The sequence below is a fragment of the Anas acuta genome, chromosome 3 (assembly GCF_963932015.1).
Source record: "Anas acuta chromosome 3, bAnaAcu1.1, whole genome shotgun sequence".
NCBI lineage: Eukaryota > Metazoa > Chordata > Aves > Anseriformes > Anatidae > Anas > Anas acuta.
Genome location: NC_088981.1, coordinates 57,279,049 through 57,350,658, shown reverse-complemented (window position 1 = coordinate 57,350,658; position 71,610 = coordinate 57,279,049). Strand labels below are relative to the sequence as shown.

The 71,610-nt window shown below is 41.9% G+C and overlaps 2 protein-coding genes across 4 annotated transcripts in view; one reads left to right on the top strand and one right to left on the bottom strand.

The window, feature by feature from the left end:
• The window catches only part of HECA (hdc homolog, cell cycle regulator), a 26,110-nt gene extending 6,721 nt beyond the window's left edge, over nt 1-19,389 (top strand). Inside the window, exons 2-5 of one of the 3 annotated variants that reach the window (XR_011095000.1) lie at nt 7,785-8,825; nt 11,980-12,134; nt 14,966-16,049; nt 19,139-19,389. Coding sequence is in view for 2 of the 3 variants with exons in the window: in XM_068677251.1 (XP_068533352.1) it covers nt 7,785-8,825; nt 11,980-12,134; nt 14,966-15,130 (1,361 nt within the window). In the remaining variant the exon portion in view is untranslated. Of the gene's footprint in view, nt 1-7,784; nt 8,826-11,979; nt 12,135-14,965 lie in introns of all 3 variants that reach the window. The other 2 variants (XM_068677251.1, XM_068677250.1) reach the window with 2 other exon arrangements.
• A 7,260-nt stretch (nt 19,390-26,649) lies between these two features.
• On the bottom strand, nt 26,650-68,143 carry TXLNB (taxilin beta). The gene is made up of 10 exons (XM_068677249.1): nt 67,933-68,143; nt 61,815-62,246; nt 59,766-59,857; nt 54,537-54,707; nt 47,862-48,056; nt 46,049-46,168; nt 40,770-40,844; nt 35,955-36,047; nt 35,652-35,747; nt 26,650-34,511 (listed from the first exon to the last, which is right to left on the bottom strand). The coding sequence occupies exons 2-10, from the start codon at nt 62,230-62,232 to the stop codon at nt 33,720-33,722; spliced, it is 2,052 nt and encodes a 683-aa protein (XP_068533350.1). The 5' UTR covers nt 62,233-62,246; nt 67,933-68,143; the 3' UTR covers nt 26,650-33,719.
• Nucleotides 68,144-71,610: the final 3,467 nt, after the last annotated feature.

The window sequence follows — 71,610 nt, the reverse complement described above, 5'->3', positions numbered from 1 at the left end:
TGGCATTCCCCAGCTCCGCTGCTGTGCTGCAGGATACCATTTTGGGAGCGGCGTGCAGCTGGGGCCTCTGCGTGCTGCGCGGGTGCCAGAGGTGGCACACAGGCCGGGCTGGGAGCCAGCACAGCGTCGCGAGAGGGACGTCGATTGGAAGTGACAGCTCCAGCCTCTGGAGCCGTCGTCATGCTGAGACGCTGGATGCAGCAGCTAGGGAGGCTGCGTCCCCTGCTTCCCACTGAGCTTCTACTGGCTGCTTCAGCCTTTCGCATGAGAGTAAAAATACTGTAATGTTCAAACTGGGAAAGTACAGACCAGAGGTACAAACACCCCTAGACTTAAAGCTGGAAGAGATACCATTTGATTCAGCCTTTTGTCCCTTTATTGCTGTGCTTTTGGGCAGGGCCTCGTGGCTAGCTGGCTGATTCTGGGCAAATCTCTGCTTGGTGTTAAGGCATCTACTGCCTCACTTGCCACATTTATCCCTTTATTCCCAGCTTAAGGTGGAATTTGCCACTGAAAACTTGCTAGGCCAGGTGCATTATAGTCTGCTTTAGTTATTAGGATATCATCAGACGTGAGGGTGAGTTTACTGTAACATTTCAAGGTATTGAAGGCTTTTGGAAGGCTACAGTAAAAGAATTTATTGGTGGAAGTGCCTTGCTGTGAGGATGATTGTATGATCCAGGTGTGGACAAAGTGACAGCCAAGGTTCAGAAGACATTAGAGCCCACCACTCTTGGGATAATCACCAATTTCTGCATTCACTGTGATAAAGGACACCGTAAACATCCACTTTACATGGAGCAGTGCGAGGAGTCTTCCTGACCTCGGCACAATTGCTTGTGGCACAGAGAGGACTGCTCCTTACCTGGCCTGGCGTTGCCAACCCAGGATTTGTGTGGTAGGATCAGGACTGTGTTGACATTAGTTGTCCTGGTGGGTCAGTTCTCCTTGGTGTGGTGGACTGGTGATGCTTTCGATTGGACTGAGGGTATACATCAAGTCAGGGCAGGATTTTTCCTATGCAGCGAGACTCTCTACATCCTGAACCAAAGCCAAAGCTAGCGATTGAATTGTTCTGTGTTTTGATGACTAAATGGAAAGAATTGGCTAGGTTAGCTGGATGATGATAACCTTGCAGATTTTGGTGATTTCTTTAAGACCATATGAATTCTTATGATGGGTTTTGGCTGTGTAGGCAGAGTTGGTCCAGCTTGGAGCACAGATGGCTGTGCGTGCAAACTGCAGAGCTACTGTGCTGATGTGGGTGCCTCCCGTCCTTAGTTTGTACAGTTCTGCTCTTGGTTTCCTGACTTTGGTGAGGTGATGGCTGAACTGGGAGTGGGCGGTTGAGTGAGAGCCATAGATAACAGCAACTGTGTATCATGTGCTAATCGCAGATTTCATAAACAGGCATTTGTTCTGGCTGTGCTTCAAGTTAGCAGGTGTTAACGTGACAGGTACGACTTAAGCCTTCATGATTTACATTGCCTCTCCTTTGTGGTTAGGCCTTCCTCAGATTTTCAGGGGAAGAGACTCCTTTGGAGGCTGGGCGTGAAGCCACCGCAAGTGAAGTGTGTGGAGGTGGTTCTAGCATTTTGCTGTATACCCCAGGACTCTCATCATCTGAGTTTCCAGCTGAACCAGGGTTTAGTAACCCCAGCTTACCTGAAATCCTCCCTTGAGGAAGGGAAGGTGGTCGCTTCATATGACTACTCACTTGTGACATCCTGCCTGTTGGATGAGCTGCCAGGCAGGGCCAGGCTGCTTATGGCTTGTGTTCTCTTTAAGACCCATTTTTTTTCTCTTTAAGACCCTTCCAAGTGTAAATATTGACCACTGCTACTACACTGTGCCAGGTGAAACATCAGCCTGCGCTGTCCTGCTCTGCTGATGGCTGAAGATGGACTTGTAGCGTTGGCTTTTCCATCCAAGAATGTTATAGGGAGTCTCATGAGAGAAAAAGCCTGTGTTTTGGGTGGCTTAGCAGGTACTGCTGTCCTGTTTCTTCCCCGCCCTTCAAGAGAAGGTCTGGAAACTTTAATCTTAATCAGTCTGCATAGATTGCCTAAGAAGCTTCGGATAGGTAACAGTCATTGTCAGTGAGTGTTATCAATGCAAGCAGTGAGCCAATCTGTTTTGAAAGACTTTTCTTACTGTTTTTCTGCTGCTATATGTTGCTGCTGCTGCTGCACTGAACATCCAAGCCTGCCTTTTGGATCCACTTGTGAAACATTTTTTCCCAGTGTATTCTTCCTGCTGCATTCAGGCTTCTAGGAAGATGACTGATCATTTCTGTAGTGCTGTACGATTTGTGCTGTTTAGCTCGTTATGCATATGGCAATACCCTTTTGTTACTTCTTGGTAATTTTTTGCATGTCAGATTATATTTCAGGGTTTACCAGAGCAAACACATTGGGCAATTAATACAAGTTTTCAGCCTGTTTCATTGCTGTTGTCTTTACTTCTTTTTTTTTTTTTTTTTTCTTTTTGTAGTCGCACTAGCACGATAGTATTGTCTGACTTCAATTAAAATAAAGCTATCCTGATGGTAGGAGAAACTCAAGATTCATGCAGGTGGTTGGTGGGGAGTAGCCTTCCACAGGCAGGGCTCAACTCCGGTTCAGGCTGGCAGGGTGAACAATGTTTGGATGTGTAGGGTTGTGAAGAGAGCCCTGTTCATGTGAAGGTGGTAATGTAGGTTAAAGTGTAATGTATGTGCCCCACAGGTACCCTTTCTAGCTGAGGGAATGTGCTGGTAAAGTGTCCTTGGCATAGATGGTGAGGTGCTAGAGTGACGGTAGACCAAAACCAGGCTGTAGTAGGTGTCTTGCAGCTGACTCAGTGCCAAGACCTTAGCTTTTTTTTTTTTTTTTTAAAACTACTTTTTCCAGGTCCATAAAAAACTACTGTCTCCTCACAGTTGCTTTAAAATGATAATAGGACTGCCTCTTCCAGCAGCACCACACTTCTTCTTCCTCTGCCCCAGCCTCACACTGTTAATACCACCCCTGAGCTTCACTGGCACTCCTAAGTGTGTGTGTGGGGGGGAGCTGAAACCTACGCTGGCGAGTACAGGAAATAATTATCTGTTTCTGTTCACTGACTGAAAATCTCTGGTGCTTGCACAATGGGTAATGTGGGAACATGGGGGGAAGAGCAAATTTTGCTTCAGGCATCTGCATTTAGGATTCAGAACAAATGAGAGCAGTCATGAAACCGAGGCCGTAGAGTCATTGCATTTGGCTTGCTGGTTGCATCTTTGGTTTTCTGATGGGTGTGTAAACAGAAGTAAACAACATTCTCCTCCATTTACTTCACCAGAGAGACGTTCCTCAGACAGTTCTTATTCTGCTGTTATTCTGCTGCTTTCGTTAGTGTCATTGCATGGCAAGGGTGGTCTTCATATACTGTATTAAAGGCTTTTTGTTAAATGTAGAAACAGGTTGATGCCTTCCATGTTGAAGGACATTTATCTCAATCCTCTGTTTGTGTTTCTGACTTCTGCTGATGTTTGAACCTGAATGGAAAATCTGAGAAAAAGCCAAACACCCAAACCAGCTCCTTGCAGTCTTCCATCGTGCTCTTGTTATTGAAAGAAAAGTTAATTTTATGGCAGTTCTGTCAAAAATACAACCTTGTTTAAGTAGTCAGATATCTTTGCTTGGATGTACGTTTGTTTGGAGTATTATTTCTCATTTCTATTTTAGAGGGCATGTATGTGCTGCTCCATACACTGAGTTTCAGAACTACTGATCAAAATCACAACAGAGGAATATGAGAAAACATCTATTGTGGAACCGTAACTTCTTGGACGAGTCATTGTGCAGCTGTGGTTCCAAATCAGCAGCCTTTCTGCTACAGCAGGACACTTGTGTCTAAACACCAAAGCTGTTCTGCTGCACAAAGCTACCTGCTGCCTTGTGTTGTTCTCTCAGGCTCTGAAAGACATCTTGAAACTGAAAGGTAAAATAGAGGTGCTTTTATGGTCAGTGAGGCTTTCTTTCAAAAGGGTCTGCTAGGAGAATGGATGCTTCTCTGATACCTGTTAGCCTTTAATTTTTCCTGAAGTTTACTTTTTGTAACTTTGGAAACCAGAAATCTGATGAAGTGTTAGGTGCTTGGAGTCCGGTTATATTTAGGTGACAAATCAGCTTGGGGCTGCCCTGTGTGGATGGGCAGTTTGGCTCACGTGAAATTCTCTTTACACAGAAGAGGCTTATTGTGGGTCGCTCTTGGCAGTAACTGAAGTACAGTTACCATAAAACATGAGTGCAGTGATCTTACCTCTGTCTTTCTGAGGAATAATCTTAAAAATCATTTCTAATTGATAGGAACGAGAAGGGCTTGATAATGAGAATGTTTAAAGTTCTGTAATTCTGTAATAAGCGCTTAGTCTCATTTATAAAATGTTGATGAAATAACGCGGAGCACTTTGAAGGGTGTGAATTGATGGGAAGAGCTCTTCACATTTGCTAGTGTGGATCCCATACTAAGTAATCTGAATGCTGGTGTTTCTGCTTCTAAGAATTATCTGTAATTTTGGTGCCACTGTTTAACAATTTGGTGGGGTCTTCTGTGTGGGAGAAGACTTTGTTTGCTGTGTTGCTGTCTTCTGGCTATCCTACGCTTGCTTCTGCTATGACGGTTGTGTGACCAGCTAATTTACATGGAGTGGGTAGAAGATGAGGTGAGGAAATGTCTGATAAAGTTGTTACCTAATTAACTTAAATATGGAAAAAAAGGCATTGCTGTCCAAAAATAGAATGTTTTTCTTCCTCATAGTTATCATAGGTAGCAAATTCTTAGGTAATCTGACAGCTTTAAGTTCTCAAGGAAGAGCTGGAGAAGATCACGTTTCACAGTCCTGGTGATAGACCAGTACAAAGGGGAGGAATCTGTTGAAAGTCGCACTTTAAAAGAGCCTCTAGACATACAGAATATTATAATAATCAAATAGTTGTGAGTACATTGAGTGGAATACACAGACTGGTTTGTTTGTTTCCCTGTGTTTCAGCCACTTTATTAATCTAATTTCTTGTCCACATGACAAAGACGCAGTAAACTACTTAGAGGGTTAGAGATCAAGTATTTTTTTCCATCCAAAATCAGGACCATGTTCAAAGTCTCATTAATGAAATGCTTTTATTTTCTAGTCGGTTAACTATGCTGCTGTGGATGAACAAGTGCAAAGTCTTTATTCTTAACTGGAGGTTCTCTAGACGTGGCTGTGTAGTAACTCCCTGGGCTGTCAGCTATAATTACTTGCACGACTGTTACAACATTTACACCCTGAAACACAGGGGGAGCATAAGTGGATTGTTGGCATGTCCTTTCTTCCTGCCTTCTGGCAGTGGTGGGAATGAATATGGGCTGGAATAGATAAATGTGGGAAATGCATAGTGAGAGCTGTTCGTAGTGGTACCTCTCCTATCTTGCAGCACATCTGACTTTCGATGAGGAGCTTTGAACAGTTTCAATTTAACTGACTTTTCGGAGATAAACTGCATCAGATGCTACTATTGCGAACTATGCTTTCAGATCCTAAGTATGATAAAAGAACGGTAAATAACGAAAAACTTTGCAGAGATGCTTGGTGTGGCATGGTGTGACTTGAATCAAAGGTAACGGCCTGGGAGAATGGATTGAGAACTCTGTGAATTGGTAAAATGACAGATTTTGGCTCCGAGTAGATAAATTACTCGCTTTTGCATTTAGACAGTGACATTACACTCAATAATACAGAGTAAAAGCACGGAGGAAAAATTAGTCATTGGTTGCCAATACAATTCATACCTCTCAAATGACATCCCAAAGCCTGCGTGTTCTCAGCAGGCCTTTTGGAGACCTGAGACAAGCAGCAGGAATATCACGTTGCCTCTATAGAAGGAACTTCCAAAAAGTCCCGAGGCGATGCTTCTCTTATCTAGCATGTTCTCTCCCGTTTGGTAACCTGTCTTCTTTTCCTTTTGAATGACTGAACGAGTCAGTATTTTGAACTGAAACAGGCTTTTTTTGCTTCAGGAGAGTGTTCTTGGGAATGCACCTTTGTTGCAGTTTATAGTCAGTCCCTGAAGGAAGGGTATTGCGGCGAGTTCTCCTTGCAACTGTGCTGTTTCTGGCATGTGAAGCAGAGGCAGAAAAATGAGATGAGGATGTAGCACGTTCCAGGGGATGGCTTGGGAGAATTTTCTTGTACTCCTTGTGCCCGCGTGTTCTGGGTAAATAAGTCTGAAGAACTCCTGTGGTCTTGAATTTACTGAAGGTGTTTTGTTTGCTTGCTTACAGCATTTTTGGAAAGGGGCAAAAACAGTAGCATGCCAATGACCTGTTGTTGCAAAACATACTTTGTGTTGCTGCTGTGTGCCTATTATTTAATGTCTTGAGTACCAGGAAAGGAAACAGCATAAAACCTGTTACATCGGTGCAAATTATGTTGTATTATTCACTCAAGCAGTGATGAGCTGGATTAAGAAGAACACAATTGAGGTTTCTTTTCCCTGTTTATCGGGTAGAAGCTTGAAATCCTAAGGAAAAAGACCCAGTTGGCAGCAGGCTATTGTAATGAGGCTCGGTGTGTCTCCCTCGCAAGTCCTGGAGCTCTGAGCAGGATTCGGGAGCTCCTGGCAGCTGTTTGCGCTGGGTGAGGCAGCACTTGATTGGGGAAAACCCTAAAGAAGCGCGTGATTGTTTGAATGCAGTAATGCAGAGGTAAAAAGGCAGCCTGCCAGTCCTATTGGAGCGGTGTCTTTTGAGGAAGTAAGACGTTAGAAATACACAGAAGAAATCTTGGTAATGTTTGACAAAGCATCTGAGAACCTTGTTTTGGAGTGAGAATTAGACTCACTTAAGATCCAGTGGAAAGTCCCAATGAGAATTTCCTTTTTTTTTGTGCCTTGCAGCTACACCAATGCAGTCAGAAATTGGAGTAGTTTGTGATCTGTGGCATTTAGGTGAGGGAGGTGAAAATGTCCTTGGTCATAAATACAGAACATCTTTGTGTAGGTGATACTGTTACAGGGAGAGAACTGAAATACTCTGTTCTTTGCTCAAGGATATAGCAAAAGCTGCTGTTTTGCTGATAAAAGACCACGTGGCATTTGGTCTTTATCTGTGTTACAGAACTATTTGGTTTGTGAAATTTATCTATCAGGTAGGTCAGTAATGGTGGTATATCCTGTGTTTGCCTGAAAACATAACGAAGGGCCTCCTTTTTGTACAAGAAACATGATCTGTTTGTCTCGCTGTTCAAAGTCCTCTGCTTCCCATTTATCTCCCTATCCATCGTCTCTTGCTCAGTCCCAAAGAAAAGATCAATTCCTGCCTCTCCTTATGATCACAAAGCCTGGTTGTATGTCCTGCTTGTTTTTCAAACAAGCAGTTCTATGTGTTCTTCCCATGTTGCCTCTCAGGCTTCAAAGCAACCCTCCAGAAATGTCCACAAAGCTTTCTCCTTACTTCTTAATGCTTGGCTTTGCAGCAGTGTCCACAGAGCCTCGAGGAACGTTAAGACTTCTGAGGTGCTTTGGCTTTGAGTGCTGAACAAGCTGTGTTGTCTTTTTGTTTTCTTCTTCCTTCATTGCTAAAAAAAAAAAAAAAAAAAAAGAGAGAGAGCTATAGCAAAGATTATTTGTTATTCTGACCCAGACCTAGTACTTGTGGGCTCTTTGATAGTACGGATCATGCATAAGAACTCGTGTTTGTATTTGGCACGACATTTAAACGACTGGTGCGATGTGCAGGCCAGGAGCAGCCTGTTATTAATCTGTCTGCTTTATGTTCCACAGAAGCCCCTTGTGCTACTCCACTGATCTGCAGCTTTGGAAGGCCAGTGGACCTCGAGAAGGATGACTACCAGAAGGTCATATGCAACAACGAGCACTGCCCTTACAGCACCTGGATGCACCTTCAGTGCTTCTACGAGTGGGAGAGCAGCATTCTGGTCCAGTTCAATTGCATCGGCAGAGCGAGGAGCTGGAACGAAAAGCAGTGTCGCCAAAACATGTGGACAAAGAAGGGATACGACCTCGCCTTCCGCTTCTGCTCCTGTCGGTGCGGGCAGGGTCATTTGAAGAAAGACACTGACTGGTACCAGGTGAAACGAATGCAGGATGACAAGAAGAAAAAGTCTGTGTTGGAGAAGAGCACGGGAAGGTCCATGGCGGAGTCAGCAGAAGAGGCCAAAAAGGGCAGGCCAGCCAACAAGCCGCAGAAAGGCTTAAGTCACGACATCCAGCGAAGGCACTCGATGGACAGGCAGAACTCCCAGGAGAAGGGTGTCATAGGCGGGAGCTACGCGGTTCGCTCCCCGTGCGTCTCTCCCGGCCAGTCCCCACCCACCGGCTACTCGATTCTTGCCCCCACCCACTTCAGCGGCCCCCGTTCCTCGCGGTACCTGGGAGAATTCCTGAAGAACGCCATCCACCTGGAGCCGCACAAGAAGAACATGGCTGGTGGGGGCATGTTCAGGAACGCGCACTTCGATTACGGGGCAGCCGGTTTGCAAGCACATCGATCGGGACACTTCGATGCCCCCGTGCAGTTTCTGAGAAGGCTCGACCTGTCTGAGCTTCTCACTCACATCCCCAGGCATAAATTGAATACTTTCCATGTGCGAATGGAAGATGATGCCCAAGTGGGCCAAGGGGAGGACCTGCGGAAGTTTATTCTTGCTGCTCTTAGCGCCAGCCACAGGAACGTTGTAAACTGTGCGCTGTGCCACAGGGCACTGCCAGTGTTTGAACAGTTTCCGCTGGTGGATGGAACCCTGTTCCTTAGCCCATCAAGACACGATGAAATTGAATATGATGTTCCCTGTCACCTTCAAGGTACAGGTTGTCTGTCAGTCATGCTAGGTTTCATTCTGTGATGGGACTGCTTTCTCCTACTCATCTTTCCTCACCCTCCCCCCATTTTAGATTTTCATTGTGATTCTGCATTTCTGAGCAGTTCTGTATAGGCTGAAGTCGCATCCAGATTATGATGTGGGTCAGGCTGAAATGGTTAGGAATTAATTATGAAAAGCAAATGTGTAGAAAGATCCATGCCTTGCTTTTGGTTTTAATAACCATCAGATATTTCATCTAATTTCTAAGTAGACTATAGCCGCCCTGTTCTGCAGTGTGTACGTACTGATTTATGTGTTGTGAGTTTTGCTCCAAGACATACATCAGCCTTTCAAACAACTTTTTATGTTAAGCATGCTGTACTGCAGCATCAGTGAAAGTCATATTTGTATCACCAGTTGTGGCTCTCATCTGCTTTCAGCCTAGAGAATATCAGTTTCATTTTATTGCACATAGTGTTTTGTGTTGTTTGTTTTTGTTTGTTGTGTTGTGTTTTTTTTTTAACATTGCAAGGACTGTAGTTTGGCATGTGTTAGTGCAGTCCTGGCAAAGACTATTTCTGTGGCCTGGAGAAATTAGACAGTGAAAGTAAGCTTTTATTATGCTGGGATTAAGTGGCATTGAGGTAGTGGGGGCTTTAGATTTGGTCCCAAATAACTGCCAGTTTGAGCAGCATCCTGACCATGTCCCAGCTCCCTGCTGAGCTGGGAGCAAGGCATGTATCATTTTTCTTCTCCTAGAGCAAAAAAAACAAAACAAAGCAACAACAAAACATGAGCTGGGATGAGCTTCAGCTCTTCCTGAGAGGTATGTCTGAAACTAAGTGATCAAGGTGGTACATGGCAAAACACACCTGTTCTGCAGTCTGCTGGCAGCCAGCATGGCTAACATAAGCCAGAGAAACTATTCCTAGGTTGTTTTTCAAAAACATAAGTTTATATGTTGAAAAGTGTTATGGGAATGCATTAGCAGGAGGTATTTTAGCATTTAAGTTTCTCTCCTTTCCATAAATATGTTATGTTTCATGCATGGTTATAATATCTATTATGTAACATTCCTTTGCTCAACAAGCTTTGTATTTTTTTCCTTTATTTAAATCATGGCGCGCTAAGTCACTGAACTGTATTCATGCTAACATTCTTGTTTCTGTCTTACCTAATGTATTTTCAAGGGGAAAAAGTGACAGACAAACATACAAGCTGAAAATTCTCCAGGATAAACAGAATATACCTATGTGAGATAACCGTGCTTATTTGCTTCTGTGAGGAGGCATGCACAACATGCTTGTGATCTTATCAGTGCTAATAGATGGTTTAGTAATAGTGAAACTTGCCACTTCTTATTGTTTGCCACTAAGAATGAAACTGCTGAACTATTTTTTATTTTATTTTTTATATTTTAGTTAATTGCTTCTTACCCATTGGATGATACACCTGAAAAACTCGCTCAGACAACGTGCTGTGAATAATTAATTGTTAAAATTTTTACCTCCTTGTCCTGAGTAAATGGGTTTATTATCAGGAGTATGCTTTGAAATGAAATTACACTTGAAAGGGTGCTGTTTCAGGGTGTTATTTTCTCTTCAGTAATGAAAATCACTTCTGATATCTTAAACATGCCTGATAAAAGGAGTCTCATTTCCTATATAGCAAGGATTGTGAAAATCAAGTGGTGGGGAAATGTAGCATCTTAATATGCAGAAGCAGAGCAGAACTTCAGTTCAGGAAAATTATTTGTCTTCCTACACAACACAAAGCTTTAGCACATGGAGTTATTTGAAAGGCTCCCATCTCGTGTTGTTCACTTTAGAAACAGAGCTTATTATATTTTCTCTTCAGTCTCGTCACATCACATTCTCTAGAGCTGAACAGCCCGATGTGGAGTTACTGAATTTATCAGCTCATACTGGCAACTGTATTGTTTATATATATTTTAGGTAGAATCTGATTTTCCTTCTCATTTTTCTAAAACAATCGGCTTAAAAAAGAAAAGTTAATAAACAATCTGTTATCTTTAAAGTATCTAATTACTAGTCAGCAATTTTTAATATTTTATTCCATATATCTAGAAAAAAGGTATACAATATGTGTGCTCCTTAAATTAAGAATTGTGATGTGTGCAGGCCTTTGGTGCTGAAGGGCACAAATCGTAATCCAAGATAAGCACAGTCTTGTTTGTGACTACATTACTTCTTAACTTTTTCTTGTATAGCAGTGCAAAACCTGGTATACTACAGGATTATACTCTGCCAGACCCAGTACAGTCAGTCTGCCTAAAGCCCGCTCTAAACAACTAGCCACTACAAATCAGGCTTAATCTGGATAGCAGATCTTTGTAGTTTGTGCAGGGCTTTTTGTTTTGTGGGAAGTTTGCATATTGGATTTCAAATCGTTGAGTTCAGTGACCTTTTTGTGCAGAAAGTATTTCGTGTTGAAGTCTGAACCACTTGATTTTTACAGAAGGCAGTATAACTCAGCTTTTGAAATCACTGTTCGTGCAGAACCTAAGTTCATGGGAGAGCTCGATAGATTCATCGTTCTGTGTGGCATGATAAAATTGTATGTGTAACATATGTTTTCAAATAGAGTTACTGCAAATGAATCAAGAGGAAAAAGTACAGGCAAGAAAGTTCTTCTGGCTGTTACTTTTTTTCCGTGAAGAGTATTAGGTTCTTAGTTACCTGTTTGCTGGAAGATTTTGGCAAGTTGTTAAATGAGTCTTATTAAAAAGCTTCAACGCTTCTCCACTTCTTCTGTCAGGTGGGGATGAAGCTAGGGTAGTTGTCTTCTTGTAAAAATGGCAGCTGATCACGTAGCTTAATCTGGCATCTGCTCATGTAGCTTAAGCAACTCCTTTTACAAAATACTTTGCTAAGGTCTACCAGCAACTAAAGGAATGGGGTTTGGAGTGGGCAGGATGATGACTGATTCCTGAATTTTGCATTCATGGAAAATAGCTTCAGTTAAGTCGTATGTGTTTGTGATTGAGAAATATTTTTTACTTATTGTTCACCCTTTTCAAAAAGATCTTAATAAGGTGTGATTTGTAACACTAAAGGGCAAATAACACATTGCAGGAAATGTCTGTTTTAATCTTCTGTTACAGTCTCCTTAAGAAGTGTGTTTCCTGTCCACAGGAAGGCTTATGCATCTCTATGCTGTTTGTGTAGACTGCTTAGAAGGGGTTCACAAAATTATCTGCATTAAGTGCAAGTCCCGATGGGATGGAAGCTGGCATCAGCTGGGAACTATGTATACTTACGATATTCTGGCAGCATCTCCCTGTTGTCAGGTCAGTATCCTCGATAAGTGAGATTCCAACTGATGATAAATAAAGCAAAGGTTTGTGTTTCTCTCCTCCCTTCCCTTCCTCCATCCTTCTTTTTCAGCCTATGCGTGTAGTATAAGAAAGCAGAGTTCATGTCCCTTTATCTTAATTTACAGAGCATGAAGACCTATAGCTAGACAAAAGCTAATGTAACAGTCAGCGATTACGTATTTTTTTTTTTTTAATTAAAGCCCCTTTAAATGCATTCACAATTAAAGCTGGTGCTTGGGATGATCATTAGGCATTACCTTTGGCATTGGGTAAAATTCTAGTAGTATTTTAATAATATTTGCACATTTTTTAGCAGATGATATGTGCATTCAAGGTTCTTCTAGTTGCTTGAGTTGAGTTCTGTCATAAGATAATCATTGCAAAAAAGCTGAGGAAATCTAAAAGTCTAAGAGTCTTTGTGCTTGGAGATTACCCATCTCTCCTTAATCTTTGCTGCAATTGACTGTGCTGATGGTACTGAAGAAACCTAGCTTTCATTAAGTGCTCACCTCATTTATATCTTGGGTGGGAAAGAGCCTCGGTTTACTCCAAAGTAGGTACATGCTTGATGCAGCAGGACCATCAGCAGTATTCAAGACGTTTTTCTGTTTGACCTCTCAAAGCTCAGCAGAGTTGTGTTGCGGAGGTAGGGGTGACCCATTGTAGGCAGTCGTGTAAATAGCACCAGGTGTTGTTTTTGTAGGTGCAGTTCAGTGGTTCCTTTTGGCATGTCAGAAGGCAGTGGCTGGCTCCTGACACATAGATTTTGTAACGGGGTTAGAGCAGGTGTTCCAAGAATGGTCACTTCATGGCTTTGTGGATGCTTTCCATAAAGATTTGCAGTCTCTTAATTTCTTAAGAATAAAAATTTCTAAGCTCCAGCAGTCTTAGTTCTGAGTGAGGCTTAAAAGGAAGACAGTCGCTGCCCTTGAAGATGTGGCAATACAAGAGCAATCTCCAATAGAGCTTTACCAATATGTGACACACTGTTTAATTTTAAATTTAACATATTTACCAAGATGTGTTGATCACAAGACAAGTGGAGTTGCTGGTACTGGATAAAATTACATTGTTAATGACTGCAACAAAAGGCAGAGATGCCTCCCTTTTTGTGCCTCTTGAGATTGCAGCTTTTTTTAAATAGGGACTTTTAAAGATAAAACACAGATGCTAACTTACTAGCTCTGTAAAATTCAGGAAATTTAAATCTGAATTGCTTCTTTTGAATGTACAAGACAGGAATTAAGGTCTCGTTCTAAAAGAGTCTTAATTGCATGATTAATGGACAGTATGACAGTACAGGGTAAATAATAGATCTGAATATAAAACCACTAGCTTCAGCTACTGATTGCTGGGTAATGTGTGTCATTGTTTCACTGGTATTGTTACAGATGATTCTGCATATAGAGGAATGACATTTAAATATGGTATATAATTTAACTCTGAATTGCCTTGCTAATTTCTTGTTTTGAATAATTTTATACCTTATTTCAAAATATTTCATTATACTTCAAGAAAGTGCATATAGGATAATGAACTACATCCACTGTCAGGTTGATGGCAGCTAGATGATGGGCTGGACACCAGCAAGGGGAAAACCCACGTTTTAAGAAAATCACCATAAATCTATGCCCCATTAGACTGCATTTCTTAGAATTTCTGCTTGTCAAGGAAAGCAGCTATCTATGGACTTCATACTTTGCTTCTTTTTGAGTCTTGTCTCAACAGCAGTAGTACTTTAATAATTGCTTCCTGTCCTCCTCCCAAGAAAATCCCTTAAGTCAAGGTTGCTATAGAAAATCATTTGGTGTTCTTTTCAATGAAGAGCTGAAGCTTTTGTTAGCACGTGAGGCTGAGAGGTTAAACTGTGGTACAGATCAAGCCCACACTGCTCATTTGCCACCTTTACTTCTTAACCTCCTTTGCGGTCTTAAACCTCCTGCTTCTCCTGAGTGTTTCATGCTCCCTGCTGAGCTTTCACACTGCCTGTTGCTTTCTGCACAGAAAATGGGCTGGATATCTCAGCTAGATGTCTCCTGAAAGCTCTGTTGCTGTTGTTTCTGCTGACCATGAATAGCTCTGCCTCTCCTCATCCTTCACCTTTAATCAATTCTCCTACCTATCCAGTTAACGTTGGTCCCGTCTCAGCTGGAGAATAGTTTGTGTTAAGTTTATATAACCTGATACGTATTATAAATGTTTAAATAGATATTTAAAGTGATACAACGCCATGCTGATAAAGTAGATCAAGTTATACATTTGTTAAACCAAAAGATTAAAATGCTGATACGTGTCATGGAGAGATCATGTTTGAATGTAGACCTAAACAGATACGCAGTGGGAACACTAAGGTAAGGATTGCATGGCACAAACGTGAAGTTTCACAAAGGTGAAGTTTCTCTCCTCAATTCAGGGCTTCATTTGTGGCTTATTGAGACAGCACTTCTTACGGTGAGCACATGAATTTATTCAGAGGTGAAATAGCACAAAACAACCTATACATATATATATGTATATATGTAAGCTCTGAAATTCTGTACCTGCTGTCAGAGTGGGAAATAATTCGCTCTCCAGACTTTGCTGGGCAGTAGGTGCTGCCTCATGTGACAACCATTCTGCATGCCTCTGTAAGTTACTGGTCTGGGTGAAAAATGTCCTTACCAGCAAGGCCCCATGGCTGTCATTTTCCTGACTGAAGCTGTGGCCTTGCCAGAGGCTGGGGCTGAGTGTCTGTTTACCTAAGGCAAGGAATGGAGGTGAATCTGGTTATTTCAAGTGTTTTTGTTGTTTTATTTTTTTCACAGGCTCGACTGAACTGTAAGCACTGTGGAAAGCCAGTAATAGATGTACGGATTGGCATGCAGTATTTCTCTGAATACAGCAACGTCCAGCAGTGTCCTCACTGTGGAAATCTAGACTACCACTTCGTGAAGCCATTTTCTTCATTTAAAGTTTTGGAGGCTTATTGACGAAAGCTTTGCTTTAGTAATAGCTATTTTATGGGTATTTCAACTTTATTACATATCTTTTTATAGGATTCATTCTGTGATGAAATTACTTTCTTTTCTAACGAAAGAGCAGCTTCTTTGTCTGTATACATATGAATATGTATATATACATGTTGTTAAACCAGAATCCTCCTGATGAGATCTCTGAAGGTTGGAGGCAAGCCAATTTAATGGCCTTTGAATATATCCCAAGTGTGGGGTAAAGTTCAGCTAAAATGATTTGGCTTTATTTTTCGTATTATTGTAATGCAGTTTATAAGAAGGACATGGGGAGACATATATGGGACAGAGAAATATGTCCAGTTGGAAAGTGGGTGTAACTGTGTAGGCTTGTTGTCCCTCTAGCTTGGTGGAAATGGGGAATCCTTGGAAAGAAATCATCCTGTAGTTGTTGAAATCATCGAGTCCCAGTGGGCACAGGAGCTTGCCCCAGACTGTCATCTTAGTGGGCTTTCTTTCCGGTTTCCCAAGATGGGATAAACAAAGATAGTGTGACAAGTGAATGTAAATCTATGCCAGAAAAGGCAACCTTGAGTTATTTTTTGGCATAGCGTCTTCCTGCCGTATATGTTTGATGTGTGTTTCTCTGACGGATTGTACGGCAATCGTACTGCTTCCACCAGTGTTTTAATGTTAGCGGTCAGGTCATTTATTTATACCAAAACAAGCTGGAGATCTTAAAATGCTTTATTTAAAGGTATTTCTTCACAGATATTTTAGGACCTTGTGATAAATGGAAGGAACAGGCTGAACTGAACGGGGATGTTTGTGTGTGTCTGCTGGGACTGAGGCTTTGCTGCCTACTGCAGACTGGTGTGACTGGCTTGGAAAGAGGACCACGAAGTGGGATCTGGGCCATCAGACCAGTAAGAGCTGAGAGGTACTTAGTATGACACATGGCATCAGTTTTTAAGTCAATTAATTGCTGCACCTTTGTCTTTCAAAATTATGTAAGTCCAGGATCTAAAAACCTTGGAGACTTTTTAAGAAAGCAAACTTAGTGTATTTACTTTCTACATGCCTCTGTGCTGTATATAGTAGTCAATGCATTAGGCAGTGAATTTGTGTCATAGGGGTTGGCCCTGTAGAATCTGCAATTTTTGTTTCTTGCTCCCAACTTTTCCCTTACATAAATAAAAGTTTTAAAATAGGTTGTTAATCTTTTACTTGGCTTCTAAAGCCAGCTGAGATTTTTGTATTTTTTTTGTTGTTTATGGAGTGATTGGTCACTCAAGGTATGGGTTTTGTTTCTTTTCATGAGGTGGGATTATTTTTTGTTTCTTCTGAATTTTTTTTTGTTTTCCCACATTAGAATCTTAAAGAGTGTATCCGTTGAAATCATGATCTTAAAAATGTCCCTGATAATCTGCACACCATGGGAAGGAAAACAGAAAAGTCAGAAGCTAAGAAAGTGTTGGGTATACTGGACAGAGTTACACTTTCTGCTAAGTTAAGAAATTAACGTGCACATAAAATTCAAACTGAATATCCATGTTTCTCTGTGCGTAAAAAAAATGCCAAATTCACAGTTTTATTTCCTGGCTGTCTTCACTGCAAAATTAGCTCCTTTAAGCATTAGCCACTCTTCAAGTAATACTCTGCATAGAGGGCTTATGTTGGCACACATCACTTACTGCTAACGTGAGTGGTAATGTCCTTAGAAGCCAGCCAAGTCAAGTTAATGATTTTCACATCCAGATAGGACCGGACTATCTCATAACGGTTATGTTGGTGATCCACCACCGCTGGTCTGAACAGCAACATTAACAGGCTGTGATAGTCTACATCACTGGCTCCCCCCTTGCTCTGTCTTCTCTTCTGTCCGTGTGTTTGTGTCTGGAGCACATTCTTGGGGTTATGTGTAGTTGTTCCTTGGGGGTTTATTTGTGACAGTTTGGGGAAAACTACTTCCTTTTTAAGACAAATTGTGGGAAGAACTTTGGGGCACTTCTAACACTGTTCTGGTGTGGCTATCACAAACCAAGTTATGCCCACTCCAGTTACAGTGGCACCAGCACTGTAACCATTGGCCATAGAAGCAGGATCTGGCCCAGGTGTACGTGGGCTGGAAGACGTTAGCTAGCAGATAGATAACCTGGTTAGCTGTGCAGTGTAGATTTCCCTTATGGAGAGCAATCAAGTTATAATTCAAATTAATTCCTTGGGGAGGATGAGCCCTTCACCTTCAGTGGTATATTTCCACAAGCTGTTGGAGTTAGGGTAGTTTGGAGTTGCATTGTCTGGCAATACCATGGGTACCAGATTACATGCATAAATATTGGACTCTTGTAGCAGTCTGAAATCACACAGCAAAGACAAAGCTCCTGTCATGATAAAAAATGAAGAATACATATAGTATTTGATCTTGAGTGCTAGTCACTCACGCCTTGAGCCTAAGGTATTAATTCCCACATACACTAAAAGGGTAACAAAACAGTAGCAATCTGTACCCATTTTTTTCACACATTTGGTGAGGGGAGGTGTCACTGCAATGCACATGGTAGGGCAGAAATGGGATGTGGAGTTCTTCTAAATACTTGTTCGCTTACTTTCCTTAATGTAGCTTAATTTATGATTCTTTATGTTCTTAGATGCCTCTTCAGATATGTATGTATGACAATCGAGAATGAGTAGAAGTGGAGAAAAGTAATTTGACCACTTCTTAAAAACACAAACATGTTAAAGGTTATACAATATATTCAAGTCAAAATTAAGAATGCAGCAGACCAAGAAAGTGGGGAGGGGAAAGCATGTTTAAAGTCTTAATAGCAACAAGAAGTTGTTTACAAATCTATCCAAGGCAACAATTTAGTTCTCAATCACCTTTTCCTTTTAATTCTGATTTTAAGTGAGTCTTAGCTACCACTTGAGGAAATGCCTTTTTTTTCTTGCAAAGCACATCTCTCAACTGCAGGCTAGCAGCACATGTAGTACTGTAAAATGATTCTCAATGGAAACCAGCTGAGCTATAGAAAGATTCCTCTGAACTTTTCCTCTAAAGTAAATTGTCCCTAATTTGTAGGGAATACTTTCTCTGCTTCTTGCTGATGCTGAAAACTGGTCTTGTGTTACTGCACAATGCAAGTAAGATTATATTTTTTTTTAATAAGATGCATCAGACTCCAGTCAAGCAGACAGGCCCACCCTTTGGCTATGAGAGTTTTGTCTAGGCGTTGCATAAGTACGAAGTCAGAGTGAACTTTGAGACTTAATGGCTGCTTAAGAGGTTGAACTAGACAACAGTTGGTTTGCTATCTGTCATGACAAGCATTGGTAGTAGTCATTGAGCTTTTAAATGTGTCAAAAGGGAAATGACTTGTCAATGTAGGGAGCTGCTTGCTTTGCTTGTTTGGCTAAAGTTTACTCTTCACTACCTTTCATTTTTCTGATGCTGTGTGTTCTTTTTAGTCTGGCCTGTGGTCAGATTAAACTGTGCCTGAAGTATGTTTTGTAAACGAGAATACAGTCCTCTGGATTTGGAGGTTCATTCTACTCTTAAATGCACGATACTCCTTGTGATAGTAATAGGAGTTGCATGTGCAAATGCTTTTCTTTCCAGTAGTTAACGATGTTTTCCATAGGAGAGGCTTGCATTTAGATAGACTTAATATTTTGGATGTGTAAATGAATTCATCCATCGGTAGGATGTTTAAAAGTAAGTTTTGATAACCATAACTAACACAGTAGACATCTTTTACATGCTGATACATAATTTGACATCTACCACCGTGAGCAGGCTGAAATTCATGTTCTGTCTAATGCTACAGAGACATTAAAATTACAGTGCTCTATAGTCCATTGACTGTTCCATAGTCTATTTGCATTCATGTGTCCAGTAGTGAGCAGTGTATTCATAATGAATTTATTTGGGAAAATAGGGAATATTCCTACGAGGGAGGCATCTAACACAATTTCTTTTTTTTCTTTTCTTTTTTCCCCCCCCATGTACTCTTCATTTTGCTGTACCAGGTAACTGAGAACAAACATGCTGTTGTAAGGCCACCGGTGAGAAAACCCCTCAAAAATATACTTGTCCGTAAAGGTTTCTTGTTGAGACATTTTTGGATTGCACTTTTGCAAATGGAAGAATATGTACATAGAAAATGAATGTTGATGAAATTAAAATAATTGGTTATGATATCATTTGCGTGTGTTGTTAGAGAATATTTTGTTGTGACTTCTCTGTATTAAAAAAAAAATAATAAATACCAGACACCTAATAGTGTGGGTTCTTCTTTCCCCGCTCTTCTGTCAACTGGCTTCTCACACCTACTGTTTTTTGAGAGACTGAATCTGTTCACCTTAAATTTAAAAGGTAAACAGTTCTTGGGTGTCGTTTAACAAGAAGCTTAGATGCAGTCATTTTGAAGACTGCTGCACCAAATGGGAGTGCGACAAGTCCCTTTGCACAACAGAAGTACTGTTTGGCGTGTTGACATTTGAAATGCCCTTCCTGCAGCCTAGCGTGGTCTGTGGGAGTTGTCTCAGGAGTGCTTGTGTGCTGCCAGGAGGGATGAACAGGGAACAGAGTGCTGAATCCTTTGCTTTTTGTTGCATCTGTTAATGGGAACGTGCCCTCTGGTGCCGGAGAAACCTCAGAAGGGATTCTGTGGATGGCAGTGCAGCACAGTAGTCCTAGGCAGAAGGGCTTCTCGTGTTCTGACTGAACACTTCATCTCATGTGTAAGGTTCTCGGCAGTCTGACTAATCATCTAATCTAGCAAACCTTTCTCCATATGCTTACAGCAAGATTTTTCAGCCTTTGCATATTACCACAGAATTCAGGAAGGATGTAAGGGATGGAAGCAATCCAAACTTACAAAAGGTAAAGCAAATACTGCTACGGGTGAAGGAGGGCCACAGCTCAAAAGAGATGAGGTGTGATTAGGAGGTTGGAAGCGCTCTCTGAAGAGCTGGCTGTAGCTGTTCAGATTTAATTTTGGAAGCAAATGCTGTGACTGACTTGAATAACATTCAAGTTGAATAACTGCGTGTTGTGTTAATTGTAGAAAGCACTTTGGATACCTGCCTCTTCACATATGAAGATCTATTTATGAGGTGGAAATGTAAATAAACCACAGTCAGGTAATTGCAAGTAAATGCAGTGATTCCATATTGGTATTTTGCTAAAGGGATCTTAGGTAATGGTTTAAGCCTTCAGCCTGAGTGGGAAAACAAAATGGGAAGTAATGCGAAGGGGAGACTGTTCTTCCCCTGGCTTAATTACTGCAGTCTCTGCCACTTTTTGGGAGACATATGGTATTGAGCTTTAAATTGCAGAACTTCAGGTTTGATCTGGAATGGTAATTACTGTGTTGCTAAAAGAAACTGAATAGCATTGGGAGAATGTGGAGCAAAGAAAAAGTCAAAGGAAAAAAAAAAAAGCCCTTTTCAAGCTGTTACATGATATAGTATGTAGTTAAATAGGGGTGGCACTGGCAAATTGGGTTAAAAGCAAGCCTGGGCTCATGTTCTGGCTGGAGGCATCCCTAATTGTATCAGAGGAGGGGAACAAACTATTCAGGCTGCATATGTGTGTGGGGGTGTGTACCTAAAAATAAATGTCCAGGTTTCACACAGCTATATTCACATTTGATTTCTATCCTGACGGTATTCTGTGAAACAACTTCTGTTCATTCTGATGCTAGTAAAACCTGGCCATATAAAACAAAACCTGGTCTCCTGTTAAGGCTGCAGCTGCTGTGTTTTGTCACTGACTTGATACATTAGTACTTTTTGGCGTTAAATGCATGTATTAGTCACTGTGTTTGCTGCATATTTTCTTTTCATTCAGAGATGTCCAACCAACATCAATGGGATACGCAGAGAAATTACGGCTGCTGGTATAGCTCATTAACCCAGAGACAGCCTGATGCTGTGCTCATGTGAGCAAAGCTTCTGGGGCTAAACTAGCTGTGGTGGCATTCAGGAACAGCTCTTAAGCTATGGTTCAAGAAGAAATTTGTTCCTGCCTCCTATGAACAGAAAGGTTTAGTTTTTCTAATGGACCTGCCTGGAGTGCTATACATTGAAGAGTTTACATCTGGGTCCGTTATATAACATAACCCTGAAGCTACACCCTTTTGTTAAACATGCATTGCACTTGTTTTCTTGTGAGAAAAACACGTGCGCAGATCACATCCATCTTACTGCTTTCTGTGTCCCATTTTCCTGGCTACATACTCATTTAACAAGCATTTGAAGGAGGGAAAAAAAAAAAAGCTCCAGCAGGATCTTTTCAAAATAAAAATCTCCCTGGTTATCCAGATAGAGTTACAGAATAACAAATCAATGCTGCCCTTTGTGTAATGCCTGCATGACTCTTACTAATACAAGAGTCATGACTGTGGAATGGAGTCTTTGGAGATGGAAGGTAATCCGGCTGTAAAATTGAGGAGACTTAAATAATAATAATATAGAATTGCCAAATGGGTCCATCTTTTTTTTTTTTTCTTTCATTTTCAGTGCCTAAGGTTTTAAATGAGTTTGGCTCCAAACTAAATATTACCTTGTTTGGAATGTGAAGAATAGTAGGCTCGGTTTAATTGCCTGAGACTTGTTGTAAGAAACATCCCTGCTAGCCGATTACTTGTATTATGTTCACAAACGTCTGAATCCCCGCATGACAATCTGATCCTTTGGTATTCGTATGTTTTGGAAGCATAATTCTATTAATAATGCTGTTAGCACAAGACACAAATGCTAGCTGAGGATATTCTGCGGCTCTGAGCTGAGCTCTTCCTTTTCTGTCTCCTACAAAACCTGCAGGCAGACAGCACCTCTGAGACCTGAGACAATAGGAAGATCAAGAAGCTGAATCAGAATCAAGGATCAACATTTTAATAACAAGGGAATTTTTTTTTTTCCTTAAAGCTTTGTTTAAATGATTGCTATGGTTACAGGCCCGGTAACCAGGATACTCTAGTTACACAAATAGTAATTGAGTTTAGCCTGCTTTTAATCTCAGTTTTCTGCCAAAGAATATATTGAACCGTGTGGGAGTCTTTCCTCATCATCGGGCAGCCTTTGCATTCAGCGCAGCCCGTGCTAGGCTGGCTGGCGGCGGAACAGGAGCGGGCCGAAGACCTTGGCGTGTGGTAATGAAGGACATCGGCAGCTAATGGGCAGTAGCAACACATTGCTGGAGCTGTAACTCACTGCTGCAGTCAGCGTGGCAGCCAGTTCTGTTGAGAGTGCAAGTCAAGCGCTGTTCCTAATGTTTCTGTAAGCAGTCCTCACTTAAAATGTGGTAGTGTTTGTTGAATTTAACTTCCCGTCGGTACCTCTGGGTGCATCTTGAAGGGTCCCTGTTCCCCTTCTGCTCCTCTTCCCTTGCACCTGGCCTGGCTTAGGGCCAGCTGTGGTAGGGCCAAGGCGATGATTATGGCTGGGAAGAAGGGCCTGGCTCCTTCCAGACCCACTGCACTGGCTCTGCACCTCCAAGGCGCTGAAGCAGGCGCAGGAGAGAGCCAGGGTGGGTGTGAATTATTCTGCCTCTGTGTTCTTCCTCCCTCACCTGTAATGTGCTTGTGACATGCTTCTGAGGACTTTTTATCTTAAAGTTTATGTGGAAAATGAAAGGGAAAAAAAAAGAGCATTTAACTGCCCTCCTGCCACATGTTGACAGTGTAATACCTGTTGCCCATGGGAATGAAAAGCATTGTGAGTTTGCTCAAGTTCCCCACATCACAAAGCTTTCTGGTGAGGTTTCTTCCGTAGTCATGTGCTGGAAGAGGATCAGTGGGGACGCAGTCCTGTGTCTGTGGTTTGACTGCTTCAGCTGAGGTGCCTGGAGGCTGAGCAGCTACATGGTAGCCCAACAGGAGCCCAAGCCACCTTTCTACCTGTGGAGGTCTTTATAGATGTAGTTTTGCTCATTTGTGGCTAAAACAAATAAAAAAGGTGTAGTCTGCAGCAGAGCCAGGAAGCTAAGTCAGGATTTTGGCAAAGTAGCTGCCCTCTCTCTTCTCAAGTCTGTGGAGACGGTGGTGTGCCTGTTTAAGCCAGAAGAGAGTTTCTACTAGTGCTTCAGTTTGTTAACTGCTGGACATCAGAAAGTCACAGTACTAACATTGCAGAGAGTAAGTGATGTATAAATTGGGAGATTTCTTTTTAACATAGAATTCTTAATAAGAATCATAATGTTGTTACTAATGAGGAATTACACTTGTAAATTCCTTTCATGGGAAGAAAAGTCTCAGAAGTCTGATTCACAGGGCAAGGTGAGGATGTTTGGCTGAGGGCATGCAGACCAAAAGAGGTGATGGGAGAAATGGCATTTCAGTTCCCCTTCTGGGCAGTGTACAGCAGAGCATGGTGAGAGGGAATGCAACAGATGGGGAAAAAAAGATGGAATTAGCGTTTTGGCGAAGACTGGGAGATGTTCAAACACGGCATTTGTTGCCTAGATTAATTTACCTGCAATGAAAAATTTAGCTTTGGAGAAACCCTTTTCAAATCCAAGAGGCTTGCTTTGATCTCTTTTTGCTGTCATTACCATCATTAGAGCTGGCATGGGGTAACACTGCAGTATTTGGCACAGGGCAATGAAGAGTGCCTTGAGAAGGGAGGAGAGCCTCTGGGTTTCACTCTGACTTTGCATAGGAAGGTGGCTGCTTTCTGTCTCTCTCCTCCTCTGGGATGGCGGTGTTGTCAAAGCCTTGCTGGAAGTTTGTTATTTGTGTGGATTTTGGCACGCTCCGAGTCCGACCTTCTCTGATGAAAATGTACTGGCAAGAGAGGAGTGTTGCATAGCCCAGCCCTTCTCTGCTCCTGGGCTGAAAGCTCTGCCATTCAACACACAGGGGCCAAGTCTGTGCAAACACACACCTATCCTTAAAGCAGCTGGACTCTCCTCTTTTCCTCCTGCACTCAGATGCTTACTAGTGGAAACATAGCTCTGGGAGCCAAGCCAGAGAGACTGGGCCAAACTCTGAAGTGGATGTGTATAATCTCCAGGAAAAAAAAAAAAGTATAACTGTAAACTCTCATTTTCTTCTGATTGCTTTGAAAAAGGTCAGGGCACAACAAACAAGCATGTAAGAACTTGTACTGGTTTAGCTGCATCAGTTTGAAAATGGATGGGCATGAACAAGACCCAGAAACTCCTGTGTTGCACTTCTGAAAAGCTGTGGTGTCAAAGGGAGCCTGACTTTCTTCCCTAGCCCTGTAACCCCCTCCGACTGCCATAGCTGAACACTGCACTGGCACAGTGGAAGGTACCTTGCCAGGTTTTGACTCCTGGGGTCGGTAGTGCAAGGGCACAATGCATATGAACTTACTCATAGTGTCTTAACATTTCTCCTGGCTTTTGGGACCAAGTAGCAGACACCTCACAAGTCTTACTAGCTAAATATTAATTAATTGTCACTTGCTAATCATCGTCTGTGAATGAGACTTTTAGCTAAGTTATTTCAGCAAAAAATTAAAACAAAAATATGTATCCAGTGGTCATCATATGCTTACTGTTTAGACTCTGCTGGCTGAGTAGCCCTGGGAGATGTGCAGCCTGGCATGCTTCCTAGAATGGCTTCTCTGTGATAGGCAGGTATAACGAGACTGGCTTTTGTCTTTATGGGACTGACTTAAGCTTCTTAACCTCTGAGGTTTATAAAAGGCTTTTGCTTGCTTTATCTAGTTGAATGTAACGTGTACGGGTAGGCTTTACTCAAGTTCTCAGTGATGCTACAGTTTTCTTTGTATTAATCTTTGTGACATTTTGCATGGCAAGTAAGAACAGAACACATGGGAAGTTCATACACCTGTGTAAATACTGTTAACAATTACTATTCCGCTGAGGATTTGGGATGTTTTGTCAAAGCCTCAGGAGAACTTCATGAAGTGTAGGAACCTGAGCTGGTGGGAGGTGGGATCCAAGTAACCGATGCTGTGCCACATGTCCTTTTGGAGCTGCAGGTGCAGGGGGTGAGGAGTTTGCATTCCTGGTAGATCTGGATAAACACATCCACTTGCCAAAGGTTGCTCCTCTAATCTGCCAGCACAGCTGCCCCATAAGTCATCCCACCAAACAAAGCCAGGGGAAAATCTGATTTGCTTCAGCATTTTCATACTAAATCTAAAGCCAATTTTACCAAGCTGGGTTAGGAAATGATCATGTGAGCTGTTACAATAGCAAAATCAGGGGTTAGGAAGGGGAGGTGACCTCTAGAGGTCCCTATCAACATGAAGTATTCTATTATTGTAGGTTTTTTTATGGCTCTTTATGTTGGATGAAAGCAATTAATCTTACTGAGAAGTAAATGTTGATAAGCAAACTTGCACTCCAAATAACTAGTGACCAGGTGTGGTGTCCCAGTTTTACATGCAGGAAGCTGAGGCAGAAAGATCATCTGCCTGAGACAGGGAGGCCCTAAGAGCAGGGATTTTGTGTGTAATACAAAGATTGCAGGGGTTCCAGGTATGCAGCCTGGAATGTCTCTCTGCCTGCCATCTGCCAGCGCTGATGGGGCTGTGTAGGGTGCCACCAGGATCCCAGGTTATCCCTAAGTGGAGCAGCAATGCTGCAGCTTCTGCTGCTGCTGCCCAGGAGGTTGCAGTGTGCCCCTGCAGCTGAGGTGTTACAAGGCTGGAGGCACATGTTACAGCTCTGCAGGTCTATATGCTTTATAGCTGTGACAGAACATGCTACGTGAATTACATGTGGTGTCTTACATTAATTTATAGTTAAGATGTTAGTATACATTAATTCACTGGTAGCTGCAGATGGAAGCTATGTTCCATCAAGAATCTAAACTAGCGTGTGTTTAATATAGATGTAAAGATAGATAATGGCAGACAAAATAAACCAAAAATGTTGAGGGCCTGAGCGGGTAAATGAGAGCCGCTGTTGTGCTCACACAGAGTAAATAGGGTCCTTTTTTAGAAGGCGAAGTTCAATCGCCCTTCTGGTGAAGCCAACTGTTTGTGAGTTGAGGTTATTTTGATCTGTATTTTCAAGTGATGTGGGTGTATTGAATGATACTGAAAACAACAGGTGAAGAGGAAAGGGTTGACCTAGGCACTTGGAGAGAAGTGCTGCTGACTAAGACATCTTTGTGGTGGCAGGTACCTCTCTTCAAGACCCTACATCATGCTCCTATTTCTGTCAGTAAGACTGCTGTACAGGCTTTAGCTGTATGGAATAGCACCAATCAAGTGTGGTTTGGCGAAAGAGTCTGGCAGTCTAGCAATGGTCTAGCAGCTCAAATTTAAAACTGACATGGTCTCCAGTTGAGGTCATTCAGCTGTGAACCTGATTTCAGGAGGTAACACACAAAAAAGGCTGCTTCTAAGACAAATACCATTGACCACACCATTTTTTTTCCCTTTCCTGGGAACAAATGCCTCATCTTTTTTCCATTACATTCAATCTCTGATGTAATAAAAAGACAAGTCTTTGGTGTTCTGTGGTCTATAGACATCGATTTAATGACATTTAGCAGTATGATAAGCAAAGAAAGAAAGAAACTCAGCCCAGGGTGTCTGCATCAAAGCATGATAGGTTTTATTTCCTGTACCATCAAAAGATGCAAAGAACAGCTCCAAACTGTGTAGTTGCTCACTATCAAAGCAAAATGTATATTGTATCTTCCCTGTCTTTTGTATAGCATAAGATTCATGTTTAAAATACAAATTTCCCTCTTCAAATTCAGTTTTCAGTCCACAAGTAGTGTAGGTTTCTGCAAAATAATCAATGGAAATGCTAGTATTAACTCTGAGAACAGCACTATGCTCCAGAGTTAACATCCAAATAATGCACGGCTGCATACATTTGCCTCCACTTCTTTGATGGAAAGACTGATGAAGTTCAATTAGCAGTTATTTTGACCAGAATTTAGGTCATAGCTTCACGAGATATTTTCATTTAAAAGAAAAAAAAAAAAAAGAACCTGCTATGATCTGAGTTAAAAAATAGCTCTTCTTGATACATGGGGGGAATTTTTAACCCAGATTTTTTGGGTGACCTAGTTGGAGTGCAGCCACACATCAGCACACTGGGGAGGGCAGGGGGTGTAGTGCACAGGCAGGAGCAATGCCTTGAGTGGGGCGGGAAGCTGCAAGTCATGTTAGTGTTAATGCCAGTGTTTCATTTTAAATTCTGGGGAAAGGGGTGGAAACACCAGGGGAGAGATGGTAGCTGCATAACATGATGGCTAGCACAACTTGACTTTCCATTGGAACTTGCTTAGGGTTTTCCTTTGTACAAGTGTTGTGACACTGGAGGTGTTCAGCTTTTGACTTTTTTTTTGTTCTTTCCCCTCCTCCCACCACCAGAAACTGAACTACCTGGCAGTTTGTAGGCTGCCCTGCTTCATAATCTGGAAGTGATGTGCAATAAGAATGATCTGCTGGGGGAGCAATTCATGACTTTTTGTGACTTGTTATTGATGTGCAGGGGCACAAGAATGCTCAAAAGCCCTTGGCTCCTTTCAGCTTCTTTGCTGAGCGAGGCACTGGCACTCTAACCCCATAGTAATCCAGTTTTGGGAGCTACATTAAGAATTTATTTATTTATTTACAAAGTAATGCCATAACCTAGTGAGTGGAGCAGGACTTCCCCCTTCATGGTGTCAGTGAGTTGTTGCATCTGTAAGCTCAAACCATCTCGTCAGACTTGACCTAGATCTGGTGTGAAATGAAATCTAAAACTAATTGTATTTTGGTCTAATATTAACAAGATATATCCAGCAAGCTTCAGTAAGCAGAGTAGGTTTAGACTAGTCATTGGGTGTGAGAAGCGTGAGAAAGAATGAAGCGCTGCAGGAAGTGGTTATAGTGGTTCACGAAATTGTGCTCTGTCCTTGATCGTCTTTGAGGAAAGGATGTTAGCTGGAACGCAGAAGCACTTGATGTTTGGATGAGCTGCAAGGCTGAGGCCATGGCCACCTGTGGTCAATAAAGATTGCATCTTGGCACTTTTACTAAAATAGGTTCATTAAGTGTGACATGTTGGCCAAATTCTAATTGAGTAAATCCATTCCAACTCTCTCAGGGGCCCTGAAATATCAGCTGGGTAAAATGTTCACTCACAGGAACAGAGAACTTGCTAATGGCTCAGTAATTCAGTAACTGGAGTATATTCTCATTTGATGTTAATATGTGTTGCTCAACTGGCTCCAAAGGAGCTGCTCTGACTTACACCTGCAAAGCATTGGACTTTGTTTTCTGCTGATAGCAGTGCCAGAATTATCAGAGCAAAATGCAAAAAAAAAAAAAAAAAAAAAAAAAAAGGCAATTAGGGAATAAACTGATCATTGCAAATGTTTCTTTCTAATACCAGGCAGGTACTGGTTGGGTTTTGCTCTGAAGGTTTATATCTAATAAGAGCTTCTGCCCAACTCTATTTCTGCTGTGCACTGCTGCTGTATTACAGCCCAAAGCAGGTGGCTCTCCAGCCTGGAGTGAAGTCATTCCTCAATGCTTACAGCTTGAAAAGCATTTTAGGCTCCTCTGAGATGAAAGGCACTCCATGACATATTTTGGGAATCAATGTATGAAATGATTCATGCAAATAAGAGGGCTTCCTGAACACCTTTTTTTTTTTTTTTCCTTCTTTCATAAGAAGGAATATTTTACTATTTCAGAACTTTTTTTTTCTTGTACTTACACTTGTTTTTTATTTTTTTTCAGCAAATGTGAGATATTTTCCTCATCTTTTCCTTTTCTCATGACTCGTGGCTGCAAGGTGTGACATTTTAGTCCAACTCCAGAATCTTTTTTTATGCTGAGCATATCATGTTTTTCTAAGGCTGTCCTTATTTCAGGCTGGATTGCAAGTGTTTCATCTGCATCTCAAAGCTGAATCCTAATAACTTTGTCAGAGACAGACTTGCAGTTAAGCCTCTTCCTGATTTATTTATCTTTTTAAGCATAAAAATATTTTCAATCAGATATACTAATAAAGTAAGCTACTTTGCTGGTGTAGAATTGTACATGAACGATGTGCTTCCTGGCATCTTTCTGGCCTTTCTCCCAGGGCCGGCTGGTGACATTTCTGGGTCTTCCTAGAGGTTTGACATAGCTGTTTTCTCCTCCTCCATCCTTTTTGAAAGCGATGCACTGTCTTTTCTCAGTCGACAAGACAGCATTGCACAGTGAACTGTTAGTGCAAGCTGTTGAGGGCAAGAGGAGTGGCAAACACCTTTTCTCCATCTGCCCTCCATACTTCCTTGTCCAGCCTCCTCCATTCCCTCTGTTTGCCCCTTTGCTAAGCAGAAGTAATGGTTGAAGGTTAGTGTGAATGGCAATGCAGTGTTAATCCGTGGGCCCAGGAGAGAAACGAGTCCTGTTGTAATTCTCTAACAGAGCAAAAAGCCTAAATGCCATACTGATGAGTGCAACGCTGCTCATTGCAAAGAGAGAGAGGTGGCACGAGCATCATCTGTGTCTGGCTGCAGTCTGATTGACTGTGAATTTAAAGATGTTGTTAACAGTGAAGCTTATGAAAACATTGCCCAATATTATATTATATTATATATCCCTGTTCTGCGCTGCCTATGCTGTTGCTGAAGTTCAGTCATCTGGATTATATATTTCCATGCCTGTGTCTACTTCTGTTCAGTTTTTGTTGGAAAAGTTAAGCTGTTTCTGAGACCACAGTTAAAAACTATTTTTCCTGAGCTGTAATGTTTCTTACTAATCTCTGGCCAACGAGATTTACCATTGCTGCGGTCTGCCACAGCGATCAGAAATTAGGTGAGAGGGCCATGTTAGCATCATGGATGTGATTTTAGCTGTCGTCATGAAAATCCCCTCGCATTTGGATAAATTATGGGTTGCTGAAAAATGTTGTTTTACATGTTCAGCAGTGGAGCTGTTAAATTTTTGAGGTGACAAAGGTCAGGCATGCAGAATAGGGAAATATTATGCTTCTTCGTTTGCAGCTTTTGCAAATCAAAGGCCGTGGGTGGTTTGGAAGCACTGCAGCAATGGGTGGTTTTAGCAAGGATACAGAAGGATACAGCTACCATAACCCTTTCCTCCCCAAAAATCTGTGCTGGATGGTATGGGAAAAATTATGTGAAATAAAAGGAAGACTAAAAGAGGGAACCACAGCCCGCACCAGCATTGATGAGACTGGCAATGTCAGTAGGAGAATGATGATAGGAATGAACCATGGGGAAGTTACACGTGTCACTGCTACTTACTGCCTTCAAGTGACCGCAGAAAGGTGCTGGGGTTTCTGTGTCTTGAGTCCAGAGGTAACCAAGGGATGTGCAGCAGAACTGCTGTACTGGCTGCAATCCCAAAGGTTTTTCAAGATGACACTGCTACCATGCAGAGGCAGCTTTTGTATAGGGCACCAGTACAGGAAGAGAGCAAGAGGAGGCCGGCAGTCAGTATTGAAGAAGAATTTGAGAAAATGGATTCACGCATGGGAATCTGCGATGGTGATATTGGCTTAAACTTCAGTCTGATGCAACAGATAATGAACAGGTACATGGCCAAATTTTCTAGACTTTCCCTGCTGAGGAGGCTCCCTCCCACAGACCACAAGATTACAGACAAAACACCCCCCTGGTGTGACTGTAAATGCTCCGTCCAGCCTGGGGTCAGCCAGAATCTCCCCTGCAACTCTTTCTGCCATCTCTTGTGAACACGAGGCCAAGTTCTGAAAGCAGGGAGATTGCATCTCCTGTGCTTTCAGTGTTGTGTGTAAGTATTGAGTACAAGGAGGAAACTGCTGGGATAAAGTGCAGAAGCAACAGGTATGTGGGTAGAAAATCATGGAGTAATAAGAATTGCAAGTATGTGAGTGCAATTTTAGATGCAAATATTAAAAAAGGCCCAAATGAAGAAGGAGGGATAGAGTGGGAGTGATTTTCCCAGAAGGTTGTGTAATTATTCATGAGGGATGAGGCTGTGAGAATCAATCATGACTATGTAGGAAGGTTTTATCTGTAGGATCCTCACCTCCCTGCTTGCTGAAGTTGGAAGGTATGAGATAACTATTATATAATTAAAGACGTGGCTGTAATGATTAATGTAGAATGGAACCGAGTTAAAGTTATGAGGACATGTTGATCATTATTATTATGTAATTGAATATTTGACTGTATGAGAAAACTCCAACAATTAAAGGTATTCCAAGGGCCTACTTAAAGAAAAAGAAGTTGGCTACATGCTGGCTAATACCACAATGGCAACAGAATCAAACAAGACCAAGAAAGGGAAAAAAAAGTTATTTAAATTGCATTAATTTTAAATGCCACCCTAAAACCAAACAAAACTTATAATTGAAACTAGATTTCTAAAAAATTAAGTTAATAGAAACTAAACTAAATAAATCAAGTGAGTATAGTTTTCTGTCTTAGGATAAAGACTTGTTACAAGTTAATGTTTTCACAGGCACACAAGTGGCTTTCATTTCAGAGGATGATTTGCTTAGGGCCTTGAAGCTGAATGTCTGGTGAGATTCCTCTTGCCTTATTGAGACACCTAATAATCATCATTTTTAATTTAAGCTAGTTGTCTTAGGCTAGCCCTAGAATCATTGAAGAGAAATGGCACCTTCAGAGAGAAAGTCACTTTCCTTTGTCTTGGATGCCAGTCTTACCGTAAGATGACTTGTCCTTAAAAGATGCCTATTCATCTCCATTACTTATAAAAGGAGCTTAAGATAACTAAGACTTGAATAATCCACTTTCAGGTGATTAAAGACATGAAATAAATCCTGCCAGTCTTGGTATCGAACATAAGGCATCTACATTTTTAAACTGTAGCCCAAATAGCTACTTTGTAAGGCCATATCAAAACAACCTACAGTTGCAAATCGTGGTCTGTATCCTTGAAGGGTTAGCTCTTGAAAAGGTTGGACAAGCAGTGCAGGCACACGTTGGCAGGAAGCAAAGATTCAAACCTTGCTTTTGGTGGTGTGCAGGAAGGACTCTGTGAACTGTCTCCCATGCTTTGCCAAAGTGGCATCTTTTCTCTTGGTTCAACTCTATTGCAACTTTGGGATTCTCTTCAGGGGCTCCTCGGGATTTATCTCTAAACATGTCTTTGTTTGATTGTAACATTTCTCTTTCCAGCATATGGACATCCCATGTAATTGCCCTTTTCAGGTTCTTAAGCTGTTCAGATCAGGATCCAAAACACTTAGACTGAATTCAGAAGAAGGGGATGAGAAACAAGAAATGTGCCAGCAGGATTTTTTAACCTTTTTCTCCAAAGCCTTCTTACTCTTCTTGCTTGAGACTGTACAGCTGTCTTGGTACGTGCACTCTCTTACCTGATTCCTTCCTCACCCTTGTTCTAGATGCCAGAATCAGCATTTCTGGCTTGGCAGTTCTGACAAGGTGGCAAAACTGTTTGCTAATGGTGTGCTGGCAGGCAGATAGGAAGGGCTGGTTAGACGAGAGAGGGGATGGGAATGCAGCTGGTCTCCTGAAGGTAAGAGGGATTCCTGCTTTCATGGTACCTATTCTCTTATTTACTTGGACAGGGTGACAGGCCTTTCTCCTGGGTGCATCAGTACATGCAGCAGGGCCAGAAGAAAGTTTCACTGTACATGTGGCTGTGAGGAAGATTCACTGTTCATGTGGCTGTGACCAGGAGGGATCACACTCTCCTGAAGCACGCCTACAGGGGGTTCTTCTGGAGTACCTCCTGGTACCTTCTTGTGTAGCTTGGTTCCCTTTTCTGCCCCTGGCCTAAGTTCCAGGATCTGCATGCAACTTCTGAACTTCCAGACTTGTTTGCTGGCTGGAAGAAGGCACGCGCCCCTCTGTTGCAGCTGTGATCTCAAATGGTAAAACAAACCAGAAAACTAGTTTCTGTTGAATGCAGGAGAAGGGTTGTTATCCCTATCTTTGGAATTGCCATCAGTTCAGAAGTTGCTGTTGTTTTCAGACATTTTATGAAGAATATAGAAAATATATTTTTCCTTCCCCCGTTGTTCTGTTGGTAACAAAACCTCTTTTTGAGCACTAATCAGAAAAAACAAATCCAGAGTAAGGCTAAGGGTTTGTGGTTGTAGAGTCCACATAGCACCGAGTGGTAGTTTACTCTTACAAAAATTCCCCTTTTGTTTTTACACATCACCTTGGAGCTGGCTGACCACATCGATGGTTTCACGATTTTACTTTACAATCACAGATTTCTTTCCCCTCATTTATTGAGATCTCTACATTTCCAAGTAGGGCATCTTTTATGCAACATCAAACCGAACAGATACAATTAATTCTGAGACTTTAAATATATGTATGAGAATTGCAATGACTTTTCAAACATGAAACTTCAACAATTCAAAATTATTTTGCTGAATGAGATGACTCATTATGCCTGAGAAAAAAGATACTGTAATTTTGTTGTATTTTCCTGTCATTAAGAAAATATTATGCTTCAAGCAGATGAAGGACAGCAAAATATGCAGACTCAATATTAAAGGATAGTGGTAGCAAAGAGAAGCACTTTACGTTCGCTCACAGGTATGTATGAGTGTGCTTTAGCATCTACTTTTTGTTTCTTTAAAAAGAAAAAAAGATACCAATCTTGGGGAACAAAGTAGAGCTGTGGTTTGTGAAAGGCAGGCCTGAACACATCAGTGTCTTCAATCTACCGCTTCCATGTCTGTATCCCCTGTTTGCTCTGCAGGCTGACCTTGGGCAGACTGCTCTGCTAGGTCTTCCATACGTTCTGCAGCTTTTGGTGGACTTGTTGTGGTTGCTGGCATATTCCCAAGGGGAGCAGGTATGTTTTGAGTGGGTGTTGGCATGCTTTCAGGGGTTGCTGGCATGTTTTCAATGGGTTTTGCCTCATTCCCAGTGGGAACTGGCATGGTTTCGAGAGGTATTGGCACACTTTCTGTGGGTGCTGGCACCCTTTCTGGGAGTGTGGGCATGTTTTTGGTGGGCTTTGGCACATTCTTGGTGGGCGTTGTATTTTCAGTGGGTGCTGGCACATGCTCAGGAGGTGTTGATGTGCTTGTGCTGGGCTGCTCATGGAGATTCCCAGCCTCTGACCATGGAGTGAGATGAGAGGGGAGCTCTGGCTCTGAGATGTCATTACATGTTTGAGCATCATGGGGCTCTGGGTTGCTGCTGTTGCTTGGGAGGGACTCATCCACCTTGTGGGACACCCTGAAAGCCTCAGCCAGCTCCTTTAGCATGCTATCATCAGTGGCACGCAACTCAATGCTTGCCTGCTCAGAGGAGGAAGGATTTGTATCAGCATCATCTTCTTCTTCTTCTAAGATGTCATTTCCATTCACCTCTTCAGGGAACTGTGCTTGTTTTATTTTTTTGTACAACTCATTCCTTTCTTCCTGCAGAGCTCGGCAAAGGTTCTCTAGTCTCTGGATTTTCAGCACAAAGCACTCATATTCCTTGGTCCTCATGGCTTTCTGTGGTCAAAGACATTAGACAAAGGCATGGGCTAAGTTTGTGTGCATGCAAATCATTGGTGGAATTGGCAATTAGAAAATAATTTGAGATCTAGGCAGCCCTCACAGGACTCTTTGAGGTAGCTGGCTTTCACTAATTGCTCTACAATAACTATGATCTGAGGCTGCAAGAGGAAATTCACCCCTGTTACTATAGTATATCAAAATTCTCCATACAGATTTAGATCAATTTCATCCCAAAATGTTTGAAGGAATACCCTTTGATAACCTGTACGGATGGAAGAACATACTATATGTTCATATAGATATGCATTCAAAAGCCTACCTGGGTTTCTGGTGGGACTGGATGTGAATTTGGAAGGGGGGGGGGAGAAGTTGTGTTACGTTTTTATTATATTTTTCTTCTGGGTTCTGTGAGAGTAGCCTGAAAAGAAGTATTTTATTGCTTTTACACCCAGTGAGGAACCAAGAGATACAAAAAAAATCCATAAAAATAAATACAGTAAAGAGCTTCAGGCTAACCAGCAAGACCTGGCCCAAGTTTAGTGTAAGTCTGGAGTGAAACTTCAGGCAGCTTCTTATCTTATTTGAATGAGTTCCAGCATGCTTACTAATTTCCTCTGCACCGCCTCTGTGAGAGCATGTTTCAAATTACAATGAGCCACAGTGCTTGCTTTTGGCTCTTAGAGTTTGTCTACACCAGAAGTTAACGAAAGGTGTGAATGTAAAGTTCATTAGGGCACGTTAATTCCCTGGGTGGATGCTCTTATGCAGAAGGAAAATAGCATGAAGTGAACTAATGCCAATTTGCTTCTCTGTTACAGCATTCAGAGTTATGCATTTTTAGAGCACTTAAAATTCACAGTTACATAATTCAGTTTCTCATGGACATAATGCATATTTCTGCACGATCTAAAAGTCTCAGCAGATGTGAGTTTTGTCTTTCTCTTTAAAGCGATCTTATTATCAAGGTAGCTTGGAAAAAAAGAAAAAAAAAATAGAATCTTAGAATCAAGAAAAAAAATCTTAGAATCAAGAACAGTTTTAAATTGACTTTTGGCAGTTTCAGATCATTGCATTTCCCAGTTAAAGCATTATATGGTGGAAGGGGTGCATCATGAGAAGAAAAAGAACACTCACCTCTTCAATCATGTCCAGTAATGCTCTGTTACAGTTCTCAAACCTGGATTTCCATGTAGCAGTATCCTTTTCCAATTTCTTCATTTTCTTTGTCATCTATATAGAATCAGGAAGAAAAGCTGAATCTCAACAGGGATCCCACACTGCAAATGGAATTAGGGCAGCCCTTTGGCTGTACTCATAACTCTGCTCTCCAAAATATGCAGAAATGTCCTCATCCCAGATGAAATTATTGCAGTGAGAAATACCAAAATTTAAAAGGAGAGAGCCAAGTACAGAGTTCAGATATGAGCAGCTACTCACTTTCTCCATCTCCTGTTTGAAAGTGGCAAACACTTCATTGCTTTTGGTCAATGTTTTCTGAAATTCTTCAAACCTTTCAGAGTAGAGAGTGATCTACATCAATGAGAAAAATAAAAACACAGAGTGATTCCAGAGACACCAGAACAGTGAACTGAATGATGATACCTTGCTTTGTTAGATAATAAAAGGGGTGTTGTTTTTTGCCATGTAAATGTTTGGAGACCATGAAGCACCAGCAACATAAGTGAACTAAAACTCTGTATCTTTTTAAGGTGGCAAATTATTATGATGCCTCTGTTGCAGAAAGACAATCTGAGGAAGAATAGAAAGACACAGGCCAGTGATTTTAAAAAGACCTGGTAATCATGCATGCTGTATGTGAATTTTGCAGCTGTGGTGCCCCTGTGCAGGTTGACCAGAAATGAAAAACTTCCCTAGAAGTGGAGACTAGTGGAAACATTTCCCTAAGTAACTCCTTGGAGACTTCAGGAGGACAGCATTAAATCTGAGTGGATTTTCATTCCCTTGCTTTCCTCACAAGCCCTATATGCAATTGTGGCTGAGATCTGCAGGAGAAGACTCCTAGGATGACCGGCTGAATCAAAGACAATGTGATAACTGAGCCATCTCTGTGGGTGCACTGGGCTACTGGAACATGGGCAGGGACTATCCTGAGCTGTTCTGACCACTGATGCTGTGCAGGACCAGGCAGTGGGGTTAGCTTCAGGTAAGAGTCAGAGCTGTGCCCAAGCTAACATTAAGCCCTGCTTCTCCACCTGTTCACCCAGCATCTCGATTACCTGACAAACCAGGCTGGGAGCTATGTGCCAGCCTAGCTACACTGCTGCTGACATCTGAACAATCTAGGGGTGAGGCATCCCTGCATCATGTTGCAGCCACGGTTTCCCCTCTCTCATCTTTCCAGTCCCCACTTGCGGAACAAGTCATGGACAGCAGTGGCATCAGGCAGCGCTTGATGCTTCACTGGATACGACCTCAGAAGGAAAACATCTCTGCTCTCCTCCTATGTTATCTGACATGGGGTCAGCCCTGCTGCTGAGTGAAGCCCACCTTGGCATCATGCCACCATGATCCTGCTCTGGGTGCTGCCGACCTGCATCCCAGTACCATGACACCGAAGAGAGCCGGGAGGGCACCCTGTCAGCTCTGCTTTGCAGCCTGCGTGTGTGCTCCAGCTGCAGGCAGGGCCAGCAAAGGTGGAGAAAATAATTTCCTGGCAACCTCTTCTGCCAGCTTCAATTCACTTCATAAAGCAGACCAGGAGAGAAAAAAAAAAAAAAAAAAAAAAAAGTCTTTTGTTTGTGATGTGCCAGCATTTAAGACTAGTAGGGGTCTGTATTTTGCTTATCAGTTTGCCTCTGGTAGCCATGTGAAAATTCATCTGTGGCTGAATTTTGTCAGTAAACCATACTTACATGTTTTTCTATCTAAAATCTGTGGATGTTTTTGAAAAATCTGTTCTGAAGATCTGAGACTATTTTTTCAAAGTACTCTCAAAGCTCCAAAACCATGCAGGATGCTATATAAAGTACATCTGTCGGCTTTTCTGAAAAGAAGACGACCAGTCCCAGCTCAGACACTTCATCCTGGTTCCCAGGCATGCCCAGCAATGGTGAGGTGATCGGGCAGTTCATCTGTCCAGCCTGACAACTCTCATTAGAGATGGTGAAACTGGCATGGCACACACTGCCTGGGACAGGGTGGGCACAGAGGAGACGGGGACTCCAAGCAGCCAGGGAGCTGCCACCCATGGGGAGCTGATGAAAAGATTAACTGGGAGCTTTATTTCCTGTGGTGCCAGCCAACACACACCTCCCCTGGCACTACTGTTCAGTTACTGAAGAAAAGAGGATGTAGAAAGTGCTGCTAATAATGGGGTAGGCTTAGTTCTGATTTTCAGACTGGATATAGTTATGTTATGATTTATGTTCATTCTGGTTAGCTGTTACAGTGCCCCTGGGAACACGTCATTGCCATAATTGCAGTGTTGCCTGGATATGCCCAAGCTAAGCTTAAACTGGGCAATTAGGGTCTCGGTGGCTGTGAATGCTCCCTGGCTGCAGCCCTTCCCTGCCAAGTTGTGTAAATGCATGGGAGGTTAATCACTGCCGAGCTCTGCGCTGCAGAAAATGGAGCTCGCTGACATACAGTGTACCCCTGAGTATTTATATGAGGCTGTAGCCAGAGCTGGGACATGTGCATTAACAGAAACTCGGAGACATTTACTTTAGCAGCCTGGGTGGGACCTGATACCAAGCAGGCCACTTTCAGCAGACTGGCTGTCCCTATAGAGTAATGCCTGGTGTGAGGTGATGGACCTGGGGTGGGAGGCAGCCCAGAGCCCTTGTCTTGAAAAAGCTCACCTCAGTTCTGTCTCTGCTTTTCCCTCCCACCTTTCACCTATTGTTTAATTAGATTAAAAAAAAAAAAACTGACAGGTTTGAACAGGGCCAGCTCTGATCTCAGCTGGGGCCCTAGGCAGTACCAGGGCACAAAGAATAGCTGCTGCACTTTAAATTTGAATAATAAATGAATGAATGTTTTTACAGTGGCTGGGAGCAGGCCAAGGGAGCTGTCTCTTACAGGAGCGTGCGCTCACGCTCCATGGTCTGGGAGACAAGGGCCAAGCAGTGGATGAGGACCCCTCCAGCCCTTCTGTGAGGTTCGTGGGCAGAGCAGAGGGAGCACTGCTGCAAGGGACAGCTGGTGAGCACACGGCTTCAGGAAATGGTGGTGTTTGTACATTTCCATGCTCTGAGGCTGACCCTGGTATGTTGCTACAGTGAGGGCTCCCCTTCATCTCCTTCACGTTCCTCTCAGCTGACATAGTCCTGTAGTTGTGTTATGCTGGCTACCAAAACTGGAAGGCCTTGGCTGACTTTTATCGTCTTGCCTTGTTTCAAAACATGATGCTAAAGAAGTCCACATAAGCAATGTTCCTGGGGAGGGTGTGCATCTTCTGGGAGGTGCCACCACAGTTTGGGTGTATTCCCTGAGCTGGCGCCAATGCCCTGCAACCATTTGGAGGGCTGGATTTGGCTGTCTCAAACGTGTTGTGCTGACCAGAGACAGGACTGCATGAAGCTGTTGTCCTCAGGTTCCCTTCAGCTCAAGGAAGCACAGGGTGTTCCATCACCTCCTCTACGCTGGACTGTTATCTCACTCAGCACAGCAGGCAGCAAGGGCTATATTAGGGCTTCTAATTGCCTCATTGACCAGGATCTTCTCATAAAGTCCATGCAGTCATTTCTCTATTGGTTGTTTCATGCTGTTTGCATCAAGGAGCTCTTTGTGCTTTTTCTGTTCTGCACCTGTACAGCACCTTGCACAATGGTGTCTGGTCCATGTGGGAGGCCCTTTGGTGCTGCCAGGCTGTAAATAATGCTACTTATTGTTATTATTCCCAGTAATTCCAAATGGAGGCTGCCGTGTAAGTGGCAGAGTGTGCATGTGTGAACAGAACACCTAACTGCATGTTTCATTTCAGCAAATGAACCCCTTAATTTTCATCTAAACAGGTCTTCAAGAGGCACATGTATTATCAACGCCTTTGCACACTTGTTTGACTGGATTTTTCTAAAAACAATTTTACCATTTCAAATGTATGCTTAATATACTGTTTTTTATTGATACGTTCACCTTCATTAAACTGGCTACAGAGATCTGCCTGCATGCAAAACTCTTTTTAGTTGACCACAAAAGTTTAATTAAAACCACTCTGAGAAAATTGGGACTGTGTTTGGGACTGACTCAGCCAGAGGCCTTTGAGGTTTGATTGCAGAACCTGTCCAACTGGTGTCAGCAGCAGTTCACCTGATATCCTTCCGTGTGCTACCTGCTTATCTTAGCCTTTGAAACACTACGTAAAGGACAACATATTTCCAGGTTGTCATTTTAACACTAGCCCATCTTGATTGATCAACAGGTAGGAGTTAGATTATCTACAAGAGCTAAACTTGAACAACTTAGAAGTATGCTGAACTGCGAGCAAGGGCTTTGAAAGTACTTGCTGGTGGGTGAGGAGCTGAGTGGCTGCAGGACTGACTGCCCCAAAACTCTGCTGGGAGGGACCATCTTCACAGATATGTAGATGAAGATAAGAATCCATGACAGTTTCTGTAAGTGCAAGAAAATCTACTGGTGCTGTCTTGGTTTGTTGTGAAAGTCTGTCATATCACCTAGCTTTCTCACTTGTATTCAAGGTTGAATTACTGCATTGCTTTCAAAGTGTAGGGGGAAACTTTTTTTCTACCTATTGCCTGTCTTTTGCTCCAGCCTGACTTTTAATATAATTTGGGGAAGTCACGCTATTTTATTGAATGTTTCAGAAACTAAGTACTGAAAGCCTAGAGGCTCCTTTGTATAAACCCTCTGTATGCAAAGTTCAAGCTAAAGTTAATGAAAACTCTGCTGTCACTCCCCCATCCAGGAAAGCGCATAGCACATCAGCTCGTTTGGTAGATATGTTCCATTATATGCTCGTACCTCAGTGCTTTGCTGGTTAGAAGCATGCCTGAAGGATAGTTCTGGTAAATAATCAAGCCAAGGCACCCACATTGTTGTGTGGTTTAGCACTGTAAACACTCATAAGTACCACAACATGATCTGCAGCATGGGACATTGCCTTAGAGTCAGCTTGAAAATAACCTGTTGCCTTCACCGTAGCCTGTGTGATGTCAAATGAGACTAGAAGGAATACACAGAAAACAGTTTGTATACTTTACCTGAAATGTGTCTCATGGGCTAAAAGTGGGCAAACAAAGGCACACCATGCAATCACCTCTCCTACGTCACCTGTGCCTGCAGGACAGTCTCTTGTTCCTTTAACATTTTGGCCTGGAGCTTCCATTCTGCAGCTTGGTTCAGGAGCTGTGTTTTGGGCAACAGAGAGAAAATTGTTAGATCCCTGTTTTTTCAGCTGAAAATCCTCAGCCTCCAGCTACATATGCTTCTGTTGCTGCTACCTTGGTAAGGAATAATTTAACTCTCAGATGAATGTAGGAAGAGGCGACAGGCAAGATTGAATATTTATTGCTATCCTCAGGAGAGGAACGGGGCATTTTGTTAGAAAAGACATGTCTGAATATTAGTTTAAAAACTGCTTGGAATGAAGTGTGTAGTACAGTATGCTCTAAGAAGTATGGTATTTAAGCATATCTTCATGTGACCTGTAGAGTGTGGTTATGACACCTTCTGGCATTGTCATTTCAGCATGGCTCAGGCTAAATTTCAGCTCTCCTGTGAATGACAGACTCCTTTTTGCAATAATGATCAAGACTTAGCATACAGATGTGGTCAAAGTCAGGCATGTCTCAAAAAATCTGCTAGCTTCCAGAAAGGGAATGCACAGTAAATGTCATGCAAAATCAAGCTCTGGTGTCTGTTATCTTACGGCTCCATTTGCATTGACATGCCATCAGCAGAAACTCCCAGCTCAGGGTGATAAATGCCTCACTTAGATCAAGGAGGCAGCCCAAGAAGAGTTTGATTGCAGTTTCATCCCTGGCTGCTCCTGGGAAGATGTTATCCCTACTTCAAGGCATTAGCAAAATGACCTTGGGACGTGTAGATTGCACGTTGGAGGTTCAGCTGAGGGTGAATGAATTGTAGGAAAAGGTGTATGGACACTTCTACAGGTTGCAGTTTGGAATCAGCACTTCCAAACTATTCTAACAATTGGTTTATTTGAACCCAGGGAACATTTATTGAAGTGTTAAAGAAACTTCTAGTGCCTAACAATCATGTATACAGTGTTACTTTTACTGGTTAGGCTAAACGTATTTCAGGAAAAAAAATGCTAATGATAGCTTGAGAAATGAAATATAAACAATTTCATTTGCCACAGGATTTTCTTCTGTGGGACTAAATTGTACCATTTAAAATGACACAGTTGGGCTTTGAAAATATATTGAAAATTACTTTATAAGTCAACAGAACCCACTCATACTGGAAGGGAAAGGTGAGTAGAACCACATGCAGAAAATGTATTTGATCCTAGTAAAAACCTTGATTCTAAATATTTAGTTAGAAATAACACATGCAAGCTACTTGAATGTCACCTGGCAAAAGGGCTGAGGATGTATGCTATAAATGCTGATTAAACAATATAATGACTTCTCTCCTTCTCCAGCTATTTGTGGCACAGAAACTGAATTACACTTGTTGCATATATATACATATAAATACGTAAGCTCTAAAAGATACATTTTCTCCATCCATTTGGCCTTTTGATTCAGAACCACTGAATTATTAACATCTACAATTTTGAGAATAAGAATGATTTGCAGCTTACCCATGCATTGTATGAAGAAATACCTTGTGCTGTTAGTTTTATATTTGCCTCTTAATTATTATTTTAAGAATTTAATGTTTGTTTCAATTGAGGTAAGTCAAATTCTGAGTTTAGATCTTGTGGGCTAAAATTTCAAGATTTCAAATAGGTCATGTCAGCATGTCCTAGCTATTAAAATGATGTGATAGAAAGAGGCCTAGGTTAAATGGGTCTCAGCATTTGTTTTCCTGGGAGGATGTTCCTTGCACATAAAAAATATTTTTAAAAGTTTGAATGAAATCTGTATTTTTAAGTTTCAGGTTTCTGTGATATCTACTTGGTGATTTTTTTTTTTTAATTTATTTTCATTTGAGGATTTATGGGGTGTCTGGGTCGAATGTTTATTGGAAAGTTCTTTGAAGCTCTTCAGAGCTACCCAGTCTCCAGGACAGTCATTGCTTCCAAGAACTGGGCTTTTATTTGTATTCCTTAAATCTTGTCTAGGGTTACCTTCTTATCTTGTGTGCCTGGGATAATGAAGAGGTCTTGTCTCCCCTGCCATGTCTTCTGCCACAGTATGATAGATGTGAGACGGGCAGAGAAAGCAAAGTTGCTTCTTTTGCCTACTAATAAAATATTTCTTCTCCACTATTGACCCACATAGCTTCTGTAGCTAGTTAAAATCCAAGAGTTAATAAACTCTTCTGTAAGGGAAGCAAGCCACAGAGAGGTTTGCTCAAATTAATGTGCACTCTTATGCAGCTTGGGGTCATCTACAAACACCAAGCTGAGAGAAACTGCACCAGGAGAACTGACACATTTATTAATTGGCTATGAAGTGGTAACAAGGAGGCTTAAGTATAAAGAAATGATTAAATACTGCATGTGGTGTTTACAAAACAGAACTTCTGCGAAGCCTGGTGTTGTTAGACTATATCATTAGAGCTACAATAGCTGCTGGAGACTCAGGCAGTCACATCATGCTCTGGTCTGAAAGAGCCAGTCCCCAAGAACACACATTCTCATTTAATGACATGGACCTAGGGGCTGGTTTAGTGAAAATTAGGTTTCCCTGTTTTTTTGGTGCCATGTTTTGCACAATTCCGATTATGTAGAAATCTGATCATTGCCTTCCAGTCACACGCTTGAAGGCCACAGATGCTTTAAACTGCAGTTAGTTGCAAAACAAAGTTTGCTTTACAAGTGCTGAAAATGTCTTGTATGTCAAGGAAGTCCCAGGTAGTGCTGACCAGTAATGGGATGATACTAAAACTGCATCTTTAGGTCAGGCTGACCGTTTGGGAAGGCCACACAGCAAAACAAATGATTGCTGCTTACTCAGGGAATCACATTCTTGTTGCATGTGAAGAATGAATTGTGTGAGAATGAGTCAATCTGCCTGTTGAGCTGTGATATGCAGAGGCTGCAGGAGAGGACATCTCTCCCTGAATGAGGTAAAGAAATTTTTTATAAGAGCAAAGATTCCTACATGGAAGAACTGCACAGAAAAACATCAAAGTGAGCCTCCAAGGAGCAATCAAATTGATAAAACAGTATAAAAATTGTCATTTAAAGATATTTGCAAAGTCCTGCAGCAAACTGATGCAGAAGGATGTCAAAAAAGGGTATGCAGAGAACTGCTATGTACAGGATGCTGGAGTGCAGCAAGGCTCTGACTGCACATTTGAGTTGGAGAGAGAGCAAGCTAATGAAAGGACTCAGTCAAAAACACCTTAATTTCATATATGCATATATATATATATATATATATATATATATATATATGTACACATATATATATTCATACCCCCACATGATAGCTGGGTGGGTGGGAGTAAGAGCTCAGCAGTATGACTGAGGGGGTGAATGTGTAGGCTAGCTCTCAGTGCTGGGCTACCTGTGATGAATTTTGACATACTGGTCACGCCTTGTCTCATGGCATGGCTTTTGGCCAGTCACTTAAGTTTTCCAGCTAAAGCTACCTTGCTCTGAGGTGATGTTAGTAATATATCACCAAGCTACCTCAAAGGCAGAGTTTTGAGCATTAGCTTGGAAAGTATGAAAAAAAATCTTTGAACACAGTGCGTATAATTATACACCCACTACTTAAAGTCTTTGTATCTTGTTTTCGAACCTGTTATTTCATAGGTGCTAGTCATACATTCAGCAAAGCCACAAAGGAAATCTCCCACTCCCAAATGTAGATGAATAAAATGCAGAGGGAAGATTTGGCTACAATCAGGGCCAGGCACTGTAGCAGACAGCAGCAAAGCTCATATTCTCTGAGGCACTGCAAGAATGGCCATTGGTACAAGGCTGTGTTTGTGAACTTTCCACAAGGTCACTCTGTCTTTTGGATTTTATTTTATTTTTTCAATATTTGAAATCTGGGACTTGGTAGCAAAGCTCATAGTGGCAGTAGTAAAGTAAGCCCAACTTTGCCTTGTCATTTTGAAGGATTTCTTAGAAATGTTCCCTGGGGTTTGAACCTGCTTAGGATGAACTGTCATGAATTAAATTTTGGACTTTGGCTTTAAATAGACCCCACAGTGAAAGGGCAGACTCAGCTGGACCATACATTGTCATGCAGAGACATGTGTATATGCACCCGGAGAAGTCCCAGCTCCTCTTCCCCCTCAGTTTTTTAGCTGGCAGTAGAGTTTGAGCAGGAGTGGGTGTCCCAGCCACAAGATCAGTGCAGAGAAACAGGATAAATTCTCTTATGAACAACTTTCGGTGAGAAGTGTTTGCTAGGTTTCCCTTGTGTGCTGTCCACAGGGCTTAGAGCCCCACAGTTTCATCCACATTTTACGGCATTTTGGCTATGCTTGTACTAATGTATCTCTTTTCTGACAAAAAAAGGAATAAATATTCCTTCAGAGCTCTCTAACGCAACTCCTGAGATAGCTACAGGACTGGTAAGGACTAAAGGTTTCCTCAAGCTGCTGAGAGCCCGATGCTTCCCTGTACGTAGCCTCAGCTGCTGCCACCACAGAGAAAATGATCTGGGTGCCAGTGGTGAATGCTGGTAGATGTTAGAATTACTGTGAAAATACCAGGCAGCCTGAGGAAGTGAGTTTTGGTCTGCCTCAGGCACAAGACATGTGAGGCCAGGGAGGGGTGTCCTCCCCCTATTCCAGCTGTGCCTGTGGGGACATCCTGCCTAGAGCTGCTCTTTGCTGTCCCCCTACCAGAGGTGTCCCTCCACCAGGCAGGGAGGAGCAGCAAATGAATCTGTGAAATGAACCTGGGCTCTACTGGACAGACCAATGTGGGGAGGGAGCCTCTGCAGGAGAGAAGGGGGCCCTGATGATCCCGTGGTCTCTTCCATTGGCAAAACCAGACCCACAGGAGGGCATCTGGGGAGGCTGAGTCTGGGGTGGGTACCAGCCTTCTGCTGATTTAATCACATGTCCTTGTTCTTCTTGTTCTTGTTTAAATGTGCTCATTTGCCATGTGAGGAGCTGGAGCATCCAGTATCAGAGCCGTTTGGAAACTAATGGCATCATCTGACACAACATCATGATGAATCAACTGTGCAGTAGCGGTGAGTTAGCTGGAGCAGACTGTGCTCTAACCTGCTGCTCACAGTTTGTTTCAAAGGCTGTAAACACTGCTGAAAGCAGTCTTTCAGAGGCTGTTCTTTTACATCAAGCACTAACAATAGCATTAAAAACTTCTCTTGTGTTTCTCTACTACTGTGTCACAGCTTTGACCTGAAGAAACGATACATTAGTGGAATATCATGCAGGGCTTTTTTTGGCCTGAAGCTAGATAAAAGACAAGTTAGCGAGATAGTTACATATTCCTTTTCTTTCTGGTGTCGCTCCTCTGCTTCCTTCATCATTTCCTGAGACTGCTCCAACTTGGCATCCACCAATTTCTGTTGAAGTTCCCTGTGCTTGAATATTTTATCAAGGTGCTGTAAGAAAATAAATTCTGCTGAATGTGCGGGCTTAGTTATGTACACAGACCTTCGTGCTCATGCATGTACAGATATCTACCGGAACAAGACAAGACAAAAATATTGCAAAACAGGAAGACTCCCAACCCACTGCAGTTACAAAAAAGCTGTGGTGCTGATAAGAAAAAGAAAAAACTGTGCCAGAATTTGCATAGGAAGGGAAATGTGTTTACATGATCTATTTTGATTTTTAACCAAAAAAAAAAGGAGAGGGGGGGGGGAAGAGAGAGAGAGAAAGAAAAGCCTCAGCATCTTTGCCAGTTTTATGATCTAAATATAAAGTGAATATAAAGTCATTAATATATTCCAATATGATTAAAGATAAAATAATTGGCCATCAATAATAACCATGCAAGGAATGGACTTTTTTGGAGCTGCTAAGGGGCCAGTCGATCTAAGTCACCGTGCAGATAAATGTGTAGCCACATTGCACCTGCAGTACTTGGGAGTGTATGCACATCTCCTACTGCCCTCTCTGTAAACACATGCCCTGTACATCTCATTTGCTCTGTCCTCACATGCATAATGTGGGTTTGGAGGGCTTGGATAAAGTGGGTGAGTGGGGATGTGGAAGAGATCAGACCTGATGAACCATAGGTCTCCTGTGGCCTGTAAAACTTCTGGCTCCATGGTGACCTTCAGGAGGTAAGTGTTGCTGATAGCCCTCCTAACTTGTGCTGCATTTAAATAAGACTAAATATTCTGAGCACATCCCTCTGCTTTACATTTTCCTTTTATAGAAACCACAAGACAGGAATGTACATTCCCTTCGTTCAACATAAGGCTTCATACAAGATGCAACAGATTTAGAAATGAGTGTATTGTATCGGGCATTCCAGACTGTAAAGACAGGTTACTTATGTTTTATTCAGCATGATAATGTTGTCTGGTTGCACTGAGACTCACAATCAACACATTTAGAAACAATAAAAAGACCCACTGTGATATGTGTTAGCGTTTTCATAAAATCAAAACAAAAATAGTAGCTTGGGACTTTTACAGAGGATTTTTTGTTTTGTTTTGTTTTGTTTTTTTTTTGGTGTCAAAATTATCTGACCTACTCTAATATTTACATTTAATGCAATTTTTCATCCGTGTGTTATCTGCTAGTTTTTATGGTAAATGTTGTTCCTGCAAAGAAGAATATATTCCAAAGCAAAGGGCCCCTCACTCTCTTTCGTTATTAGTTTTCTGCTTCTAGGAAAAGTGGAAGCATTCAAACCAGGACTCTTCTCATCAACCTGTGTCTTGGCGGATCAGAAGTGCATCTGGCATACCAGTGGACCAGACTGCAAAAAGATGGTGCTCAGTGGGGACTTGGGGGGTCTTGGGGAAGCTGTGAGTGGGCTGGGGTGCAGCTTAGCAGGTACCCTGCTGCTTGGGCACATTCATCCCTCTTCCCACCCATCATAGGCAAAGATGCTGTGGGTGCTGCAGGCAGGATGCCGGTCTGGACAACTCTTCACCCACGTTCGCCATATGGGATCCCACTGGCTCATTGCATGCATAGTCCCAATCAGACTGCAAAGCACAGTGGAAGTCGCCCATGAGATACCCAAGCGATATCATGCAGGGGGACAGGTTGGCAATGCGTTCTGCTTTCCCCTGGGAAGCTGGGTTTGCTGCCTGTCTCCGTGGGTGTTGCGCTCACCTCTTCCCGCAGCTCATACTGGTCAATGATGCTTTTCAGCTTCTCTGCCAGCTCTGTGTTCTCCTGGCAGAGCTTCATGTTCCTCTCGCTTTGCTGCTCGATCTGAGCCTGGATTTCACTCAGCGTGCCCTGGAAATGATTAGTAATTTCTTTCCTCTTCTCATCTTCCTCCCGTGCCCTCTGAATCGTTTCCTCCTGTTAAATGGGAGAGAAGGCAGTAATGTAAGATGCATAACAAGCAGTTCCAAAAAGATACTGTTTCAGAGTAGCATAACACTATTCTTTGAAGGGTTTATACATCTTTGCATTCCTCTTTGGAGATTTTCTTGCTTTCATGTGCTCCAGCATTAGGCATGATTCTAAATTTACAGAGCAAATTATACAGCAGTCTTGAAAAAATTACAGAACTAAGAATTTGCATTTATAAAGATGGATGTAGAACAGAGTTTCAGATCAAAGTGATCCTGGAAAAGGGGACGTTCATGCATGTCTTAATTCATGATACTGTAGCACAGCTTTTGCTTTGGAAGATATTTTGTGGAAGTAGTCAAAAGCTCTTTTATCAGAATGCTTTTTGATTGAATTATGAATTCACCCTTTAAAATGCCTCCATTTAACTAGAAACCCTCATATCAAATTTAAGGAATTTGGTATTTCCATTTATTAAGAGGAATTCCTCATTTTCTGTAGAATCCCTCCCCATTCCTCACATTTCCCACCCTTGCTTTCTAAGTGTCACTAATATTGGGATGAACTTACTAAGTGGTGGAATCGAGGAAAGCTTGTGGGCTAGTTCTTAGAGAGTCAAAGTAGAGAATCAGAATTTGTCTTGGAGAAAGATTGATGGATTATGTTTTAACCAACGGTTGAAATTCTGTTTTGAATTTCTTTTTATATATAAAAGAGAATGTGGAAAGAATCTAGATTCTTTGCTTTCAATGAAGAACTGTGCACAAGTTTTATTTCCTTTTACCCGTTTGCTTCCAGGGCAGTGTGCCCTTCTGAGGAATGTAATCCTCATATGCAGTGGCAAGTACAATATTTACTGTCATTACAAATCATGCCAGAACCATTTTAAGAAACCTCTCCACAGCATGCAAATGGTATACACTAATAAGGTTTCAATTGGTGCAGTCATTTACATAAAAATCTCTGATAACGCTACATATGAATATTTTCTGTAAATAGATCTGAAGAAGGCTTTCACTGACTCTAATGAAGTATAATTTATATCACAAATGTGACATAAAAGGTGTTGGTTCAGGTCCTGCTCTTAAAGTAAGTTGAATACCAAGTGACCCAATTTCTGCTTAACATGCAAATCACAAGACTGATCTTGAAAAACTCCCGCTCAAGGTAGAGGACGTTTGTCCTTTTGCTGCCAGGAAGCAATAAAGATGACAGTGCTTTGGATGGCAGGAGGAAACTGTTGGAGCTATGTGTGATAATAGTATGGTAGTGGACAGAAATCACTATAAAACCCAGTTGTACTCTGAATTTTACAAAAGAACATGCATGTGTGTTCACTAACAGTGTAAAACAGTGTGAGCACAGAACTCTTAAGGGGAGGAAAGAATGACAGAGGGAGCTGGGAAAACGGCTGAGGGGTTTCCTGGTTTAATACCTGGGGTGGAAATTGGACACACAAAAAATACGGAGCAAGATGAAAGAGAAATTCTCTAATTTTTATTTTTAGAAATTGGTAAGAATGATTCTGAGTTATCCTGAAATATTTTGCTTGATGAGAATTTGAGCTGTGTTCTGTTTGTAGTTTCTTTTTGTTTATCTCTTTCAAGGATGATTTTAGAACAGAAATGTTGTTCCAAAATAGAGAGTTTAAAATGCTACTTAGAAAGTGTTTTAAAACAACAGTTTTAGCATTCCCAGAAATATATTTATATATATATCTATATGTCATCCTTTTTAATCTTGTTTGAAACTTTTATTCTTGTTTGAAACTTTGCCAAACTGAACTTGAATTCCTTGATGGGTTTAGTCAGAACTCCATTTTACCTTTAATACACTGTTAAAAAAACTGCTCATGGCTCTTTCTTCTCCATTGCATAGGTACAGCTCTGAGCAGGGAGAAGACTGACCAGGTGCCTCCACTTCAAGTAGTCAAATGCAAGAGTGAAAAACTGAACATGTTTGGAGTCCTATTCCTATGGCTTCAAAACTCCCTACCCCCAAAATACTTCATTGTTTCAATGGACCAAACAGTGTTATAACAGTGTCACTGCTGTGATTTAAAGCTCACTGGAGTAATAAATCCATCTGAATATAAAATAAAAAAATGGTGTCTTGCACATAAGTCACACTGAACGGCTCTGTTACAAGGTGAAATGAGACATCCTGAGAGTAGCAATCATGCAAATATTTAGAAAAAGAAAAGTGCATGTGTTATGCAGAGGATCTTATTTTCTACTCATCTTTTTTTTTTTTTTTTTTTTTTTTTTTTTTTCTGAGTAGAATAATTATACAGAGAACAGAGAGAATACAAATGTTCATGGTTATAAATGCTGAGAACGAAGCTGCATTTTGTTGCTGGGCAGCAAATTTCTCTTGACCTCATCTCCTTTGCAGAACAAGCCTATGGGGGCTGGGGTGTGTCCTGGTGAGTTCCTCAGAGTCCCTGTACCAAGGGACCTGTACCCTGTACCTCTGTGCCTGATGCTGTGCCATACCATGGAGCTGCCTGTGATGCTGCTGCTCCCATCTGATGCTAGGCTGTTGCCTGGGCCTGAAGTAATACAGGTTCAGCTTCAGAGGTTTGTCAGCAGTACTGAAAATACCATGGGAATAGTGATGAGTGGCGGAGGTGTCTACTTTACCACTGAGCCTTTACTAGTTGTGAAAGCTGAAGGCTGAGGTTGCACCGGAGCCAGGGAGGGGTCTGGATGCCCATGCAGCCCTGCTCTCCTGCCAGCTCCCCTTCACACACCTCACACTGACAGACCCCAAGTCATCAGCATCACACAGATTTTATTGTCACAAGGCCACAGCTGTTTCTTTAGACCTGGCCCCATAATGTGAGAAAATACCTTTTTTTTTTCTTTTTTCTTTTTTCCAGTAGGTTCCTTAGTCCTTCCCATTTCAAGACTCCATACATACTGCAAAGTAAAATCCTTGTAAAAGTAAGGATGTCCCCTGATGGAAGATAGAAGACTGCCCTCCATCCAGTGTTATTTCTGCCACAGCTGCATTAGCTGCACACAGTCCGGAGCTCCTGCCCTGCTTGGTTGTAGGGAGCAGAGATGAGAGCATTTGGGGTGGTGACTTCTCAGCATCACCACAGTGAATTCATAATGTGTGAACCACACTCCTGAACTCTCTGTTTATTTCTTTTAACAGTTTTAAATTAAGCATTCAGTTTTAGTGGGTATGGGTGTGGGTGTGTGTGTGTGGGGGGGGGGGTAAAGGGGGAAAGCATTGTAAATTCTTTTTAGATTTCTGGTTGCAGAAGACTATTTCCAGCCACTAACTATTGTTTCTTTCCCTCTGCCCTTTCTTAATCTTTGTGCTCTTTATCCACCCTGCTCCTGCACTGCTATCACTCTCATGTGTTTTACTGCTAACAATGTAAAAAGGCATTGAACAAAACCTTGTAAAATTAAGGCAAGGATATTTTTGCATTTTGGGATTTAACACTGGAATGTAAAATAATTTGCAAATAGAAGGGCAATGTTATCTCTGGTCCTCATCTCTCTCTAGGGCAAATCAAGACAACTGTTAGCCTGCTGAAGCTGTATCAGCAGAGATGATGTGAGTGCAGACTCCTCATTTTCAGTGAACTGCTCTCCCCACTCTCAGGCAGCATGGTCTGAGCCTTAGGTCTGCAGTTTGGAGCCGAGCCCATAATCAAAACTGTTGATTGTTGTGACATTTGTATGAAAGTCACTGCTTAATGCTGGTAGCAGGAAGGACAAGGGACCTGAGTTATGTGACTACAAGACACTAAGTAGCCACCAGACTGTCAGCTAATTGGCAGAACACTAACACAATGCAGAGAAATGAGATGCTATTGCTCTTAGCAGAGCTATTCTCCACTGCAGTGGGAATATGTTGTTACTTCACGAACATTTATTTTGCTTTTCTTGGAGGGAGAATTAAACATCTGTTTTCTGCTGTGAGCTGTAACTGCGAGGAAATAATCTGAATAGCTGGACTGTAAGTAAGTGAAATTTTGAGGCCAGTATCTAATACTAACCAGAAATTCTCTTCTCTGATCTGCACTGTGGATTTTCAGCACAGCTCCGCATTGCATATTCATCACCACTTGGCTGCACCAATCTCCAATTAATGGGAGTTCCACACACCAGATGAGTGAAGATGACATTTACATGACATGATGTGCATATAATGTACCACATGGCAAGTCAGAGGATATTCGTGATCTGGATAGGCCAGGCTTCTCCTTTGCTCTTAAAATGACACAATCTCCAACAATTTTTATTTTCTATTTCTTTGGAACATAATCAGAAAAGCTAATTCCAAATGTTAAAAAAAAAAATGAATCAGCTTCTCTGTCCTGATAAAGCCAAAATAAAAATTCCTTAAGCATGGGTTTTTAAAAATAACACACAATAGCCCTGTTTTGAGCCCACTCAATACAGTCATAAGCAAAAGAAAATTACACTCATTTAAATAAGCAGATGAGATTCTGGATATTCACAGATCTCCAGAAGCTAAAGCTTAAAGACAGATATTCCAACAATTGTGGTAAAATTGTTAGAGAGACAAAACCAAATGAATGTCTTTGTTTATTAATTTATTCTTAATCCATTCTGCAAATATGTTTGTTATACTGCTTTTACTTTTTTTTTTTTTTTTTTTTTTTTTTTAATGCTGAAGACACAAGAAACAGAGGAAAGCCAGTATTCAGTGTTTCTTAAAGGTTCTCCAGCTTCTTAGAAAGAAATGCCCAAAATTCAAGCACTTCTTCCTAAACTGAAATATCAGCTTAGGTACCTTTCCTGGCTCCCCTGGCTTAAGTACAAGGGAAAAAAATCAGAACTGAATGAAGAATTGATGATTTTATTTAAGGGACTTAGTTGCAAAGCTGCAGCCCAACAAGTGGGAAGATCTTGGAAAGAGACTTTCCTAAATGTAAAGATGAAATGCATGGCAAACTATTTGTATGCAAAGAGAAAGAAAAACTGTTATTCTCTACTAGTGGGATTAATAAGCATATGATAGCTGGGAGATCATTCAACAAAACCTGTTTCAGATATGTTTTCTGAATATAATTAGTTTTTCCCTATACCTTTTTCCACTGACGGGCATATGATTTGATTGCTTTAGAAAACTCAGTTAAGTCTATACAGAGAGCTGTAGTCTTAAATCACTCTAAAATTGGTTTGTATTTTTGCTGAGAGATTTTGCCAAAGATGGTCTGGTACATCAGTGTGGATCGATACCGAGACATAGCTTAATATACACCAGGTTTGCTACAAATGATAGGCAAGAATTTATTTGACACTGACAGTTTTGAGCTACTGTAACTGAGCACACGGAGATATGCTTCCTGTCTGTTAAACTACTTTACACCTACTCATGCATAGTTTGTGTTTAGACAAGGCTCTTTCCTCTAACAGATATATTCTCATCAACATATAGTAAAAGTTAAGGCTAGCCCCTGAACGCCCACTCCTGAGCTGGTGAAAGTGAATGAAAAGCTATTACAGTTAATAGAGGTTATATCGGGTGAGGTTTTTGCTAAGAATTCATATGTTTTATTCTACTTGTAACTGTACCTCCATAAAGGATTTTGAATAGAGCAAGCAGAGGCTTTTTGTGTAACACTACTTTCACTAACATATTTTCAAAAGTAAAAAGAAAGATCACAACAGAAACATATATCTTGAACCTAGAACTTTTCAAGAACCATAACCAGATTATAAATTTCGTATTTAAATGGCATGGTGCACCAAGACAGATGTGGTATATGGATCCCAGCCTCTTGACACTCTTGAGGATTTCCTTTCTGAACTGGTGTTTGTAATCCAGACAACTTCCACGGTGTCAGCATCCTTGGTGTTTCTAGGCTTGTTGTCTTGAGGAAAATGTCCTGACTGACAGACATCACAGATCACTTGAAAACGCCCAGGTACTCAAATAATATGAAAACAGCTGCCGGCCTTCTGTGAGTCCTGTACAGCAAATCTGGTGTTCATATAATTCTAGCCACACACCTGTATTCACATTTGCAGTCTCAGGGATTTAAGAAGGTGCCTTCTGGAAGACCCAGCTGCTATAGCTTAAAAAACACCCTTCCCCAGCTGCCTGCTCCACACTTGGCCCTTCCATGCCAGCAAGTTGAAGCTGAGCTGAGAGCTGGGGCAACATGGACACTTCCTGCAGCTAGGCCTGGTACTGGGTGACTGACCCTGTTGGGAGGGAGAGGGTGACCTGTCACAGCAAATTTGGCGTAACTGATCTGTTGGCACTACTTATTTTTCCTGCGCTGGACTACCTGGTAACACAAGAACAGCTTACAGCTAATGTAGGTGAACTCAGAATCACAAGATCAGACTGGTTGAGGTTGGAAGGGACCTCTGGTGGTTACCTGGTTCCATCACCCTGGTAAAGAAGGACCACCTGGAGACAGCTGCTCAGGACCATGTCCTGGGCATCTTTGCTCTCTCTGCTGGGCATCTTGATAAGGCCAGCACTCACCTTGAGGTTTTTGTTGTGCCTCTGGAGCTCCCGGCACAGGCTCTCGAGTTTGCTGCGGGCAAGGATGGCTCGGCTGTGCTCACTCTGCAGCTGGTCCTTCTCCTTGGTGATCTGGGCCTGCCTCTTCTGCAGGTACTTGAGCTGCTTCTGCTCAGCGCGATGTTCTTCAAGCTGGGCAGGGGATGGGGGTTAAAACAGATGAAGAGGAAAGAAAAGAAAAATAATTTATTTGAAGGGCAGCTGTGAGATTTTGTTTTTGTTTTAATGTTAAGAACAAGAACAGTTGGTAGCTCTTAACGCAATGAGATTTCTCCAGATCATCAAGATAACTCAATAGTAGCTTGTCCTGTTTTGCAACTTCATGAAAAAGAAGTCCCCAGATTTCCTAGATAACCATAAAGCTGTTGAAAACAAAACAAAACAAAACAACAATGACAACAACAACAAAACAGCAGAAAAGGTGCTGGACACCAAGGATAGAGTCTGTGCGAGGGCTTTGCTGCTGTTGGAGGCAGAAGGCTTTTTGTGGTTTAATTCATCAGGCAGCTAAACACAACACAGCTGTTCACTCACATTCCCCACAGTGGGATAGGGGAGAAAATTGAAAAGTGCACAAACTTGTGGGTTGAGATAGGAACAGTTTCTTATGAACCCCAGCCTCCTACCTTGCAGAACAGTATGAGAACATGAAAAGTCCTTGACTTGTAAGTACTGCTCAGCAACAACTAAAAACATCGGTGTGTTATCAGCATTATTCTCATCCTAAATCCAAAACATGGCACCACACTAGGAAGACAATTAACTCTATCCCAGCTGAAATCAGGACAAGGCTCTTCAGGGAAGAGCTTTCCAGAACAAACTGCGGACATTTCCTCTTTGCCAGGCTTTTCTCACTTGCAGACACGTGGGAGTATCTGCCATTTATCCCCTCATGGGTGTGGCTTACAGTGAATCAAGCCTCTTTCCAGCTCTTTGGCTCCATGTGATTGCTGAGGAAGCTATGGACAGTCCATGCAGTTCACTTAGGAACTGTTTCTGTGTATGCATAGCTCCTGTGCTCCTGGAAGGGCTGGTGGGGAGAGTGACACTGAAGATGGGATGAGAGGAAGCAACGGCCTTGCTAATGGACTGGTTGTTTCTTCTGATTCATGCCTATTATTGGAGAAATTTGCTGCACTACAAGTTAACCATAACAGAAACGTCAATGAACTGTTTCAATTCTGAAGCTTCTAAAGATTTCTTCTTCCATTCCAACCCACAGTAGCCCTCCTCTCTGTATTAAAGGCATGAATGCATTGAGACATTTCTAAAGTCCAGATGTTTTCCAGTTATTCACTAGCTGCAATATGCAAACTTTAATAATAATAGTTGTTATTAGGATATATTATGTAATAATATGGTATCACTGGTATTAATTATTAATCCCAGTATGACTGGGAAAGTTTGTGAGTGCAGAGGAGCAATGTGCAGCTCAAACAAGGCAGACGACAGAAATAATATGTTGCACTTTCTCTGCCCAAGGATCTGTTTTCTGCAGATGTTCTGTAATTTATGCTTACAGTACAGAGCTCTGTGTATTATCAATCAAATCACAGCTAGTCATACAACAAACCAATGCAATCACCAGCTTGAAGTATATTTACAGTTTACGCTCAACTTTCAGCATGTGTTTTGTGTATTTTTACCCCAGAAGATTAGAATAGGGGCCTCTACATCTAATCAAGCTGCACTAGCTGAAGTAATTTTTCTAGTATTGTACGGGAAAAAAAACAACTCTCTGTAATTAAGGCTGAAATTTTTTTTTTTATTTTTTTTTTATAAGCTTGATTTTGGCCCCTTCCCCTTTCCTTATAAAAACACACACAAAATGTTCTTTTTGCTTCACATTTTGCATGTGCCGTCTGTGCTTAGCAGTTAATGCTTTGTCCAAATTTTAGATGATTCACTCAAGCTGTGCTTGAGGTAGGGGGCTTAGAATGAAACTGATCTTAATCATGATAGGAAAAGCCTTCCTAGCATTTTTTTGTCTTTTTTTTTTTTTTTTTTTCCCCATAAAAATGACTTGCTGTAGAAAATTATGTTTGAAAGTTCTCAGAAATATCTAGGATATGACATTACTTTTGCACTGAAGAAGGATACTCACAAGTAAATAGGAATGACACAAGAGCACCAGAGGTTTTTTTTGTTGTTGCTTTGTTTTTTTAATAATTGATGAAATATTAGCTAAAATTAACTTCAAATAGAAGGAATTCTGATTTTTGAAGGCTGACATGGTTAGATGAACTCTCAGTTTAGGGGGAAAAAAAGTTTTATCTTGATCCTGCTGCAGACTGACAATACTTATGTCTATGTATTAGTGTATAATTGCTGCATACAGAACTTGAGAGACACTCAGGGCTTCTGAAAATAGGAAAGAATGAGGATTCTGCTCCAGAGATGGTGCTGACTGAGCGCCTGCAGTGTGTGGGGCCAGTGCTTGAGAAGGGTGTGTGCTCCAGCAGTGGTGGAGATGACTTGGGCATTGGTTCTTCAACCCATGCAACACTGGCACAAGTTGCCCAGAGAAGCTGTGGATGCCCCATCCCTGGAGGTGTTCAGGCCAGGCTGGATGAGGCCTTGGGCAACTTGGTCTGGTGGGAGGTGTCCGTGCCCATGGCAGGTGGGTGGGAATTGGGTAATCTTTAAGGTCCCTTCCAACCCAAGCCATTCAATGATTCTATGAATTCTATAACAACTGTTTGTAGGCAAAAGCTAAAATGAAGCACAGTCTGCTCTACCAACACAAACCACTCTGACTACATCAGTATCAGTAAATAAAACCTTCTCTGGTAGTGAGTAGTGTGGTTCAGCTTGTGCCCGGGTGACTAAACTGCCTTTCCTCCCTGTCCCTGCAGGTATGGCTTTATTCACACCAGCACCCAAGCTATTCCCTGATGCTACCCATTTTCTCTTGTACTTATTGCTATACACCGTGCTAGGGCGTATCCTAACAGTTAAATAGCATATAGCTGGGTGGCTGTGGGGACATGCTGCTACTACATTGGGTCCCCATGTATGAGCAGCATCTTCAGCCATAGCCACCAGCAGCACCACCTAATGCAGCCGAAGCCACTGCCAGCACCCAGCTCAGCCTGGCATGGCACTGCACCATCTCCAGAGCTGTGCTGCAGCAAGTGCTTCTGACACCACATGGTTCATTGGACGTGGAAGCTGATCCATCTGGAAAAGAACTCAGCAAAAGCAAAAAGTGACCTTCAGTGTGTGATGGGATTGGGAAAGAGGACAGAGTGGCAGCTACTAGTGCTGACTGCTAACAACCTGTTAAACACACTAGTTCTGCACTGTTCCTTAGCTGTGCTGAATAAGCAGTGGAAGGTTTTGTTTGTTTGTTTGTTTGTTTGTTTGTTTGTTTTTCAACAAGTTTTTAATTATATAAATTAAATGATTCATTTTAGTGATATTGCACAGAATATCAAAACTGAATACACAGTATTTTTGTTTTAGCACTATCCTCCTGCATGGATTATTGGCAATATGGGTCATCTTTTATAAAGTATTCCATCAATGTTTGAATGCAGTGGAGAGTACATCACACAGGAAGTCCTATTTCAGTTAACCTGTTAGCATGAAGTCCCTTTAGGCAAGGGCTAAACTATGAACTTCCAGAGCCCATTTTATGAAGTCAGGGAATTTTAGATTAAAAAAGGAAAGCTGAACTTCATATTATGATAAGACTTGAACACATCCGTGCATAAAACTGATTACAAAGTCAATGGCCTGTTTGGCACATTTTTCAGTGCTCAACAAAATGTAAAATGCTGCAGCCATTTCATTTGTAAGATTTCCATTGCTTATGATCATAGAGCCCTTTAACTACTGAGAAGAAAATCCTTCATCTGAAAATAACCCATCTCAGGCATGGAAAAAACCAGAGAAGGGGAGCTAAGTAGCTGGCATTATTACAGGGGTTCTATTATGGTGGCAGAGAATTTGACTGTTCATTTCACTGTTTTGGTTTCTCTGATGATTAGCTTCAGTTCCCTATTTTCTACTCTCTAACATTTTATACTAAGCCTCATGCTGCTTTTTTGTTGATCAAATCACTGATATGTAATGTAAAGCAACACCTGCATGCAGAGGTATGCAAGGCACCTTGCAGAAGGGGAAGGTGGGAGCGCCAGCCACTCTGAGCTGCTGTGGGCTGGTAAACCAGAGCCTGAAAGCAGGGCTTGTGCTCATCTGCAGCACGTGGGTTGGTTTGGTGCTGTGAAACAGCTTCACATCTCTATTTTTCTTAACCTTGCAAACGAATCTATCCTGTCTTTCTTAGCTATCTGGACATGTTAGCAGTGCTTGAGTGCCAGCTTGAAAGCTGTGCTATATGACTTGAGCCTATTGCATCCCTACTGCCTGCCAAAGAAAGGCAGTTTTGATGTGATGTATGATGTATGTACAAGGAAAAGGAGGACTGTATTCTTTTCAAAAGATGGTGATAGAGAAAAGGCTTTTTTTTTTTTTTTTTTTTTTTCTATGTTGAAATATCTAGGGTTTCAAAATTCATTGGTCTATTCCAATACCTGTTACATAAAGATTTGGTATCATATGAATTCCACTGAATACTCTAGGGATGCATAAAATGAATATTTAGTCTAAAATAATCATGGATAATCTCTTAACGAAAACAGTTTCTACAACAGAAGAATCATACAGGCCTTGAAGAAGGAAGAGATGTGTAGAGGATTAGAATAAAGTCATCTTCTCCTTGAAAAATTGAATTATACTTACAGTATTAAAATATATATATCAACTTATGAAAACTATATTAAGAATAATGGTGAATAAACAGATTTAACAGAGGTGTTTTTTGTTGTTGTTATGGCTATAATCTCTCATTTAAGCGATGAACCTATGCCTTCAGTTAAGCTTAATTCTACCAGAATTGTTTACACAATTTCTCTTTAAGTACGAATATTCTGCCTCATCAACTTTTTAGCCCCTTCCAAATTTAACCCAAAGTCCAGCTTGTTTTCCTTACTTTTTACTTTTTTTTTTTCTCTTTTTTTTCCCTCCTTCTCACTCACAATTGGTTATTTAACATTACAACAATTATTTTTGGATAAAATTAACAGGAGAGATGCTACTACAATGTGAGGTTTGACCATGCTACATGGCATGTGTGTTTATACCTTCCTGTATAGACAGTTATGAGAGAACCAGTGCTGTACTAACCAGCTCAGCATACTTCTTAAACAACAGGTCCAGCTTCTCCTCTGGGGTACTCAGCTTGTTCAAGCTTTGCATCAGCAGGGTAGCTTCCTTCCCTTAAAAAGAAAAAGAAAATATTTGATGGTAGATGTGGTTTGTACCTGATGTGCTGTCATGATTTATTTATTTATTTACTTATTTTTTTAAATACACGATTCCGTAAAATCTCACAGTGTTTTGGAAGGAAAGGAACTGTTTTTGCTATGAATTTCTTGTTTGTTTCCCTGTACAAAAAAGTATGCTGGAATTTTCTTCCATTTCAGACCTCAGTAATGTGCTGTCTTTTAGCAAAATCATTGGCAAGTAAAATGACTTGTTCCTGTGTAATCTGTTTTTCATTTCATATTTTAGTAACGTGACTGGATCACACATATGGTACACTTGACTCAAATGGGATGCACAGGGCCTGGCCCCAAAGAAGATCCGTTTGCAGGAACAAACAGATAAAAGCTGGTGTACTCCTGTGCTGCTCAACCCATCAAAGAGACAAGGAAGATGAAGTTAGGTACAGAGACTATGGTGCACATGGACAAAAACAGATAGTGGTGGGTATTGCTAACCAGGTCTGGGCTGTATGAGTGTGGTGTAAATTAGTTCCTTCACTTGGTATAGAGAATATGGATACCAGAGACAATGTATTCACAGTCCAATAACTATATTGGCATACATAGTTAAATCACCATGTAGCCACTTGGGTATTGCTTCAGTGTTGATGCCATTGGTATTCATTTCAGCCCTGAGTGTGAGCTGGGGTTTGAACACTACTTGTTCTTAGAATACAAAATGTCCCTGGCATCCCTTGGAGATGAGGATGGCTGTGGTGCAAAGGGTTTGGCTGAGCTTTTCCAAATGCACCTCTTTCCTGAAAGGCTGTAAGGACAAATCACTTTCTGTCTTAGGCTGGATCTACACTACTTCAAGTCTGGTGCAGTCCAGAGGTACTGCCTGTGGAGAAAACCCACAATTTCAGACTAAGTTCTCTCTACAGTTCTGGTATAACTAAATGTAAGCTAAAAACAATCCTGGATTGAAAACTGTTGCAAGTGGAGCTGGAGAACTGTGCTTTGATAGTATTTCCACTCATCTTGGAGAGGTACCACTAACTGCACCAAAGCCAAGGTCATAGAAACAGGAACTTTATTTCTTCTGGATATTCAAGGAACTTGAAAAAAAAAAAAAAAAAGAAAAAAAGTAACTGTCCCCGTGTCCTGCGTTTAGTCCCTTTTCTGTAAGCACCTCCTGCAGTGAATTTTCAGTAGGATTAGTCTACTACTGGGTTTGAGTTTTCAAGCGTAAGAGAAGTATGAAGATCGTCAGAAGTTAAGTGTAGGAAGGTAAATAAATTACACATTTGCCAGATTGGGATGTAGCTACATTGCTCTCTAGTGGCTGTCCAGCAGAAAGGACAGATTTTACAAACGCTTATTGAGACTTCTTTCTAGCTCAGCTAAGAGGATCCTGCAGTGGCCAAGGGGCTCAATGACTGTGAGAAGCACAATGGCAGTGAGAAGACTGATGGAAGAAAAATAACCTGAGTGTGAAAGTGAATTTGTTCTGCAGATTCCCTCTTGACCACTCCATGTAGTAGCACTATTGGCAGTTATGAGCAGAGAGAAGTCATATCTGAGGAAGCAGGGGAAGAAATAAATGCACAAGGGCATAAACAAGAGATCAGATTTCTCTTTCTTCAAGAAGCAGTTTTCTGCAGCGTGTCATCCGACTCACAGTTTTGGCTACTAGTTTGGGTGGCCCAGGAGTCATGTGATAAGATCCTAAGCTTTCCTCTTTGTAGGATTAATGTCATACAGCCTACTGCATTTTTTATTTTTATTTTTTTTTTGGGGGGAGGGGGTAATTATCAACTAGAAAAGAAGTTATAAAAATTACTGTCATTTTCAGTAGTAGCCAGAAGTCACTATCAGCCACAGTAGAGGCTTAACTGGGGAAAGAACAAGGACTAGGGTGGTTTTGTTTCTGTTTGCAGAAGGGCTATGTAAGTATATATGCACTTGCCTAGACCTTTCAGGATTTTCTTCTCCAGTTTTTGCTCCTTGCTAGTACTGGGCTCCTTTGCTCTAGAAGCATCTCCAGGAGCTGGCTTTTCTTTCTCACTTTCCTCATTTGCATCCTCATACTCGGCATCCTCCAGGCTGCCTGATTCTCCCTTCTCAGGCTTGTCAGTTCCTGTTGCAGTGCTTTCCTTCTCCATCAGACTTGCTGCAGATCCATAGGTATTAATGATGTCCTCCAGCTGCCGGCTCAACTCCTCTGAGATATCACACACGGCCACCTCAGGACAGGTGTTTGGCTGGTCCATGGGGGCCTGGGGCTGCAAGCTGGGGACAGGTTTCTCCTTGCTTTGCCCCTGGACATCTAGTCTGGGTGAGGTGGGAGCTTGTGGCTGCTGCTCGGTGGACTGGTCATTCTCCATGCTTGGTGCAATACCTGATAAAAAGCAAACACAGAGTTAATTGAAAAACAGAGGAATTAGTCTTCTTGCTGATTACAAAGCTCAGCCAGGATGTGAGTGATTTGGTGTGGAATCTGGGAAGGCAGATCATCCTCTGGCTCTGGCTTGATGAATACATCACATTGAAACGAACCACCAAGGTGAGTTACCTACAGGGACAAAAGCAAATTTTACACCTGCCAAGAAGAGAAGCCTGCCCAAAGCTAATACTGAAAAATCAAAACCTCTTGTTCTTGTTGCCAGTGATAAAACACAAAATGGCACCAGAGCCATTCATACTACTTCCCTCCCTGAACATACTGTTTGCCACTTCCTTGTTTTTCTAGATTCTTATTTATTTATTTTTTTTTACCTGCTAGGCTGCCTACCCACATGGGCCGCTTCACATCATATTTGCATCAGTTTCATTTCCTGTTTCTTACCCATCAGCACATCTTAAGTCAATAATCAGGAAAAAAGGAAGAGTTTAAATGAAACTAAAGAACTGAAAATTGTGCTGTACTCTTCGAGGGCCCAGCATGGTGCTTGATCTATGAGTAGCCTGGTCTGGCACTGCCAAAGTACCAGCAACGAACAGTTCATAATAAGATAAACAACTATAAACCACCTTTCTCTTGTACTTGTGGTGTGCTGCTGCCAGCCTGTCTGATAAGGTACAAAATACGAACTAAATAACAGGATTGTAAAAACAACCAGGTGTAACGTGGGTTGATAATCTATGGTGGATTCTGGTGTGAATTTCACATAGTCAGCTCTGAATTTGCAACTGGAACTTTACATTTTCCTATCCCTTTGAGCACTGCAACTAGTCCTTACTTCTGCTCAAATAAAGACTGTGCTAATTACTGCCATGAATCCTTTCTCTCTCTTTTACAGTCTGATTTTGTTCCTCCTTGTAATGATATGATACATGATAGTGTCAGTCAGGTAGGTAGTAGAAGTCAGGTAGTGTCAGTCCCTGGTAGGGACTAAGGAGAGGAAGATTGCTTTGTTTGTTCTGTTCCACTGTCTATGGTACTTTCTTGTTTTTGAAAAGACAAGTTGTTTAGAAAACATGGAACTGACAGAGAAGCATTTGTTCCCTCTACGGTTGGCTGTAATGTATATTTTCTATGGTGTCTGAATTTCTGCAGCTTTCAGAATGATAAACAGATTCGGCCAAAGGCAAAATAAGATGATAAGAGAGTTGTAATTTATTGTAATATATGACATGGTGTTTGTTATTAAACTCTCCCCAGTCAAAGAGATGCTTGGTATTGCAGTGATGACCGTTACTAAGGCAATATTTTTCAAGATGCAGTTGGTGAGCTATTTAATCAGGATAATGGATATGATATCCAAATATTATGTTTTGTCATCTCTAAAGCAATTAATTGTGGGACTATATTTGAAAGCTTTGATGTGTGTATATTTGAAGCTCTGTGTGGGGCTCTGGATGGGCCTGAAAGCCAGTATATAAGGAACCATGACCTGACACAGGTAAAACACACCAGCAGCAATGGCTTGGGAAGGCAGATGGCCCCGATCTCGTGGATCCTGTCAGGCAGACGCATCTGATACCTTCCTTCCTACTTTTGTCATGGTTGTTATACTACCACAAAGTGTTTGTAAAATCTATCAGTCTGATTTGATATCCTGTTGACTTTAATTTACACTGAAAGATTAGACCCCACATGTGCAATTTAGGTAAGTAATTCCAGTTAGCAAGAATGTTAGACTAGAGTTTGTGATCTTATTTTAACTGGAGTTAATTGACTGTCAATTAATTCCAGTTCAGTAACATTATGGTAAATGCTAAGCTAGAATTTCCACAAAATATGTGTTTGTTTCTGACATGTTTACACTAATATTTACAATCTGTTCTCATTAATTTGAGCTAATTGGCAATTGGCAATCAAGCAGCTAGAAAAACTAGAATCATCAGCTCTTTCTTAGACAGAAAAAAAGTTTCATGAAGTACATTCCCAATCTAAACTAAGTAGTTTTGTAACACGTTCATCATGGAAGGAGAATTGGACCACTAAATGCTTAATTTCCAAATATGAATTTCTCTTATTCCTATCTCCCTCTCTTTGTAAGAAGGCACAGGTTGATGTTCCTGTGGTCAGGGCCCTTTGCAACCCTGAGGTCTTATTGGTGAAGTGAAGGAGGTTGGCTTTGTCCCAGGTCAGTTCTTCTTCACTAGGAGATCTTGCAAAGAAAGCCAGAAGACAGGACCTGCCCCTGCTTTCCCTCGGGACCTGTTTTTCAGCTGTGGCCATACCACTGCCCTCTCCATCGCAGTCAGGTCCCAGTGACATCCATGCCCATTTTGAACCTCCATTGGCTCCAGCCCTGGCCTGGACCCAGCACCAGAGCTTCCCAGCTGGCCAACGGACATGCCTTGTCACTGTGGATGTGTTGGTGGATTTGCAGGGTGTATCTGTCCCAGACCACCCTACAGACCCAATCCTGATGCTGACCTGCTGCCCCACATCCTGGCTCCTTGTGGGTGAAGTTCCAGCTCCCGTTGACTACGTCATTGTGCTGGCTCCAAGCCCCTCCAAGTCCTAACTCATGAAGCAGTGCCGTCTGGCTTAAGTTTTCCTCCTAAGAGAACCACTAAATCTGCCTACAAACACAGTAGGCTCTAAATCAACAACAGTGATCAAGTTATAAACGGTGTTTCTCAGTAATAAATGAAACGTGGGTGAGTTGAAGAGAAACTTGATGTTTAAAACCAAGGACACAAGTTATTTAAAGGTTGGCCTCACAGGAAATCTTTCCTAATATAATCTATATCATTCCTGACTAGAAGGGGATTCATTATAATCAGTCTCTGAAGCCACGGCAATTTACAGTTGCTGAGGTTTAGGCCACCAGCTTGGAATGTTAAGCAAACAGAAACCACAGAAATATGACGAACCACAATGACGAACCTTTAACTCAAGGGTTCCCACCTGCTGGATCATACTGGGGATCATGTTTACACAGACAAGTAAATATTTTAATGTTTTTGTCCATGCTCCTTTTAGGCAGATCAGAGATCTAATAACTACTTTCATCACAGAGACAATGTCTGTTAAGTCTTCTGCACCTTGTTTTGTGTAATGGCTTCCATAGTGTCAGAGTTTATATTTAGGAAGACAGGACAGCTTTCATCTGCTGAGAGCAGCCTTTGGTGCGGCGAAATTTTACTGCATTTGGCCCCAGTCCTCCTCTTGCTCCAGCCAGCTTAACCTTGTTATACATCAGGAATCCTTTCTTATCAGGCCATTGAAAACTTACGGTGTCATTCTCAGTACAAGTGTTTACATTAAGTGCTGTCTCAGACACAGTAATGACTAAAAATTAGGTGACTGAGCCAGCAGAGAAATTCCTTGGCTCCTTGGCTTCAAACAGACTGATGGAAGGGAAACACAGCCTGATTTAAATGACCCTCCTCTTGACTTTTTTGACTCCTACTACCATCACTGTTGTCTCCACACACCTGAATTTCTGACTGGGCCTTAAGCTATTTTATGGTGAGGGGGAGGACTGACCAGTCATTTGATTGAGTCTGAGTGTTGGGTCTTGTTTACTCTTTTCCTCCTGTGTTCCCAAATCCTGGACTCATTCCACGACCCTGAGATCAGTATCTTTCTAAGCCCTAATTTTGATACAAGACACCTGTAGTTTCTACCTACAGGTACTCATTTTAATGGGAAAGTACAGTTAATACAACCATACAATATGTTTCCCCTACATCAGCCTTGAAGTATTTAGCTTGAGATAGCCATAATGAATTTCAAACCCAGATCCCAGGTGCGTGTTTCACCTTGATTCTTGGCCTAAATTTAAAACCCTAAGTCTGTCTCTGTCACTTGCAAAGTTAGAGAAAGCCAAGCTGGAGTCTCTGGGGGGGGGAAATTACAAGTCACTGCTGGGAGGAAATCTGGGCATTGCATTTAGCTGCACCTCAGCCCTTGACTGCCCCGACCATTACAAAACTCAGGGCCTGGCACCAGAGATGGTCCTCCTCTCCACCATTGGGAAGCACCCTGAGAGCCAGTGCTGACCATGGCAGAGCCTCTTCTCCATTCCCCTCCTTCCTGCGTTAAATGTTTGGCATAACTCAGAACAAGAGTGGACCTCCTCAGAACACTGCCCCAGTCTTGGGTGGGAGGTGACAGCTGCCAATCCCAGGCCGATGCCTTTCTGTAGGAGGACTCCTGGCCTGTACTGAGACTGGTGCCTGGCACAGCAGCAGTTAGCAGGTTGACCACAAAGACACACAAATGGGGTAAGCATACAGCATAGCCAGAAGCAACAGAAAAAAAGTGTGCATACTCAGTCTAGTGTCATGATGAGTTTCTTTGCATCTGACCATATCCATTAGCATTTCACGTTTATGGCACAATCTGTGTTCACCATGCTTTCATATCAGCCTGTGCTTCGACATCAGTCTGTGCGTCCAAGGCAAAAGGCCAGTCAGCAAGAGCCCACACATGACTTAGCAGAGACACAGCAGCCTTGCTGATGATGATGATGGACAAACAACCCCTACTGCTGGACAAACAGCTCCCAGGCAGCACACCGCATCAGCCCGCCTTGCACTGCTGGGGTGGGTGCTGCCACCGTGATGGGAAGCACTGCCCCAGCACGAACAGAGCACAAAATATACATCCTGAGCTTGGGCTTGCATGCTGTTGCAAAGTTTTGTTTATCGATTTAAACAGAACGTTTCTCTTTCCTTCTCTTGGGAATTTTTTATCCTTCCCTTCTTGCAGCCTGAACTTCTAGAGGGTTTACTACATTGCCTATATTTAGCTCTTGCCTCCCCGTGTATCCAGCAGAAAGACACATGGCACCTGCTCTGCAGCCAGAAGTTATTTTAAGCACTTCTAAAATGGGCAATGGTATTTAGCACTTTATGCTCAAAATTCACATACTCTCACACATAAATTCCCCAAAAACAAAGTGTTCCATATAATTACACTAGACAGCATATGCTGATAAAGCCTAAAGCTTTACCTCGGTATAACACCAGACTGAGCTACAGTAACACCTCAAAGCAGCAAGTATTAAACCCTGGAATGGCCTTCACTGCAGTAGCTCCAATTACCCTCCAGAAATATAGAAGTGCCTTGTTATAACCTAGACACTCTCATATATATTACTTCTGAAAGCTGTGACAAAACCAGCTTTATCAACTACATGCTACACTTGGATAGATTTCTAATTTATAATTTATGTACAATTTTCTAGTACAAAACCACACAAAACTTTGGCAGTGTGGTGGCACATTTTCTTACAGGCATGGAAAGAGACCAGATTCAGAGACTTTCTGATGCCACCTGCCTCACATTCATGTGGCATCTGAGTCTTGATCACTTAGTGTTGTATCAGACCAGCCCTTACTCTCACTCAAAAGCAAGCTCTACCAAAGTTAACTTACTTTTTTTTCTTTCTTTCCTTTTTTTTTTTTTTTTTGATCACTCATTAGAGAAGCATTTCTTAACTTCACATTCACAAACATCCTCACATACTCACCTATTTTCCTCACATGCCACAAAATGCCCAGGTTTTTAAAACTATTACAAGAAAATGTGGGTTGACCGTCTCGAAGGGAAGTACTTAGATTAAAGTCCTTGCATCATGCCATCAAGCAGTGACAACAAGGAAGCTGTTTGTCAGACTTACCAGAGCAAAGAGAAGAGCTGAATGGAGAAAAAAGTCAGGCAGAAAGCTCAGACAAGGGCACAACAGCCACAGGACACTGGTCCTATAATCCTACCACCAAGAGAAGAGGGACAGGAAGACCAAGCGAGGAGGGAAGGACAGAATGACACAGCAGGAGCAACCGCTGCAGAGACTGAATGCACGCTCTGCAGGGGACTGGCTCTGATAGGCGAGCAGGGAGGCTGCCTGCTAGTTGGCAGTGTAACCCAGCTATGTTGGCTATTCCCTTCTCTGACAGAGATAGCACAAGAGATCAGAGACTCAAGCCCTTAGAAAGAGATAATACAGGAAGGATTCATATACAGCTGCTATCCTTGAAAGCTAAGTCCAAGTCCTTCAAAGATTTGATGTGTTGTGCTCTGTGAAATTTGTCTGTATTGGCTGTGGACTTGTCAAACCCTGTTTAATTCTTCTATTTGCACCAAAAAGACTTGGCTGCCTTTCCACTATATGAGCTTACACCTATGACTGCTCTTTGTAACCTGGGATTTGGACTGAATTTATTATAAACCTCACTGATTCTGAATCATAGACTCACAGGCTGGAAGGGACAACTGGAGGTCTCTCATCCAACCTCTTGCTCAAAGCAAGCTTAACCATGAGTTCAGACCAGGTCTCTCAGGGCCTTATATCGGTCTTTAAAATCTCCAAGGATGGAGACTGCATGAGCTCTCTGGGCAACCTGTTCTCCTGCTTGACTGTCCTCATGGTGAAAAAGTTCCTCCTTATATCTGAACTTCCCATGTCTCAGCTCCTAGTTCTCCCACCTTACACCCTTATTAAGAGTCCATTTCTGTCCTCTTGGTAATCCACAGGTAGGTACTGTAGGGCTGCAGTTTAGAGTCCCCAGAGCTCTCTCTTTTCCAGGCTGTACGTCCCACCTTACCCAGCCTCTCCTCATGGGCAAATAACCCAACCTGGCCACCACAGTTTCCCTCCAATAGATGTACCCATTTCTGCCATTGGGGCAGCAACACTGGTGGACCTGGCTGGTGTAGTCACCCCTCTGAATCCATCCGTTCTCAAATAAATGTTTTCATTGCTGCCAAGGTAACCTGTCTGGCCTACTTTATGCATGTTACTGTGCCAGCTCACATTGGTCTGAAGTTGTTTATATAAACAGCAGAGCACTCCCCAGGGAGTTCAGCTGCATACTGTTTGTCCAGTGACCAGCATCTCCCAGTTCTGTGACCCAAAGCTGCTCAGGCAGCATCTTGAGATACCAGATGGCCTAAGGACCATCTGCTGTGCACTCCCCAGGGAGAGATGTAGGTCAGTTTAATGCACAAAAATGCAAACAACTGGGAAGTGATAGGCTGGTGCTGAAAGTGGCAGGCAGTGCTATGAGAAAAGAAATGTGACTTTGGTTTCAGTTGAAAATAATAAAGCTAAGAACAATGATAGGACTAAAAATATGTGTATACTACAATGATTCGGAGTAATTCCTTAAACTGACCCAGTGCTGACTGTTGTGCATCACTAGAGGATCCAGAAATGTTCCATAACCATATTTGATTTATAAGGGATATAAGAGAAAACTGCACTGGGCAGCTCATTATCCAGAAGAGCTGTCTCAGAAATGTTCAGTACATTAGGAGCATCCCAGTCTTTCACTACTGAGGACTAAAGGTGTAGTTATATTTGTAGAAATAGTTATCTGCTTGGAAAAGGCAGCTCATATTATCTGGGGGTGTGTGGGTATTGTGGTTTAGTGAAAAAGCAGTTCTTCAAACCTTCTTCAGACACTAGTGGTGCTCTTAAAGAAGTCACAGATTTAAGGACAATCAAAAGGAGCTTGCAAGGTCAGGGATTTCTGCTGAGGATCTTTTGGAGGGGTTTGGAAACTGGATGGAAATGTTTTGAGAGAAGATAAAACTCTGTGGTTTGTTATATGGCAGAGTGAGTGAACAGAATACAAGTGAAGATAAGAGTGTGCAGGCTCCTTGTTTTGCTTCTGTCTTGACTGGAGAATTCTCCTGTTCCAGGCCCTTGTTCATTTTTCTTTTGAAATAAAATCAGCTCCAGGGTTTCTGGGATCAAAATGCACAACTGATTTACCAAGGAGCTAAGCAACAGCCGAGCTGCAGAAAGTCACTCAAGCATATTCTCAGTCCTTGGCAAACATAAGGCAAGACATGTTCAGCTTCACCCTCTTTCACTGTGGTTAAGGCTATTATGTGATAGCTCGTGTTTGCAACTGACTAACAGCATGCACACGGACCGTTTTCACAGCTCAGATGACATGCAAGTATTCAGTACGCAATGGTAACTTGGTTATGTATCTGAGCCATTAGAAAGTACTGATAATAGGAAATTAGTTGAGACCATCATTATAAAAATTAGCCACAAGAAATCCAAAGCTATGTGTTCTGAACTGTTCCTAAGTATCCAATAAGGAAAACAGCTTCTGGTAGTCAGGAAATGGAACAGGGCAAACAAAATCCTTGTTCCTGAGTATGTGGGTAGCATGTATGTGCAGGTCCTGAAGATTATAAGGGATCTGCTGGATTTTGGCCTGTGAATTGAAACAACCACCTTAAGAATGAAAAGGGGAATTCAGGCACTGAGAAATTTAGAGAGCGTGTTGAAACTGTCACGCAGTCAATGTACATGCTGAGAATGAAGGCATCCTGAATGTGCATGCTGGGATGGTTACATCTGATGAGCTGAGACTAAACCTGAGGAGAGAGCATGCTGCAAACACTCTCTGTAAAACCTGCACTGCTTTTGAGGTTTCTGCTTTTGGAATGCCTAGGGCTTTTCATGTCCCTGTTTAGGAGCTTTCTCTAATCCATGCAAAAGAAGAAAAATGTACCTTCCTCATTTTAAAGATAGACCACTTCTTGATAATTTCCTGTAGTGAGGCTGATTTTTTTCTTTAATTGTGTTCTGCCAGATGGCTTACACATCCATAACCAGCACTGTGGCATTTTTACTGATGTCATTGATAATGTTACACAGAAACTGCTCACCTTGTAGCCTGTGTCTGGATTAAACATAATCATCAGCAGTATAAAGCTACTGAAGAAACAGATTTCCCAGGGGGGAAAAAAAAAAAACTAATAAGTAATTTTTACCTACACTTATAATTTGCTTGATATGACATTCAGTGAATTCAGCCTTACCAAGTTCACCATTAAGTAAGTCACTGCTGTTGAAGATTTTTGATTTTCTTTCCATATATATATATATATATATATATATATATGTATATATATACTTTTTGTCTTTCTTTCCACAGGCTGTTTTACATACCTGCAACATGCAGCTCTCACCTGCTGATGCTCCCCCCTCCCACCAACACTAAAGACATTGGTATTGAAATGCCTACTGCAGGGCGGGGGGGGGGGGGGGGGGGGGGGGGTGGGGGGGGGGAATAATTCATTTGGTGTGCCATGGGAAGCTTCAGGTTCAAGACCTAAGTTCAAATGTAGAGTCTCCCTTTCAAATGTTCAAGGGCTTTATAAAAATGCAGACTCTGTCTGCAGACAATACTGTGTTGGTTAAAGCCACTTAAAAACCTTTGAGGGTTTTTCTTTTTCCTCCTGAATGACTTTATCTACCACTTAAGGCCTAATATCCCCTAGAAGCCATATGGACTGATTTGGCCCGCAGGCCTGTCTCTTTATAGAAGGTGAA

What these genes read in the sequence shown, in the direction of transcription:
- TXLNB (XM_068677249.1), bottom strand. Translation starts at nt 62,232, where the DNA reads ATGGAGAATGACCAGTCCACCGAGCAGCAGCCACAAGCTCCCACCTCA. An exon ending in AGTATGAGCTGCGGGAAGAG is followed by an intron (nt 46,169 to 47,861) that starts GTGAGCGCAACA and finishes ATTTTCTTACAG; the next exon opens with CACCTTGATAAAATATTCAA. An exon ending in ACCAGAAAGAAAAGGAATAT is followed by an intron (nt 40,845 to 46,048) that starts GTAACTATCTCG and finishes CCCAAAACACAG; the next exon opens with CTCCTGAACCAAGCTGCAGA.